Source organism: Aplysia californica, unplaced genomic scaffold (assembly GCF_000002075.1).
Source record: "Aplysia californica isolate F4 #8 unplaced genomic scaffold, AplCal3.0 scaffold00215, whole genome shotgun sequence".
Taxonomy (NCBI): Eukaryota; Metazoa; Mollusca; class Gastropoda; order Aplysiida; family Aplysiidae; genus Aplysia; species Aplysia californica.
In genome coordinates this window covers 586,825-651,761 of record NW_004797485.1, presented here as the reverse complement: position 1 = coordinate 651,761, position 64,937 = coordinate 586,825, and the positions used below count along the sequence as shown (strand labels likewise).

Here is a 64,937-nt window from a genome sequence, read left to right as displayed (position 1 = left end):
GGCTGGCTGCGATTTCACCTTTGACCCTCGCTATCCATTAATCCTGATTGTGTATCACGCGCGAGGTGGGATGAAGGCGGTGGTATGACAGTATAAGTGGCACAGCGGGCAGTGGTACGCACAGGCAGTGTGTAGGCCTAGTGTGCTGTATCGTGACTGGCCGTCTAAATTAAGTTTTCATTTACCATTCGACCACAAAACAGAAACAAATAAGCGAACAAAAACTACCATGGCGGGTGTCTAAATAACAGTGCACACTTTCGCGGGACCGCTATAAGCCTACTTACAAACAAAGGGAAATAGCACGGGAAATGTTCTACCTGAAAATCTTTGGATTATGTCTACTTCGCACTCAAGCACGCTTCGGCTTTAAGAACGCTTAAGCTTTCTCCCGACGACTGTGCTTAAAGCCGGCATGGACTGTACTAACATGTTCTTATGCACAGAAGAATTGTCAATGGGCTGATATATCAATGTGATGCTCACAATGTACCAGAACAAAATACATGTAGGGGGAACTGCTGCCTTTTCTTTCCTCATCCTTACTATCGTCATTTTCTCAACTTCTTTTGTGTGTGTTTGTCACTCCCTTGTGAACTGCTATTTCTGGGGTGCCTTGATAGTCGAAGCAGACTTTATGCTGTTGAGGCTAGAAAGGTAAACAGAGTAAGCCTGATCCCCCGTTTGGACTTCTTAGTTGACATCCACCCCTTGGCGCTCATATGAACTTAATATTAATATTAATATAATGCTGTTGCGAGCGCCGTAAAACCTCACTACTACAAATACTACCCCAGCTACCACGGTTCTCCATCAATGCCTTGCACCAGGCCCTAGTCGCCTAGTGTCAGGGGCCACACAGTTGCTGAGGGAGAAGTCTTGTAGTAGTAGTAATGAAAGCTTTTTAGTTTAAGTAAGAGTTTTTACGGCGCTTGCAACACAATAAGGTCATATGAGTACCAAAGAATAAATGATGTGTTACATGTACAAGAGAGTAACATAAACAAAAAAGGACGAAAGATAAGGACGCCAGATCTTTGATAGGAAAGAAGGAGCAAACCACACCAGAGCACCCGCCAACCACACACGGGAGTGAAAGCAACACTGGGACATGTATTTTCTGATGCACCCAGTGATATTTCTTGCTCCCCCTCACCACAGTCAATTGACTTGAGTGTCTTGAGCAGTTCGGTGTTTCAGGGTTTTTCTGAGGAAACGATTAGAAAACTTTCCGAATTGTTTACGTTCAAGAGTGTAAGGCAGGGGAGACAATAGTTATAGATGCATTGTTAAGGCTCGGCAATGAGTCGCTTTTGCAAAATCCTGATAAATATGTTAGTGGACGTCTTCGTCAAATCATGGTTGTTGTTTTTTTTTTTGGGGGGGGGGGGGAAGGGTAAGTGTTTTACGGCGCTCGCAACTGCATAAGGTCATATGAGCGCGCGGGACACACCTAATACTTTTTAGTTGATAGGAAATTTTGAATTTTGCCCGGGTGGAGGCCGAAGCCTACTCTTATCGATTATAGACCACCAAGGGATCTTTAAGTTAAACTTTAACGTGCGCAACTTGCACACGGGTCCTCCGAGATTTTTCGCCCTACTCCGAGAAGGCTAGGTGTAGATCTATCCTATTAGAAGATCAGGGGTGTGGCAGAAAGACAGCTGTAAGAAGGAGTCAAGGAGTAGCAATTGAAAGGCTGCAGAAAGAGGAGGGGGCAAAGGAGGTGAGGGGGTGGGGGTAGAAAGAGGAGACGAAAGCAGAAGACAGAATATTGCTAGAGAGCAGGAAAGGAGGTGAAAGGAGACAATTTTAGAGAAGAAAATTTTTCGGTCGCTACCCGGATTCGAACCCGGGACCTTTGAATGAGAGGCCAACACCTTAACCTCTTGGCCACGAGAGCCCCCATAATATGTTTTAATTAAGTAGATGTTTTACGGCGCTCGCAACTACATAAGGTCATACATGTATATGAGCGCCAGAAGGTTAGGTGTTACAAGAGAGCACGTGTAACTTGCAAAAAAAAAGGACGGGAGATAAGGACGACAGATTTTTTATAGGACCTGAAAGAAGAAGCAAACCACACCAGAGCACCCGCCAATCACCCACTCAAATACAGTGGAATCCTGTTATAACGAGAGGGAGCGGACAGGAGCAAAATGTCCGCTATAGCAGGATTCTCGCTATAAGGGATCCAGTAATAAATTCAAGGGAAACTAAAGTAGGCCTAATCTATGAGTTTGGTGTTCTGATTATTTCCTTTTGCTATCTCCCCTGATGATGATTTTGTTTCAACATGACCTCTAGGTCTTACTTGATCAAAAATCGAATCAGGTTTCTTTCTCTAGCGCTAGATCTAGCGATATCGACTGACAGCTCGGCGTTGGCGATCAGAAAGAAAGGGCTCTGGGCTAACTCGCCCGCTGTGTTTTCCCCCACCCCACCCTGTGGTGCATTCTGTCTGCTTGCGCACGTCACACATTCGCTCGATCCATCACAGCACTGTGACCTCTCCATCCCCGCATCGGAGAAGTGAGAGGCATGGTAGGCCTTGATAATCTAAACTAGGCTGACGCTGGCCTATCACGCGATGCGTTCTGCCTGTCTGCGCATGCCATACCCTCCCTACTCAGTAGCTCCGGCCTTCATTGTTGACGCACATGGGATCTCCTATCCTTTGTTTTGCAAGATCATCAACAAGTTTCTCAACTGGCGAGGTTTTCAATTATGTATAACTGGCCGATGCACTGTGCACAGCAGCAGCAATATTCCGCGATAACCGACTCGCATGTTTGTCTGGATAGCGCTACAGCAGTATTTTATTTACAAAGGTAAAGAGGAGAAAAAAAACTAGGGTTTTAGAATAGTGTCTTCATAACAGACTTCTTGTCTTTTCCGGACTCGTTTTAAGTGGACCCCACTGTACATGTAATGTGATATGGACCACATCGGCAAATGGTTTAGAACCACTTCGACAAACGGGTTAGCACTACTTCAACAAATGGGTGCACCCACTTCGGCAAACAGGTCAGGAAAGAGAGTGAAGAGTCTGAATTCGGATAAATGCTTCATTGAGAACTGTCCGGTTATCCTTATAGATTATCCGGATTTTGCCCATCTGTAATAGATGTACATTTGTGGCAGAGGGCCGAAGAGATGAATGTGGTCCGGTGTCACGTCAACAGAGGGGACCAACTGCTGGCACAAATGACGCTCGAGTACTTTCCTACAGCGTCTCATTCCAAGCTGTGACAGTCGGGTCCAATGCATAGAGTTACGCCTAGTAGGCTAGTGTACATCTATGAGTCAAGTGTTATATATATATATATACATGTAATACATGTCGTACTAATACTAATAGCTCGTCCGTCAATGACTGACAATGACCAATACATCCCCAGAGGAGAATATTTCTCCAGCAATATACAAGAATTTGAAGAATTAACGGTTAAGAAGACTTATGGCTTCTGCTGTAGTCGTTGAGACCAATAATTCTGGCAGAGGAAAGTTTTCCTTATATTGAACCTTTAAAATAAATTGAAAGCTCCACTTTCACTTGTGGATGTGCGCAGCTGGCGGGATTCTCTTGGTTTCAGCATTTCTTATTCGTGAAGGTTCATAATTAGCTAATAGCTGCCCATTCTGACTGGAGTAAAAAAAAAGAAAAAAGGGCAGTCACATTTTCTAAACTACGCGTAAAACTGTACTGTAACTGTAAGGTATCGAATCAGTGCTTATCAATTTTCGCCCCCCCCTAATTCCATAATGTATTATTTTCCAGCTTGCCACGACCAACCATCATGTGAAACATTATACATGTATATAGAATCTAGATATCTGAATAAAACTTTTGTTGTTGTTGTAAATGGCAAACTACCCCCAGTATTAGCCCGGTACCGGGTTGGCTACCTCAATTTTCTGTGCACTTTAAAAACTTTTGTACTTGTACCCGGTACATTGGTTTATATTTTTTTACGAGACTGGTTTGTTCCAAAATGGGAAGTTGTAACAGTAACTTACTGTACTAAAATTTCATGATCTGTTCTTTTATTCACTGAATATCTTCTACTGGTTTTGCACAGAGCCTTCATAGCACATACTAATTTGGCAATTTTTGTTTGTTTGAGTGAAGAGAAGTAAGACAGGCAGACGGAAACAACAGAGGGAAAGTCAAGAAGTAGGACCGACCAGTGGCGCCCCCTAAACACCTGCAGGGCAAATTTGAAGTGAAATTATATTTGTCACTGTCATGGACTTACAAACCTAAGCTTTGAGCAGTCTGCTGGTGCATACTGTCATACAAAAGAAGCAATAAAAATACTAGACGTTTCAAAATGTTTATTTTAAGAAATACGCAATGGTTAAAAAAAAACTATCACACAACTTGCATTTTGCATTGAAACCATATTTTTTTGTTTTGTACAAGCAGTCAGTACATGCAACATAAAAACCAAGCAATCGAAACATCATGTCCCAAAACTATGCACATCTGCCATGCACTCGACAACTAAAAATAGAGGCAGTTTTTTTCAGAATCCTCAATTAAGGATTCAGTCGGCAACTCCCTCCCAGCCCCTGGTTTTATCAGAGGACTTGACAGATCTGTATATAGGGGAAACAAAAAGCCGCACTACACCTACCAGTCCTTCCTGATACACCCGTTGAAAAGTCCAGAAATGCTGGTTATTTGTTCATAATCTTACAACCAACGAAAAACACAAACAGAAAAAAATACAATGGGCTCTCGTATTCAATGAACGGTGAGCAAATGATGGTGAGAACAGGAGGGAAAAAAAAAATCTTAAAAAACTTATACAACTAAACATGACCATACTGACAAGTCACCCTCTCTGAACGCATTTCTCACTCTGATTGACTGCTCCAACAACACAATGCCATGTAAAAGCTTCAGGAACAATGATTGATATAAACACTGGACAGCAGCGAGGACAAACAATCAAGCAAACGCGCACACACACATGTACAGTATTGATTATGAAGAAACAACTACATGCTCATATCCGCCGGGGCTCGTATGTCGTCAATCTTGAGAATCATGCGCACCAGCTGGGAGGCTAACAGGATCTGTTGCTTCTTGGCTGTCAGCGTCTCAATCACATGCTGCTGCTTCATGTCTGCAACAGAGATCAGCGGGATCGCTGGTTACGTCACTTCACAATTGAAAGCATCTGACAAACATATCTAAAATTTAGTGCTGCCTGGAACTTGACACAATAGGCAAGAGGCACAATTACTCTCATTGCCCCAGCTATTCTTGATTATTCACAACCTTTATCAACAATTATACTGCCTGTAGGTTGATCTGAAATATGAATAGCGACATAAAAATAAAAGGGCGCTTTTTGCTAGAGATGTTTCTGAAATATGTGTGATTAAAGTTAATAGGGCGCCATAAAGAAGAACAGGGCCATGTCAGAAAATTCAAATTTTCTTTGGACCAATGCAAAGGGTGTTCTTGAGCTACCCCACGACTATAACACTTAAATGTGAGTTTGAGAATGACAACATCCATATAGTCTCATTAGTTTGGAAAGACTGGGCATTTACTTCTACACTGCTCAAATGTAGACAAGTGTGGCTAAACATGACAAACTGCTGAATCTACATCCTCTCTTGCCACTGTGTCAATTACCCTGGCACCACATGAGAGACAACATCATTTTTAGTTTTCGTAGGGGTTTTACGGCGCTCACAACTGCATAAGGTCATATGAGCGCCAGAAGGTTAGAGGTGTCACAAGAGAGCAAAAAACATAAAAAAGAAGAAGGGGAGATAAGGATGACAAATGTTTCATAGGAAAGAAGAAGCAAACCACAACAGAGTACCCGCCAACCACCAACAACATCACTGAAATGCAATGCAGACAAACTCTTTCCTAAATGAATAAAATAAAAACAAAGCGTCAAGACAGGCTATTATTTCCCATTCTCAAGAGGCTCAAGACAAAAAATGGCAATTTTTAAAAATTCATAATTTTGATCTCAAAACACTGCAATGCTTAAACTGCACTAAACACACTTCTGTAACTGCTGACGAAAGAAAAGAAGTTGTTGCGACCAAATACTGGACCCTGTGGTTCAATAAGACAGACGCACCATAGACTCTACTCTCCCAGGCACTCGATAAAGAACCCACCCACCACAACGTGGACGTCGGTACATGTGTTCTATGAACCTCACCCAACCTACTGTAGCAAAACACTTTCAATATTTCACCAGCAAGCTGTGCAACCGTTTTAAGCCCAGAAAGCGACAAGGTTTTTTTAAATCTCAGGAAAGAGAAAAAACTGTCTTATTCTTTTAAACATTGTAACAACATTATGTATTTTTTCTCCCCCCTCCCCCTCGGATTTGAACAAATAAGCATATATGCAACCATAGATTAAGAAACTGCAATATAACTTTTTTTCTTCTTTAAATCTTCAGAACTCGCTCTAAGATTTATTATCAGGTAGAGTAAATGTATGGCCGATTTCAAGAGTCTGAGGGAACAAATGATCCCGAGGACAGAGGTTCACAGCCAGCATTGTTGTAGCATGGTGTCTGATCTGTCAGGCCACAGCAGGCACTGCAGAAATTCCTCATGCAATTTGCACGGACAGGTACAACAGGAACACAGTCTTACTTCAGCTTCCGTCTGAGATTTACAGCGTTTGCAACTTTATATATTTTTTTAAAGGTCACATGAGCGCGCAGGACTCACAGTTGGCTGTTTTCACATTAGCTCGCAATGCGACTTCTTTCAACTATTTAAAAATAAGAATAGTTGACATATTTCTATATACATGAAAATCCTGTAGTAGAAAAAACATCTCAGGCACTCACCGTTTGTTCCTTTGTTGAGGCAGTCGATTCCAAGGAAGGGGTTGCTCTCCTTCACCTGCCTCGACTTGACCTCGGCCAGGGTGTGGATGGGTGACAGGCCGCTGTTCTCCGCCAGCGCCAGGGGCACACTCTCCAGTGCCTGGGCGAACGAGCGGACGGCGTACTGTTCTAGCGTGGAGATCTGAGGGAAACAGACAAAACACACCACTCAACATACTGGTCAGGTGTGGACAAAACACACCACTCAACATACTGGTCTAGTGAGGAGATTTGAGGAAAAAAAAAAGCGATAACAACACACGGGAGTGTGGGGTGGGTGTTTTGTGGTGGCGGAAAGAAGGCAAGAAAGCCCATCGCCCGGTATACTTTTCAAACCTATCTTTAGTCTGGCACCCATGTAGAGAAACTGGTGGGTTGCATAAATATTTGTGTAAGACGTCGTGGTGAAATCAGACCCATGTCAAAATAACTAAACCGGAGAAACTGTCATTTTCCTGCCAGTTTGCAAATTTTTTGGCTCAACCCCTATTATGTCCATATAAAAACATATTTCAACGCGAGTTTTACTGAAAAAAATTCATTAAAGGCACAAAATATGTCGTTTCGTTTTTCAAGGACTCTTATCTATTGGAGTTACCAAACTTTGGCAGCTATTTTCTTGCTAATTTCACCACTGAAACAAGGCGAACTCCCCTCCTTCAATTGCAAGTTTCTTGACTTCTGTCCAAGTTGACTGGATATTTATTTAATTGCAAGCAAGACAAATGAATCAGCTTTCAGATGATACCAATAACTGGACACGCCCCCAAATTGACAAGCGCCTGATTCCATTACGCCGTGACACATGATATATGATTTTCATTATGTTTAAGATAAGATACATCTTTATTGTCCACATTCCGGCACATTGGTTCGGTGTTTCACTACTTTCACTACGTACACACATACAGGCTTACAGCCACATGCATAAAATAAATAAACAGTAATATAAACAATAATGTTCAGCTAGATACATAGTATTCTGATTGTAACTCAATGTTATTCTGACGCATGCTCTAAGATCATATGAATACTTGTAACAAGACGGTAAGATGGAAAAAGTTCCATGGATGACGGTAAAAATGACCTGTATCTTTCTTAGTTACAGATCAGAAGCCTAGGTCTTTTACTTCTGACTGAGGAAACAAGGTATGTTTATCGTCCAAAAGGATAGGATTATTTTTTTAGTGCAGGCTGTAATGTGAATACAAATAATATACAGGTATAAAAATATTTTTATTGAGCTGAAAATCCATACGCTATGTGCATGCTGGACTATTGTGTATGGCTGATTTCAAGAGTTCGAGGGAACAAATGATCCCGAGGACAGAGGTTCACAGCCAGCATTGATGTAGCATGGTGTCTGATCTGTCAGGCCACAGCAGGCACTGCAGAAATTCCTCATGCAATTTGCCCAGACAGGGGGTGGGGGTGGTGGTGTGTGTTGGTGTACTTATCAAAGCATCAGCTAAACATAGAACTGCCACAGTACTTTTAAACCGAAATGAACGCCTTATTCAACTTTGTTTCAAACCAAAAAATTTCAATTAATTTGAGTGCATGAATTTCATCGCAGGAAAGAAACTAACAACAAAAAACTGATATAAACTTCATACAGAGAAGCAAAAGGCCACTATAAAAAAATTAATTTATTTTACAATACAGAAATGCATGCAGGCACTCCAAATTTACGGAGCATGTTTAAAAATATGCCAACATCCTGTGACTATTTTTATACTTCGACACCCCCCCCCCCCCCAAATGAGGACAGTTTCTAAAATCTAAATTTCCCGATGTACCAGGAAAATCAGCACCTATTATTTACTAAAGCAGTAAAAAAGAAGCAAAATTAAGGGAACAAGATTCAAACAATAGCAAAAAATTAGTAGCAGTCTGGTGTTTCAATCAAAACAACCCAATTTAAGATGAGAAGAGAGAATATATGTCCATTGACAAATGGTACCGAGCTCACCTTATCAGCAGCTTCCTGCACAGCTAGGGAGGCGGAGATCTCAGGGGCACCCCCGCCATAGACAATTCTGTTGTCTCGGACGATGTTACGAATCACACACAGGGCGTCGTGAATACTGCGTTTTGCCTCATCCACAATCTGTATGAGGAAAGAAAAAAAAATATATTTTGAACATTCACATTCACAACAGTGGTTATTTGACGAGGGAAGCGAAATGCAATGGACCCCCCCGCCATATGAAAACAGATGACGCAAAGAGTAAGTCAGTAGGCATGGTGCACAATACGGTTATGTCACATTCAATATCCCAATTACAAAACACTGCATGTTATGATATGAACACTTTGTAACAAAAGACATGACTTATGTAACACATGCCTTAGAAAATGTCAGGATGACTTCAAGCGTCGGTGAACAAGAGGTTTCACAGACAGAGGTTCACAGCCCACATTTCTATAGCATGGTGTCTGATCTGTCAGGCCACAGCAGGCACTGCAGAAATTCCTCATGCAACTATCAAACCAAAACTAACCTAAAAGAAATGAACTAGACATACATTTTGTAGCTTACTGTGAGTTACCAACACAAACACTACATACTGTTACCAACAGAATACGAATCACAATTATTTCTAAGAACGTCTTAAGAGCTCAGAATAACTGTTTATATAGAAATATAGCCTGTTCCATGATAGGAGAACCCCATTACGTATTTTCTAAATACACGGGATGGTTTGTAACAACAAGATACCATACCAAATATTCCCAACTAAAGTTAAGCATAAACAACCAAAGCAAATCAGTTACAAGGCAGAAAAGTAAGAATTTTACAGTACTTGCAACACAATAAGGTCATATAGGCGCTGCAGATTAGAGGTGTTACAAGGGAGTAATAAACACAAAAAAAAGGAGCAAACCACACCACAGTGCCTGCCAACAGCAGTAACATACACACATTTCTAGCGTTCTTTTTGGACAAGGAGAGCACAATGCCACCCCCCCCCCCCTTATGAAACCAGACGAAGTAAAGAGTAAGTCAGTAGGCACGGTACACAAAATGGTCATGTCACTTCCAAAATATATCTCAGTTACAGAACACTGCACGTTATGATATGAACACTTTGCAACAAAAGACATGACTTATGTAACACATGCCTAAGTAAATGTCAGGATGACTTCAAGCGCCGGTGAACAAGAGGTTTCACAGACAGAGGTTCACAGCCCACATTTCTATAGCATGGTGTCTGATCTGTCAGGCCACAGCAGGCACTGAAGAAATTCCTCATGCCGCACTAGCCCAGCCCATCTCCACTCTTCTATCAAATCAAAACTAACCTAAAAAATAAAAGACCTAAACATACATTTTGTAGCTTACTGTGAGTTGCCAACAGAAACACTACATACTGGTACCAACAGAATATGAATCAGAATTATTTTTAAGAACGTCTAAAGAGCTTAGTATAACTATTTATATCTAAAAATATAGCCTGTTCTATGATAGGAAACAACCCTTTTTTTATTTTCTACATACACGGGATGGTTTCTAACAACTAGATAACATACCAAATATTCCCAATTTAAGCATAAACAACCAAAGCAAATCAGTTACAAGGCAGAAAAGTAAGAATTTTACGGTACCGAACTTGCAACAGAATAAGGTCATATAGGTGCCAAAGATTAGGTGTTACAAGGGAGTAACAAACACAAAACAAGGAGCAAACCACACCAGAGTGCTTGCCAACAGCAGTAACATACACACATTTCTAGCGTTCTTTTTGGACAAGGAGAGACAAACGAACCCCCCCCCATACCCCACATGAAACCGGACGATGTAAAGAGTAAGTCAGTAGGCACGGTACACAAAATGGTCATGTCACTTCCAAAATATATCTCAGTTACAGAACACTGCACGTTATGATATGAACACTTTGCAACAAAAGACACGACTTATGTAACACATGCCTAAGTAAATGTCAGGATGACTTCAAGCGTCGGTGAACATGAGGTTTCACAGACAGAGGTTCACAGCCCACATTTCTATAGCATGGTGTCTGATCTGTCAGGCCACAGCAGGCACTGAAGAAATTCCTCATGCCTCACTAGCCCAGCCCATCTCCACTCTTCTATCAAATCAAAACTAACCTTAAAAAAAAACAAAAAACGAACTGTACATATATTTTGCAGCTTATTACAAGTTGTCAACACATAAACTACACTTCCCTGAAAAGAATGATTTAAAATTTCATACAACTGGTTACATAAAGTTATAGCTTATTTTTCTAAACACGTCTTGAGTTTCAGACAAAAAGATACTATACGAAAAATTCCATACACATACTCTCAAAGCAAACCATTTATAAGGCAGAAAAACAGAAAAGAGGCCAGTTAACCAGCCCTTAACCTGAACACACACACAGTCTGAGAGTTTTACCATTTTGTTACCACCACGGATGAAGATGGTGACAGCCCTGGAGTTGTGGCACTCCTCTATGACCAGCATGCGCTCCCTCGTTGTGCCAAAGTTGAGCTCCCGCACGATACCGGCCTTGCCCAGCTTCTCCTCCGTCAGCTCCTCAAACCGGGGCACAATGCGCCCACCGGTGGCGATGGCAATCAGCTGTAAGGGTAAAGAAAAAACAAAAAATCCCAACATGTTACTGCACGAACCACGACAAAAGGCAGAAGTAGAGTACCACCTCATCATGATGACCACAGCCAGTTACTCTAGATTTAAAAAAAAAAAAAATATGAGTATAATGGCACTTGCAACACAATAAGGTCATATAAATGCCTGAGATTAGAGGGTGTTACAAGAGAGTAACAAACACAAGAAAGAAAGAGGGGAGATAAAGGCGACAGCAAACAACACCAGAGCACCCACCAACCACCCAGTACTCTAGCTCTAAATCTAAGCACTAGATAAAACACATAGGAAATGATGGAGGGGGAAACAGGGCCACTTCCATTTTACATAATATATAAGGTGTACGTTGGCTTCTCTACTTCACTTCTCCCTTCTGCTGATACCATTGGGTGCAGCAGGGATTGCAGGGAGATACAGACTTCAATCAACCTTTCTCCTGTCTGTAGTCTTGGGTAAAAAAAAAAAGTAAACAGACTTCCATACCCAGACCCTCAATAATGCATTAAATACAATTTCACATACAGGTTTCCAGCTATGTATTAGCAATCAATGGCATAACTAGTAAATGTCCTTTATGCAAAGATTGTTAGGGCGATTTCAAGAGTAGTCGAACAAGTCGTCCCACACCAACAGAGGTTCACGCCCTGTACTGTTGTAGCATGGTGTCTGATCTGACAGACCACAACAGGCCTGCAGAAATTCCTCATGCTCAAAACTGTGATCAGGATCACCAAATAAAAAGGCTAAGACACACAAACAGTGAAAAGTCCAGGGAAAGAGTGGGATGGAAAGAAAAAATACACGAAAGAAGTACGAAGCCAAGGAGGTTAGTTCCCTGCTCGTAGGTTTGTTTGTTTGAGTAAAGAGAAGCACATCAACACAATAATGGTCATTTAGTGCTGGGAAAAAATAAGACCGACAGACAGAATCAACAGAGGGGTAAAGAAGTAGGACGTGCGATTGGTGCCCTGCAACCACCAACTTGCTGGTAGGGCGTAAAAGAGTTTTCCGTTAACTCTAAAGGAAACAAAGTAATGGCCAATAAGAGCAACGGAGAAGGTAAATATGACAGGGATAAATAAAGGACAGAGAAGCTGTATGTCTTGTGAGAGGGGATCTATCAAGATAACGATGGACACATAACGACAAAGCCGTACCTCAATTTCGGGTCCGCCCACCCATCTGACCGCAGGCAGCTCTCTCTGCAGCAGGAGGTGGTTGGCCTCGTCGTCAAAACCCCACTGGCAAATGACCAGGTTGGCTCCCTTGTCTTTCACCTGGGGGTGGTTGAGAAATATGACAGTCAATAATGAAAAAAGAATCTACAAACCATGATTTGATGGTACAAAATTACACACACCGCTTTTGGTAGTATGTAGATATATATATGTGCGATAAGATTCCCAATTCCCGATGGCCAAATCCGGGACTCCCACCAGGTAATTCTGGCTTTAGTGTAACTAAGAGTTTTACAGCACTTGCAACACAATAGGTAACATTTGTGCCAAAGATAACAAATTTTTTACAAGAGAGCGGCTAACAAAAAACAAAACAAAACAAAAAAAGCAAACCACACCAGAGTACCCACCAATCACTCACTTCCAGGAAATCCAGGACAGTTGTTGGCAAACCTGCCATTGCAATGGGAGAAGGAAAAAAAAAAAAAAAAAAGAAAAAAAAAGTGCACTCACTGTCTGCACCATGGACTCGAACTTCTCTCTCTCGTAGTCTCTCAGCTTGTGATAGTCTTCTACACTGGTCACGTCCAGCTTGTGCTTGGTCTTGGGTTTGGGGGGCTCAAATGGGCAGGTCAGGATGGCGATGCGGGCGTCTTTCACGCTCTGGTGACACGGCCATTGGGAAGGGCATCTTTTAGTAAGGTTTTCTTTAAAAGTTTTAGCAAGACTTTTACGGTGCTTGCAACACAATAAAGTCAAATATATAAATGTCGAAGATTAGAGGTGTTACAAGAGAATAACAAAAACAAAAAAAGGATAGATGTTTGATAGGAAGGAAGGAGCAAACCACACCAGAGCACCCGCCAACCACCCACAGGCTTACCCTGCTCACCACTCTAGCCTCAACAGAACAAAGTCTGCTTCGACTATCAAGGAAATAGCAGTTCACAAGAGAGTGACAAACACAAATGAAGTAGAGGAAAAGTGATGATAGCAAACATCTGTCTTGAGAATCACTCTCGGCTAAGCAAAAAAGTGAACACTAACCTTGGGCATCTGTGGGTGACTCATGTCCTTGTCGACGATGACGCCCTTCACCAGCATGGTGTCCTCCAGCTTGCCGCCCACTTTGCCCTCCACCTTGATCAGCTCAAAGTCCACGTCCTTGCGCTCAAAGTCTGCCACAGACAGGATGGCATTCACGGCAATCTCCGCCATCTGCCGATGGCATCGGTTAACGCTGAAAAAAATAATAATAAAAAATCCCAAACAAATGAACAATAAGAACATCACGAAAGACATTACATTTGCACGGAATTATATTTTTAGTAAGAGTTTTACAACACTTGCAATACAAATATGCTACATAATTGCTAAAGATTAGAAGTGGTACTGGAGAGTAACATAGAAAGAAAAGATAGGGCGATAAGACATATATCTGGTAGGTTACCACAAGGCAAGAGCTCAGAAGTACGGGAAGAAGCAGAGATTGGTATGATTACTAGCATGAAATTGCTGGTAAATCAAACCCAAAAAATCTGAATTTTACTACGAGTTGAAACTTCAAGCAGTTGTGCAAAAGAATATCCAAGAACAAGCAGCACAAGTTCCTACAACAATATATAGTAAACATATAAGAGGTCCCAGCCCACACTAAGGGCAACATCTTGTAGTGGCGTTGGTGGCCTAATGGTTAGACTACCGGACCCGTAATCGTGAGGTTGCGGGATCAGTGGTTTGAGCCGCGGGCCCAATGTTGTGTCCCAGGGAAAGGCACTTTACACGGATTTTCCTCACTCCACCCATGTGGGAATGGGTACCCGGCCATAGACAGTGAAAGATCTTGTCAGTATGTTAGTGTTTTAGCTCCTATAAATGGCAGCTTGAACAGTATACTTGTCGAGAAGTAGAGGTTTCAAAATGCTCTCAAGTCTGCAGGGGTAATAGTATCGATTGTGAAGCACAGAGAGCTTGCTGTTGAGCGAGGATTTGCGCTATGCAAATGCTATCTATTATTACAGCACATGCTTCAACACTTCAGCTCCGTGGACTGATAGGATGGCACACTACAAGTTACATCCATGTGTTATTTTGGAATGTCCCAAAGCTATGCAGACTGTACAATTTCTGATTTTTCAGCTGCAGACACTCACATTTTGGAGCCCAGGGTGGTCATGGCCAGCTTGATGAGGGGCTCTGGATCCTTGAGGTCCACCGCGAAAGTCTCGCTGATCTTGTCCAGCTGTGCCACCGCAACCTTGGCGGCCATCTCGTAGCCATCGGAGATACGTATAGGGTGGATGCCTCTGTCCAGCAGCTTCTCTGCCTGTTCCAGCAAAGCTCCAGCCATTACTGACGAAAAGACAAAAGAGGAACACACATGAAAACTCATTTCTCAAACAAATGACATTACCACATTATTTTCTGCTTAAAAAGCTCAAAAGACAAGACTAGCAAGTGCATTTTCCTTCATACCATTATCAATTAGTATAATTGTCTCTACATCTTGGACTGGGCGAAGCCGGTCAGTTTCATAATCTTAGTGTTTCTTTCACATACAGCAAAGTCGCAAACTACTTGAACTGGGGGCATGTATTTACAGAGAACAAAACTCTTCGCCTTTGTTATTGTTTTTGTACTTACCCACAACACCAGTGGTTCCATCCCCGATCTCATCGTCTTGTGACTTGGACAACTGAACCATTAGCCTGGCCACCTGGTGGTCGACGTCCATCAGATCAAGAATGGTGGCACCATCGTTGGTGACAGTCACATCTCCGTCGGGGCCGATCATCATCTTGTCCAGGCCCTTGGGCCCCAGGGACGTCTTGATCACATTGGCCACCGATTTGGCAGCCAGAATGTGAGACTGAGTAAAAAAAAGAAAGAACGTAAATGAAAAATGAAAGCCACCATCTGAAAGAAATACTGTAGTGTCCGCATGTTAACTAATTAAGATACATAGTTAGGCTAGATAAATACCCTTTCCAATTTATATTCATACATAATTACACTTGTCACCTTTATTAGATCCAAGTTATTCGAAAAAAAAAAAAAAGCAGCAGTCTTCAATCAAATTGTGCCAGAAACCCAAGAAGATGACGTGAAAATATGTCATTCATCTATATTTGGGCCAATCAGAGGTGTGCGTTAGGTGCTCTCTGTAGCTTCATCTAAAATACAGAAGACACATTTCCGCCATCTATTTTTTAAAACGTATTCCAGGGCTTCCATCACCAGTGCGGGCCTGCTTTGCCGCCTAGCATGCAATGGGCTACGTCACTAGGTTTCATCGCCGACTGCTTGGGCTGTGGGTGCGAGTCACAAGCAGATAGCTAGAGAACGAAGAGGTCCAGCGTGCATGTTTAAGATACCTTGGTCTAAAATCGATAAAACTGGGAATCCATAGACACGGAATCTCTCTCTCTCTCTTTGTCCTTTTAAACTCCCAGAGGAGCATAGGCCATCAAAAACATTTCTCCAGCGAAGCCTGTCCAGTGCATCCTTTTCTAGCTGTTTCCATTTCCGCTTCCGCTCGCCTCCATGTCATCTTTGGTCTTCCTTTCTAAAGGTTTTCCTTGTGAATTCCACGACAAAGCCTGTCTGACGATGCTCGTCGGGCGTCTCCTCAGGGTGTGCCCAACACATTTCCATTTCTTCACCTGTGTCTGCCTTTTCTGGCCTTTGGCTACTTTTCCCCCCACAGTTGAGCAATTAAGTGCAAAGTCGTCGGCAAAGTCCAAGTCTTCCAACTGACTGGAAAGGGTCCACTGTATTATGCCACCGCGTAGTCCCGATGTTGTCGGTCTCATTATCCAATCCACTGCTAATAAAAAGAGAAAAGGCGATAGCAGGCATCCCTGTCTCACTCCTGTTTTCACCTCAAACGAGTCTGTCCGCTGCCCTCCTAGTAAGATACTGCAGCTTATTCCCTCACTCATAGGCCTACATCTTAATCTTCTTGATCAATCTCACCAACTGGTCTGGTATTTCGTAGTGGCGCATCGAGCTTCCATCTCAGTCTTTCCAGTATGGTACCATTTAAAATCTTCCTAGGAATGGACAGGAGCACGAGTCCACAGCAGTTCTGCAGGTACAGATCCCTCAGACAGAAATATTGTCCGAAATCGTTATTCCAGTCTGTTTTGTTTAAAAATAAAACAGGACAGGCCTTGCCTTAGCCTTAGACTGATTCTGTTGAGCCTCAGGCCTGAGAAGAGGCTTCTTTGGGGAGGACTTCCGTAGCGAGCGACCACTATGAGACAGAGCAGAATTGAGGGCTTGGGGTAGGGGTAGGGTTAGGTCTAGGGCTCTTCTTTATTGTGTTTGATGGGGTGGTCGCTCTAGACGGAAGTCCTTCCCTTCTTTGTAATTTTAAGTCTTAAATAGATGGATCTAGATTTCTAGATCTTGATCGAAAACTATATAGATCTAGATTAATTATATTGTGACTCATGGACCATCGGCACGGGCAGGCCTAGATTAGAAGAGAGTAGAAGAAGGGGATAGAGGAATGCTGCTGTTCTGTTAGACAAACTACAAAGTAGGCTACAATTACAAAGACAAAGTAACAAAGACTAAACTGTCCTTCATCACTAATTTGAGACATTAACCTCTGATAAAAACCCCGGCCCAAAAAATTCAATATGCACCCTAAATAACCAAATTCTGAAAGAAGAAACAAGCTTTCGAAAGAGGCCAGTGAGAAGAACCTAAAGAAGATTCTAGAAGAAATCGAAACTAGACGTACCTTGTGGGCATTAATCCCCGTCAATCGAGATTTCCTTTCTTGATCTCGAAGAATAACAAATGGCCTCCCATATTCATCGAAGGCTATTTGCCCTGGAAGTGCATTCATAATGGAAAGATGATGAAAACAACCCAAACACGGTCGATGTCTTCGGATTGGAAAATGGAATTCTAAACAGGTCACCGCAGGCACCGGTGTAAACAATGAGTTACAAGATGGCGGTGTCTGAATTCTCGTTTTCAGCGAGATTTTCAACGAAGATCCGAGAGCGGATGTGTAAATAAATGTCGTCCATGACAACGCTCTCGGATTAGGCTTATCAACTTATCGCAGAAATTTACTTGAATGAACTCCCTCCGCTTTTGTGAGGAAATCAACTCAGCTGAGAGAGAATTTCCTGTGTTTGGGTTGCTTGATCCCAAACTGAAGTGCCATATACCGGTGTGTGTAAGATAATATAAGTCTGTCTTTTATTGGGCATGTGGAAAAGGAACTGGTCTTGGTGGCCTAACTTGACTTAGGTTAGGACTAGATCTAGAATCTAGATCTAGATCTAGATCTAGGTAAGGTACTCAACTACTAACTTTTAGGTCTTAGTCTTGTCTTAGTCGTAGACCTACTCTGCAACTTAGGTCTTAGGCCTACTACTCATAAGATAGATAAGAATGGTAGGCGGACAGTTGGGGAGTGCTGGCTGTCTATATTGGCATAGCATAATAGACAAAAGAATAATAACACTCACAAGCAGTTTACATTATTACGCTTCTGCATTAGATCTATATTCTAGATAGATCTATATCTAGATCTAGATTTAGATCTAGAGAAATCTACATCATTCATATTAATTCCCATCCATCAACTTCAACCTTACTCAGATTGTGTCTCCTCTCGCCCCTAGAAACTCAACGTGTAGAGGACTGCCAAATGGATATAGTCTAGTTTTTTTTTCTTTCTTAAAACTGAATGATTTATGTATAATGCCATGCCCATGTTTTTTACTCTATACATGGGACATATGATGCAGGCATGTAAAATCTTGTATGTTTACATGGATATGATAGAAAGCAAGAATACAATTGAACCTGCTCTAACAAACTGACATCGCGTTTTTTTGCGGCAGCAAGTGGCATTTGATGACGTGAATTTTGCAACTTTCCACAAACTGACGCAAATTTTACAAAAAAACGAATTTTTCATAAATATTTTCTTTCTTTTAAGCCGTTCTCAAACTCAAATTTTCATCAGGCCCTTGCAAGTCTGCCTGATTTGCTTCCCTTTGTTCTGAACTTCATTCGCAGTCCTGGTCTCTATTCTATCCTAATAATTATATAATCTTTTGGTTCTGTTGGATTATTTTATGCTACTGTTTTTTATCGCTGACACTGATACACTGTTGCAGCGTTAGCCGTAGCAACTGTAGTGTCTCGTCTAGTCTTTCGTACTTTTCTTTCTGACGTGATCACTGAAGCGTGACTGCAATAACATTGGAAAAATTTCTAAAGAACAAATCTGGTCAACATGTTACAGCACACCAATGACCAATGGCATTCGAGTTCACAAGGTGTGTAATATTGTTCGGTTTGTGGGTACAAACAGATATAGGGAGAGTGAAGAAACGCACGTCTGAAAAGGCTCTTTGGTTTTATTATAGTCTTGTAGTACACTGTAACCGAAAAGTGACTACTGAGTAGAAGAAAGGTACTGTCTAAATCCCGATACGTACCTAACAGTTATAACAGAAGAGTTGTGTGATGTACATTATTCCACAGGTGGACGCACATAAGTGCAGGGGCAAGCTGTTTTGTACCCCTTTCTGACTTTCAGAGGTCGACATATGAGTCTCTACTACTAACCAGTTCGGTCTTGTGATCTGAGCATGCACATTGCCAAGCAGTTACTCTCCCCAGCTTTTACGTACGTCATCAGTCCGTAACTTTCACTGTTTGCCTCTAGATATTAGCTTTCCTCCCTTTCATCCGACCGGTCGGAACATTATTGTCCTTGGGAGTGAGTCATGGCGCATGGTGCGCCCAAAGTATGTTAGTTTTACTGATAGGTACCGAAGAACTTCTCTTTTGACTGGAAGTTTTTGCATCACCGCTTCATTTGTGATTTTGTCTTTCCAGCTGATTCTGCCTAGTCTGCGAAAGATCCACATTTCCAGAGCCTCAATCTTGTTGACTGAAGTTTTGTACATTGTCCAAGTTTCCGTGGCATAGGACACAATTGGAATGATGTAGCAGTTCACCAGCCTTAGTTTCAGTCCCATTGTGATGTTTTTGGATAAACTATACATGTGTAAAGATGATGTATATATATAGTGTAAAGCGCATAGAGCCTGCTGTTGAGCGGGAATATGCGCTATACAAATGCTATCTATTATTATTAGGCCTATAGTTTTTTAATATTCTTTTAATAAAAGAATTTGTGAATTTTCAAAATAACCCTGGAAATGCCCGTCTTTTTGTGGGCGAGCCGTCATAAATCCAATCTCCTGTCGTTGTTGTTAGGTATTCCCTCCAACCGATCATATTGCTTTGGCCCCTCTCACTGTTGACCAATAAGTAACAAATTTTCAGCTTCTGGTGAGGTAAGCATGTGATCCCTCTTAACCCATAAGCCCCGCCCAGAACTCCTAAAAAATCGTAAGTGAGATGAGTGGTCGTTGTTTACCAAGTTTGTAACAAAGTAACAATGGACGTCAACATGAACTTGTGACAGAAATGTCACTCGTTCTCCAAGTGGTGGCGACCCATGTGTTTGCCTTTACCATAGCACTCGGTCCTCCTTGTCTGACACATTTAGTTTTATTACCACCTTTGCACAAAAGCAGCAACAAAAGAAAAAAAAACCCCCAGCGAAAACTACCACAACAATAACAATTTAATGCAGCTACCTTCTGTTGGGACCTCAGTAAGAAAGGAATGGATTGGTTTCTTCATATTGATCAGTCCTGCCTAAGATGGCCACCTGTCTTTTATGGCCACTTTTCTGCTTGACAATGGGTGGTCGTTTTATACAGGTTCGACTGTACATGCATGTGTGTGCATAAGTATGTGCATGTGTGTGTTTAAAAACTGCATGTGTGTTTCTGTTAACGTGTGTGTTGTGTGTGTGTTTGTGTACAGTGCATATGTGTGAATGCTTAAATCTCACCTGCTTGAGCATGGTGTATAATATGTTTCGAGCAGTTTCATACAGTGGTTGTGTGTAAAATGTAACCTATTTTTTGTGGGTCTTATCTGGTGAATATTTCCTTTTATTACAGGTCGTGATTTAAAACCGCCATGTCTTTTTTTGGGCTCACACACTTGGGTTACCAGAATTCAATAAAGGAGGTTTCAGTTCCAGCGAGACAAGATCCCATCAGGTCAAAAACACAGATTGGCTTCTTGGCACTTCCTCCTTTGAAAGACAGAAACCCACCACCTCGTTCTATAGTTCCCATTGATCAGTTGTCGCAATATGGCAAGGGCCCAGATGGATCTTTCGTGGAGTACACAAGGCTACGAACAAAACACACTCGGAACCCTGATTGTAAGTCCATCCCTTTTTAAATTGAAAATATTAGTTTTAGAGTTCTTTTGGTTCTGTCAAACTTCATTGTAGTGCCTTTTAAATGTGACAATACCATTCCGATCTTCTGTTAATCTCAGTGCACATGTAGGCCTATCTATTTTTGGGAATAACTGAGGGTGCACCCAGCAGTTACACAGTATGTTTCCCTGAGAACTGAGGTGAACAATTTGGAAATTATAGATAAACGAATTAATAAATATGTGAGGCATCGTGGGGAGATCAAGCGTCGTCAAAATAATGAAATCTGAGAAATCAGCAATTTTCGGCCAGTTTGGACTTTTTTTTCCGAATTTTTGTTTTTTGGCTCAACACCTAGTATATCCATTCAAAAACACTTTTATGCATGGATTATATAGAAAATGTTGATTATAGGCAAAAAAAAATGAAAATTTGCAATTTCCAAGGACTATATACAGCTGTGGAAGTCACCAAACTTTTGCGGCCATTTTCTCGCTAATTTTGCTTCTGAAACCAGGTAACCCCCACCTCATTCAATTGCAAATATCTCAACTTCTATTCAAGATAAATAGATATTTTTTTCAACAAAAGCAAGGCAAATGAATAACCTTTAAGATGATACCAAATAACTCCATATGCTCAAAAATTGACAGGCACCTGATTCCACAGTGTCATGACACATATTTTCTGTTTGTTGTCTTGCTTTTTCTCTTTGAGGAAAAGCAATAACATTCTCTTCAGAACAAAGGCTCACCATTAGAATAGATATTTATTACATTGTGGTTCTTACAAACACAAACATACACTCTGCAAATAATATTTTGTTACAGTTGGTATAAGTTCATGAAAAAACATAGCATGCATTATGTGAAGTGTGCTTACAAAATGAGTTACTTCTCGGATTCATGCTTTATAGAAATAGGTACATCACGCTTATAGGTGAAGTTTTTACAATTCATAGGCCTGAGTATGAAATAATAAAATATTTTAGTTATATAGCATCAATAGAAATTCTACAAATTTGACCCTAGAGTCAATTTTTTAGCCAATTACCCTATTTGTGGATCGCGAGAAGTAACTCATTTTGTCAGCGCGCCTCACATATTCATCTTGAAAGATAAATTCACATCAAAAAAAGATAATTGCAAGTTACAATGTAATAACTGATTAGTTTTCCACCATTATGAAAAACAAACATTTACTTAAGTTGATTGCTTAAGGTTTAGAGGCAAATTTATTATTTTGTTCAATGCTCATTCAAAACTTTTACGCCATCCCGATGTGTTCAGTTCTTGTATATTATGAAGACAGATTTTGGTTGCTTTAATGTGGCCCCCTCCTAATTCTTTTCTGTATACCTTTGTCTCAATATGTTCTGGGTGGTATGTTTTGTACTGATGTGGAGTAAACACAACACTCAATTGTATGTCAATCCTACACCCTCATATTTATAAATGAACATTCCAGATTGTAATTTATAAAATATGTATTGTAGCCTATGCCTCCATTGACACAATTTTGTACGTAGATGATTAAGGAATTGTTCTTCGATCATACCTGTCTGGGTCAACCAAGGCTTAAAGAAAAAGTGATACAATAACATCCCAGCAGAAAAAACTGAGATGCTCAACAAAAACCCTCCTCTCTTGGGAATTGAACCTAGGACTCGTGCATGCGACGGCACTGCAAAGCCCCTGGGCATTATGTTGGTATACCAGAATGTAAAGTTTTGTGGAGGAACAAGTGATGACAAAAGTTACATTTGAAAGTTTGTGATAAGAATCGGAGTATTGGTATAATAATAATGAATGACATTTATATAGCGCTCATTCCCGATTAAAGTACACAGGCTCTGAGCGCTTTACAATACAATAGAATGTACAACAGTAACATAAAACATTGTTAATTTAAAAACAGAAATGACTTCAGCTGATGTTTGAATGAATCAGGAGTCTTGATCTCTCTTAAAGTACTTGGCAAAGCATTCCAGATCTTTGGGCCTTGATATTCAAATGCCCTTTCACCCCTTGTTTTAAGTTTCATAGATGGTAAAAGAAATTTCCTTTAGTCAGCTGATGACCTTAAACTGCGAGTTGGAACAGTCTTAATCTTAACAGATTTGATAAATATGATGGCGCATTATCCTTCAAACATTTGTGACATAGTGTGGCCAACTTGTGCACAATTCTTTTCTCAACAGGAAGCCAATGCAATGTCTGTAAAAGAGGTTTAGCAAAGTCTCGCTTTCTTTTCTGTAAAACTAAACTTGCAGCATTGTTTTGGACAGTGAAAGTACATCATGTACAAATGGTTTATCTGATGTTTGTCTCTTTCTGCTTTGGCGAGCAAGCGTTCTGCAAGGGACTAAGTGATCTGGTTTCAAAATTGCTATTTTAGTGTCTAACAACAACAAAAATTGGTACCTCTTTTTAAATGATCCCCCTCCCCCCCCCCTCAAACTATTCTACTCGCATTCTACCCTCATTTCAAACATACTCACTCTTGATCCTGTACTAACCAGCACCTCACACCTTGTACAATCGGCCCATGACGACTTCCCACAACGTTGGCTGGTGGACGAAAGACGAGCCTTTGAGAGAGAATCAGCCCTGGGCTCATGTACCGCGGAGAGTCAAGCTACACAGTGAAATGAGCAGGTGAGCACCTTGTGGGCCTTAACCCTTTCAATGTTGAGGCGCTTCCATAGAATCTACGTTAGTACAAACAAGATAGAATGTAATTTCAAAAGCGTTGTCCACATAGAGGACGTAGAATTATCCTACCCTACACAAGATAGAATGTAATTTCAAAGACGTCGTCTACACAGAGAAAATAGAATTATCCCTTGCATACCTGGCAGGAGTGACAGGCAGTGCAGACCATTTTTGAAGGTACTCTCAGTATTTATACTGACTTGAGTGGCTTCAGTGTTTGGGAATGTAATGAGATGATAAGTGCTATCTAATCCTAGATTCTACTCGTTAGTCTATCTACGTTGGTTTCAATACTCACTATTTCGAGCGGGGAACGATGTGTGTGGGTCGTACAGGTCCGGAGCGCCATCCACTGTGTCGACCCACCAGTAGCGTCGATCCCTGCTCAGCCTAGCTTTTAAGTCATTGCTCGGAAGGCCGGTTTAACCTTTGCGTCTGTTTATATACCCCCCGTGCTCCCTTATTCTCCTACACTCACTAGGCTACACTGAGTTTGTTCATTTATTTCATGTGATTTTGGCTTGTCTGGTGATCACAGCGAATTATAGACCACACGCCCCCTTGATCTCATTGATCAATACGATGAAAACCAACACCCCACATAAAGAGAATACACAAGTCACCCCAGTGTAACCCGTCATGATAATACTAAACACAAAACAAGGGGATGATATTCAAGAAAGTCCTGACGTCCCGTCCCAAACCAATCTCTCTTCATCTGTCTCGACTCAACAACAAACTCTGCATCGAAATCCTTATCATGAATGACCAGTTCTGCCCTTGGACATGTTTGTTCCCCTGCTGGCGCCCCTAAAACCAAACACGCCACCCGTTTTCCAAACTGGATCTTGTGTTGCCCCACCGTCACCCCTCCTAACTGTCCGATTACATCCATGCCAATCAGCACATCTATGCCCCCGACTATGTGATCAATCACAGTTGCCCTTGTACTAACTTTTTCGCCATCTACCTCCATCTCAATCTGCGCCCTCCCCTTGCATTCAACGGCTCTTCCATCAAATGCTGATACCTGCACCGCATCTCCGGTCCATCTGTCGACCAACCCAGCCCTGATCATGGTGTTTGAACACCCCGTGTCTATCAATGCATGTTGACTGTGACCTTGCTTGGGGACTGTGATCATTGGGACCCCTCTTACTCCTGTAACGCACACTGTGTCACTCCCAGGCCTCGAGCTTCCTCCCCCACGACTACCTTTACCAGCATGCTCACAGTACGCCGCAATATGCCCTTCCTCACCACACCTGTAGCACACAAGTGACTTTTTCTTGCTTAAATAAATTCTCTGGGCACTCTCTAGCAAAATGACCCTCCTTACAAATGAAACACTTCACCTGACTGGTGTTGTACTGCGTCATTCCCCCGCCCCCCAGATTTTTTGTATCCCCTTGCCTGATCTACCGCTGCGGCTGCAAGCCTGCCACCCACTACTGCCCCCTTGTTTGCTGCCAGGACCCTAGCTCTACCAATAATGTCTGCAACTCTCATCGACTCCACCCCTACCACCTGTTGCAGTTCCAAGGCTATGCTGTCTGGAAAGCCGGTGACAAAAGTCAATTTCACTAGCTGCTCCAGCCCCTCTCCTGAGAACCCACAAGTCCTGCCTACCCTCCGCAACTCATTGGTGTATACGTCCACCGCTTCCCCGGTCCACCTCGTCTCACGCAGTTTTGCGAAACCAACGAATTGGTTGTCGCAAAACGCTTCCTTCAAGTTTTTCTTGATGAGCTTTACGCTCCCCTTCTCTTCTTCGCTCATCTCTAGCTACACAGCTAGAGCTCCCCCTTCAGGTACAATGGGATAAAACTGGCCACATCTTCAAATGTGAGTCAGTTTAGCCACCAATTCCGCCTTCTGCAACCAAGCCTCGACGTCCTCCTCCCCAGTAAACGGTTTGAGCACATCATACTTGATACTCGAGCCCATCGCCATTTTTGACCTGCTAGCCATCACTGCAAAACCCCTAAATCTGGACTATAACAACTAGATCTAAATCCAGGCCTAGATTCTAGGTCTAGCTTAGCCTAAGGTCTTAACGATCACGATATCCCGCCTGGCCCCCACGCCACACGTCAAATAAAAAGCCGAAATAGCTTGTAATGAGATGATAAGTGCTATTAAATCCTAGATTCTACTGGTTAGTCTATCTACGTTGGTTTCAATACTCACTATTTCGAGCGGGGAACGATGTGTGTGGGTCGTACAGGTCCGGAGCTCCATCCACTGTGTCGACCCACCAGTAGCGTCGATCCCTGCTCAGCCTAGCTTTGAAGTCGTGGCTCGGAAGGCCGGTTTAACCTTCGCGTCTGTTTATATACCCCCGTGCTCCCTTATTCTCCTACACTCACTAGGCTACACTGAGTTTGTTCACTTATTTCACATGATTCTGGCTTTTCTGGTGATCACAGCGAATTATAGACCACAGGGTAAGAATTATTTCTGAATTTTGCCTAAACCCGGGCTGGACGGACATACTCGACTGATTTTTGACCTACCAAGGTGTCTTAAATATGCGAAACTCTATGGGTAACTTCCCAAATTTTTCGTCCTTATCCGAGAAAACAAAGCGCTCGATTCTAACCACTCAGATTCTTGTAAGTGCATGGGTTAAAAATTCTTCTGGTATCTAGTGCGCACCATGTCTGTGAGTGTAAGGTTGGCATTTCCAGTGCAGCATAGTTCTGCAGCTGAAAATATTTATTTTATGTTTTGGCCTTTCTATTAATATTTGCCCATAAAGGCACAAGTCTTAGGCTACTATAGGCCACGTGTCTGCGAGAAAATGCAAAGTACACAAGGGACTGAACTGGTCTCCTCCTACGGCATCTGCTGAGGACCAGTAATGGGTACGACCCAGAGAATCTTATCTGGAAAACCTGAACTGATGGGTGGAGAGGAAACACCAGGATAATACAGGTTTTTTTTGAGCATCTGAGTGCGGAATTGATGAGAAAACTTGATTGCCAATGCCTGTTTCAGATGTGGCCCCATATGTGAGGCAGCGAGGTGAAATCAGGCGCTTGTCAAAATAATGAAATCGGAGAAACAGGCATTTTTCTGCCAGTTTAGAATAGAAATTGCTATGGAATTTTTATTTTTTGGCTACCTCTTTTATGTCCACATAAAAACACTTTTCCATGTGAATTTTGCTGAAAGACACTTGTTAAAGGCTCAATATATGTCATTTTTTAGTTTTCAAAGACTCTCTTTAGCTATATTGGAGTTACCAAACTTTGGTGGCCATTTTCTCGCTAATTTCACCGCTGAAACCAGACGACCTCACTTCCTTCAATCGCAAATATCTTGAATTCTATTCAAGGTAAATAGATATTTATTTCATTGAAATCAAAGCAAATTAATCAGCTTTCAGATGATACCAATAATTCCACTTGCCCCAAAATTGACGAACGTCTTGATTCCACCTCGTCATGACACATATATGATGATGAATGTGAATGAACCGCACTCTGAAGATTGTGCCTGCAGTGTAGGATTTGTTGTTTATTTGTCAGCACAGTTCGGGTCACTGTAGACGGAACATGTCCATTGCTGCAACCCCCCTTCTCCTCTATGCCTGTAATTAAGATCATTATCATAATCTGGAAGTCTGATCATTATTATTGCTATAACAAAAGATTTTTCTTTTTTTTCTTCCCCAGATTTGTGGACGAGATGAAACTGACCAACCGCCAGTTTACTTTGTTTTAAAAAGAAGGAAAAAAACCCAACCCAAAACGGACTGTATACAATTGTTCTGCCTTTTTTTTACAGTCGTTGGAAATTTAACAGTTGCAATAAATTGCAGCCAGGTAGAGTTGGAACATCCGGGCTGAGGAGGAAACCAGACAACCAAAGATGCTCAGTTTTTGTACAGATGTAACGTAAACAATGCTTGCGTGGTTATTTCTGATGTGGTTTTTCCCTCTTGTGAGGGATGGGTATCTCTGCGGTGGACAAAATACATATATTCAAGCTCGTGAGCACCCTGCAGTGGATGATTTCTATAAATATTTGCCCTCCCCTTATATTATAACACCCTAGGATTCATGTTATGTTTTTACAAAATGTGCTGAGAGAATGAATTGTTATAAGTTGATCAACTTCCTTTATTTTATGTGAGGTGAAGTTTGCTGATGTAGGAAATACCATATACAGTTTTGAGCAGCTTGATTACGCCACTGTTTCGGTTGATAATTATTATTATGACCAAAATTTTCTTATTTTCAAAACTTGCTTAAAATTACGAAACTTGTTATAATGAAAAAACAAAAGAGACTATGTAAAAAACTCAACAAAACTAAATAATTTGTTTGAGTGGGTCCAGATTCACTTTTTTCTCCAATCCCATTTCTTGTTCACTTTCACGTACTGAGGCTTGAGAGGAAGTTTTTCCATTTATGAAGATCCACATGTTTGAATGATGTTTGTCGAGCAAATCTTGAACCCTGTTATAATGTATGTTCTTGTTTGTAGTAGAAACAATACCAAAAATGTCTGTCCATAGTGAATAATTCAATATTATGATCCCCGTTCTTTATTATCCTTTTTAGATAATTCAGTTTGATTGATGTTTTTCCTGTCTTGACTCGAGAAATGTTATTTTCGAAAAGGTTGTCAGGTCTTCTCTGCAACAGTTTGAAACATTTCAAGAGTTCAAAGGACATGGAAAACATTGGCAGCAGCAGCAGCATTAAAATGGTCTTCCTAGACAGGCCTTGATAGGCAGGGACTGAGAAAGGAAAACTGTAGTCTTCAATAGGAAGAACTGAGTCCAGTAAACTAAGAAAATGATAAGCTTAACTTAAAATGTAGGCTACATATATATATGCTGCCCTTCAGATTTTTTTCGGCCCCCCCAAAAAAGTAAATTCAGCTGCCCGTAGATCTTTGTGTGCTTCCATCAAAGTATTTTTTTTAAAGAAGATGAATTATTAAGTTATTAACAAAGCTCTCATCATAAGCTGCCTAACTGTTTTTTTTCTCTCAACTCGTAGTTGAGGTAAATGTGGCAGAAGTAAGCAGGACTATGAAAAGATGTCTGTAGTGAGTGAGATGACGTTTGACTTTGATAGCACTCAGGTATAAGGTCAAGGACAAACTGTGTTTCAATGTTTTTTCCCCCGCCTGCGTCTTGTTCCCCCCTTCCCCGGTATCATGTCAAAGGTAACTTTGAGGTCCGTAGTGCATTTGTACTTATAATATACTTGACTGATGTGTTTATCGCTGGGATATTTTACACCTCACAACATGCCAAATAAACTTGTTTTTCTTTTTTCATCAGTAGAAAATTTTTGACTTCAATTCCTTGAGGCACAAGATGATCATGTCTGTATGAAAGTTACTGGATGAATACATATGCAATTTCTTTTGTAAGATGTCTAAATAAACCTCATCATAAGTTTTTACATATCATTACTTCAGAAATACAAAGTTCTATCTGCTCATTACCTAGTTTGGAGTAATTTGACGTCAAAATATTTGAGTTTCACAATTCGTCAAGCTTTTTCGAATGCAATTCTTTGAATGTCTTGATAACGACTCTGAATATTCGAACAATTTTGGCCTTCTTACTACCTCAGAATGGCCAAAAATGTCAGATAGAACTTTGTTATACTGAGGCAGAGGTATATCTACTTTAAAAAAGAGTGGCATCGGCGACATTTTCTTAATTTCTGATTTTTTTTCAATCTATCTGAATGAAAATGAGAACTTGGCAATATCAGCTGAGATGGAAATCCATGTATTGGTATATGATATGATATATGACAATATTTTGATGACTTTCAACACGTCCACATTGTATATCCCGTGAGGGGGGACTGCGGGGGGAATAATTAGAATGTATGTTATCTTCTTGTAACACCATAAATCCTCTTCAGTTATAATGATGATGTAAGTAAGTGTGTTGCCAGTACCGTAAAACTCTTACTAACCAAATCAATCAAACCAGAGCGATGAAGCAAACCTGCACTTAACACTACAACTAAATTGTACTGCAAGAATATAAACAACACCATTGTAAGAAAAAGAGAGCAAGAAAAGAAGCAGAAACAATGCTGTGTTAGAATGGTACCGGCGTCGGGTGAACCAAGAAATAAAGCAGAAACAACGGTGTGTTGATATCGTACCTGCGTCGGGACAGAAAGGAGATCACTACATAGCACCGGACAGAAGGGAGATCACTACATGGCATCGAACAGAAGGGAGAGAGCCTGGCTGTTGATGGATCGATAAAAACAAGAAGAAAAGCTACAAGGTCTGCCTTATGTTTTACTCAACCTGTTCAACTGGAACAATTTAACTTTTTTTGTTAAGTTTTTAAAAGTAAAGTTTTACAACATTTGCAATAGAATATAGATCATATGGGTGCCGAAGATGAGATTAAGAGGTGTTACAAGAGAGAACAAGCAAACCACATAAGAGCACCTGCCAACCTCCCACAGAATTTCACTCAATATGGATGTAAAACCAGACAATATTGATTGCTCGGTCGTTTAAAGAAATTCCCAGTGACCCAGATAGAAAAGGAATGAAACATTGAGCACAGTAAAATTGGCATATTTGCAGTATTTAGCGCAATCAGACAAACATGCGAGTCGGTATAGCGGAATATTGCTGCTGCTGAGCACAGTGCATAGGCCAGTTATACATAATGTAAAACCTTGCCAGTTGAGGAACTTGTATGTGATCTAGCGAAACAAAGAATAGGAGAGCCCATGTGTGTCAACAATGAAGGTCGGAGCGACTGAGTAGGGAGGTTGCGGTATGCGCAGACAAGCAGAACGCACCGCGTGATAGGCCATCCTAGGCCTAGTCTAGATTATCTAGGCCTACCATGCCTCTCACTTCTCCGATGCGGGACGGAGAGGTCACAGTGCTGTGATGGATGAAGCGAATGTGTGACGTGCGCAAGCAGACAGAACACACCACAGGGTGTGGTGGGGTGGGGGACAACACAGCGGGTGAGTTAGCCTACAGCCTTTTTTTTCTGATCGCCAACACCGAGCTGTCAACATCGCTAGCGCTAGAGGAAGAAACCTCATTCGATTTTTGATCAAGTAAGACCTCCTAGAGGTCATGTTGAAGCAAAATGATAATCATGGGAGATAACAAAAAAATCCCCAAAACCCGAACACCAAATTCATAGATTAGGACTGCTTTATTATTTTCCTTGAATTTATTACTGGATCCCTTATTGTGAGAATCCTGCTATAACGGACATTTTGCACCGGTCCCCTCCCTCTCGTTATAACAGGATTCCACTGTATATGCACAGGAACAATTCATTTGACTGAGACACAAACAGCCGCACCAAGTGGTCTCACTATATCTCGGACTATGTTGAACATATTCCTTCAGCTGTTTCACCCGAAAGAGCATAAAACCACAACATAACGGTGTCATTTCTTTACCAACTTTTTATTGTACTTGGCGACACATAATATGATGATTTTAATAAAAGGAGAACAAACATTTTTAACAATTTCCCATAAACTGAGCATTCATACAAAGTCACACATCATTCTCCAACTTCTCATCAGAATTTTTCAACTTTCACTCTCACAGCTCCAATTACTTGTGCTCTTTTCCTGTGCGACACTTGGATCTTCCACTTCTGATAGTACACTCCAGTGACACAAGATGCACATCCCCCTCCCCCAAAACACGCATATTTTAAACACACATATATATACAGTGGAAACCTGATATAACAGGGATGGTGGGAGTAGAGAAAATGTCCTGTTATATCCGATCTCTGTTAAATCAGAAATGCAAGGAAAGTGAGCATTTGTGGACTAATCCAGCTGTACTTTTTCATGGGTAGTTGCCCTTGCCACAAGTACCCACGAACAGGGGTTTTGGCACCATCTTTCTCCTTGCCTCATTAAACCACACCAGAAGAGCTTGGTCCACAGCATCTGCATTGGGCAGTCTCATCTTCTTTCGATCCAGAGCAAACTTTCCATTGGAGTGTGCTGCCACTATCTTCTCTCTATCCTTGATAATGGTGTGAATCGACCCTTGTGGAATGTCGAACTGACGACAAATCTCTGCCAGTGGAGCTTGCTTTTTGTCAACAGCCTGGATTATTTCGTATTTTTCGTCAATTGAAAGGCATTTTCCCTTGCGTTTGACATCGTTGGTGACACATTACGCGTGCGTGTTGCTAGGTTTCAAGCTAGATCAAGGCCCTCTCTCGTTTCACCCGCTGCGTGTGCTTGCAATGACATGGCTTGCATGGGCTTGCTCCATCACTGCGTTACTCCCTCTCTCTCTCTTTCTCTTACTTTTTACACATTGTTAACGAGCCTTTGTCCCTGCTATAACCGGTTGGGCTCTGAAGAGGCCCTGTTATTGCCGATAACTTTTAATAGAGACAAAGAGTAGGAAAAAACGGGGATTTTAAAAATCCCTGTTATTACCGGGCTTGTTATATATGGTTTCCACTGTATATATAAACATACTTACACACTTACATTACATACATACACATACACACACACCCACACACTGATATACATGCATAATATATACATATTTGCACTTACACACAGACATATACTTGTACTTGCACACACACAGCTGTAGACACCAAACTACAATCTCATCAGTATCAGCACATATCACTAGACAACAGCTTCACGTGATGGACTGAGTAGCCCATTGCCTGATCTCTGTGGGGCAGCCTGGGTAGTGCTGTAAGGCATCAAGGATCTGGAGACAGGAGAAAGGAAATGTGAGAGTTGAGTTTCATAACTACAGAATGTTCAGCCACTCAAAATGAGACCACTTTTAAGTCACTGCCCCCAGAACTGATTTCAAAGACATGACTGAAATGATTTCTTTCACTCAACAAACCTGTGACAAAGATATATCGGTGCGCAAGTTATTTGCCCCTGCCCTGAAGCACCGATATATCGGTATGTGCGAGTCTACCATAGAACAGTAGTCCCAACACGGATAAAAAGGGGGAAAATGACGTCAAAAGGACTTGAAGGTTCGTGGTAAATATTGTACAGGTCAAGGCAGCTCAAGGATGAAGGAATTGGTTTCAATAAAGAAGGCATGCGGAGTTCATGGAGTGTGTGGCCATGTAGGTGTTTTTTGCTCAGGAAGCCAGGGGACAGGTTACTTTGCCTGCCTCCCGGAATTATTCAGAAATGAAAAAAGAAAATCCTGCTCGCAGGGTTGGGTTGATTTAAATCAGTTGATTTTAAAAATTTAAATCAACTTGATTTTTAAAATAAAAATCAGTGATTTAAATCACTGTTAAAAAAAATTATTTTTATTCAGTTTTTACACATTTCAACATTCAGAATTCCTTTCCTTGGTTTCATAAAACTGATATAAGGTTTAGTAGACTAATATAATCATGCTTAAAAGTCTGTTTTCCCCCCTTTCACTGTAAAATAATACAGTATTGAATTTACTTTTTTTTTCTATAATTGAAATCAGAGCTGGGTTGATTTAAATCAGTTGATTTTTAAAATTTCAATCAACTTGCTGATTTTCAAAATAAAAATCAGTGATTTAAATCACTTTTCAAATAAATGTATTCAGTTTTTACATATTTAAACATTCAGAATTCCTTTCCTTGGTTTTATAAAACAGTGTCACTGTAAAATAATACAGTACTCAATTTACTTTTTTTCATAATTGAAAACCAGGGTTGGGTCGATTTAAATCAGTTGATTTTTTTATATTTAAATCAACTCGATTTTAAAAATAAAACTCAGTGATTTAAATCACTTTTAAAAAATTTATTCCGTTTTTACATGTTTAAACATTCAGAATTCCTTTCCTTGGTTTTATAAAACAGATATAAGGTTTAGTAGACTAAAATAATCATGCTTAAAAGTCTGCTTTCCCCCCTTTCACTGTAAGTAGTAAAATAATACTGTATTCAATTTACTTTTTTTTCATAATTGAAATTAGCATTTTCTTTTTCTTTTTAGACAAACACAAGCGCGCGCACGCACACACACAGTAATAAAATGCAAGTTTATCTATGCATAATTACCCCCCCCCCCTCCTTTTAGACTGACATTTTCTTCATTTTTTTGTCTGTAGCCATAATTCACTGATATAGCAGATTAAGGCTTTCTAAAATTGCAGTTGCTTAAATTAATCATTAGTTAAAATAAAGACAATGCATTTTGCATTAAAAGAACTTACTTTTAGCCACCAAAAATCCCAAACTGTGTCGATATTAAAAAAAAAGCCGATTTAAATTTAAAAAATCAGATTTAAATTTAAAAAATCGATTTTTTAAATTTTTATTTTAAAAATTTTAAAAATCACCAACCCTGCCTGCTCGGCAAAGGGATAGATTGACACCCACCTCATGACTCAATTTTGTTTTAAGTTTCAGTAAGAGTTTTACAGCACCTGCAACACAATTTAAGTCTCCGTGAGACTACCCCCCCCCTCCCCCGCAATTGGAGTGCATGCAAATTCCTAATATTACAATTACAATCGATACTGACACCTTCAGACTATACAAGTCAAAACAAAAATAGTACTGCAAGAATATAAACAACACCATTGTAAGAAAAAGAGAGCAAGAAAAGAAGCAGAATCAACGCTGTGTTAGAATCGTACCGGAGTCGGGTGAACCAAGAGATATAGCAGAAACAATGCTGTGTTAGTATCGTAACGGAGTCGGGTGAACCAAGAAATAAAACAGAAACAAAGGCATGTTGATATCGTACCTGCGTCGGGTGAACCAAGAGCGTCATCAGCTTGTATTCTCTCTGACCTTGACCCCCTCCATGACCCCTGATGAGCTCCAACGTTTGCAGATGCTCGTAAGCCTAGAAGAGTTTCAGCATTTGTATTAGTTTTAAGGCACTTGCAACACAAATAGGTCATATAAATGTCGAAGAACAGAGGTGTTACTACATATGTACATGGTATAAGAGGAGAGATGAGAACAGTAGACGTTTGATAGAAGAGAAGGCAAAAACTTCATCAGAGCACTCACCAGCCAACTATATGCCTAGAACACATCATAAAATGCATATTTGTCACGACACGGTGGGATCAGGCACTTGTCAGTTTTTAGGCATGGAGTTATTGGTGTCATCACAAAGCTTGTTCATTTGTCTTGCTTTTGTTGAAAAAATTACACATCTATCTTGAACAGAAGACAAGATATTTGTAATTGAAGTAAAAGGTGTTGCTCGGTTTCAGAAGTAAAATTAGAGAGAAAATGGCCGCCAAAGTTTGGTAACTCCAATGCTAAAGAGGCTTTGAAAACTGAAAAAAAAATGTAATTTTTTTTTCCCAGTAAAACCATGGTCCCCACAGGGTCGGGAAATCGGGAATTTTGAGATGGGTCGGGAGGTCGGGAAAAAGTCAGGAATTTTGTGATGGGTCGGTAAGTCGGGAAAGTATAGGGCCTGTGTAATGTGCAGCTATCTAGACTGTATGGTTGATGAATCCTAAAGAGGAAACGTAATTGAACCGCTGTGATGGAAGTGTATGTGTGACACTGAGGCTCGATCGGGAAGAATCAAGATCTGCTTTCGTTACCGCCCAGAAATTTTCCGGTAACAGTCTGATAGATAACGCAACATTTGTAACATGCAGGTTGTGCATTATGAACGCTGTGTCGCCTTGAAAATAAATCAATATTAAAAATTGCCCTCTGCTGTCGCTTGTGGGAAAAAAAAAAAAAAAAAAAAGAAGTTATACAAGCGTCTTGACAGGTTCGCCCTCGTGACCGGTCAATGAACCTGTGAGTACCGGCGGTCTGAGCGCTGTGAAGTATAGGACTCCTTTATAAGATACACTCGTGGAAGGGGATGGGGGGGGGGGGGGGGAGCTGAAGGCAACGCTAGAGGACAAAAACTGAACTTGGAAGCATATTTTTTAGCATTTTGATTACTACTTTAGAGCTCTCTGCAAAGCGCACGTTGGTGCAGGCCTTGTGTGGAATCAGGATCCGTCATGCCTTGTTATTGAACTAAAGTGTTCGCGTTTCATTGGATGGGGTGATTGTAATTTATATCTATATTTTATTAGCTTTCTGTTCAAGACTGGCAGATTTTCAGTGTCACTGCATCTTGCGCCGCGCCCCCCCCCCCCCCCAGTTCTTACACCTCTCACACTGAATAGGTGTACTTGAGCCATTCTAGTTATTACTCTACTTTGAGTTGCAGCAATGGTTTTCGTCTTCACGTTTATTATATGAATCGTGACACCCAGACTGGTTATTGACAGTCGATTTTCTAGTTCTAGGTCTTTTTTCAGGCTCAAAACAGGATTCATTTTTTTAATATAGGGCCTATAGTTTGTTATGTTGGCTAATACGATGATGGGAAAATATAAATAAGTAAGAACAGACTGAAATACCAAAGTCTCTCAAGATGCCAGTTCCACACTGACATGTTGTTAACTGGATATAATGTACCTACATGTGTGTGTGTGTGTGTATTCACAAACATATACATGTATTATATTAGATATAAATGGAGCACACGCTTTCATTGTTATGTAACGTGTTCCTGGAAAATGGATGAGGCCCCTCCCTTGGAAAATTGAGAAGCTGGTTTGGCAGTCACCCAGTATTATAGTCATCTATTGTTTGAAGACTATACTACAAAATGTACATTTGTATTCATTTATAGACATTTTAACTTTTTATCTTTGATAGATGGGCTTTTTTGGGGATCATTCTTGACGCGCAACGGCATGATTTTTTCGTCAAATTGGGGTCTTGAAAAATTTTTCCAGGATTTGGTGGGGACCCTGTAAAACAGTAAAATTCACATGGAAATGTATTTTTGTATGGACTTAAAACCCTTACCTTCATCACTACTGGCTTCTCGTACACCTGCATGCCAGAACGTCGCCTTGCAAACTTGAGGTACTCTGCAAAAATTTTGGTAAAAAGTAAGACACTAAACAAGACAAAATGGAAGTGGGTTGTTCACACTTAATAATACAATACTATTAATAATAATTAGCATTTGTATAGAACAAATCCCCGCTCAACAGCAAGCTCTATGCACTTTACAATCTATACTATAACTCCAGCAGACCTGAGAGCATATCTCTCACTGTCTATAGCCGGGTACCCATTCCAACCTGGGTAAAGTGAGGAAAATTAGGGTAAAATGCCTTTCACAAGGACACAACGTCAGGCCCGTGGCTCGAACCCCCGAACCTGTAACCTCACGATTACGAGTCCGGTAGCCTAACCACTAGACATCACATGAAAACAAGGAAAGTTAATGTAAAAGGCAACAGTGCTAGTAAAGTTATAAAACAAAAAGCGAAACCTTCCACAAAGTACAGTGGAGTCTGCTTATAATACACTTACTCCAAAAACAGCAGTAAACCTTAAAAATAAAATTAAATCCCAATATTTTTCTTCTATTTTTTTAGCAACATCTGTAAACTGAAAATGTGGCTAATCTGAAGAAAATCCAGCAGTCCCCACAGATTTTGGTTTGAACAGACCCCACTGTATAATTGAAAATGAAATTACAGGCATTCTTTTTATAGAAAAATTACAGGTACAAGTTTGTAAATACAATGTGAGCAGAGCATTTTGTGGCCGACAGATGTACAAATGATCTTTTATGAGAATTTCTAGAAAAGGAGGTAAAAAATTACCTGAAAGATCATGACTATGTATCCAATTATGTATTTTGCAAATTGCATTATGTAGATTATTTTATTAAGTATTTGTATGTGCTCATTTCGTAACAATGTGTAAGAGTGCGCATGTGATAAGCAAGTAGATGTGTATGTGCGCGCGTGTGTGTGTGTTTGCCGGGCATGTGTGTGTGTATGTGTCCGTGTGTGGCTAAAACAGCACCTGGACAAGGATGGCTGATGTCTCTATAAATAAATCATTGATGGTCGGTGTCTGTGTGTTTGGCACGCATGTGTGTGCACGTATATGAGTGTAATGTGTGCATGAGTGTGTGTGTTTGTGTGTGCGTGTGTGAATATTGTTCGTACATGCATTTATGTAAAGCGCCTAGACCTGTGTTCACACAGGAGTGGGCGCTATAGAAATGATCTACAACATAATTATTATTACAGATAAAAAGGGGCGAGTTTGTCTGTTTCTTTCTTATTTTTCCTTTGCTAAAGTTTCTCACAACGGCAAGTAGAGACAGAAATATAAAACAAAGTTTTGTGATGTAAATAAAGCAAACAAGTGAACAAACTCATTCAAATAAACGGACCAATGAAGGTTATCGCTGAGCAGCCTCTTAAAAAAGAACCAGACATACGCTAAGTGTTACACCTAAAGACACACTTCAGTGATCATTTAACGGGTGGTACAGTGGCTGTTTTTACTCCCACACCAACACAATTTAGATAATTTACTGGGCAGGCTTCGTCCCTGCCTGTCAGGACCACTTCCCCCCCACCCCCTCCCATGAAGAGAGATTCAACATCCCAGCGAAGGGACCAAGGTTCTCAACAGAATTTCCCCTCACAAGGGAATTGAAATGAGGCCTTATGCATGCAACAATGAAGCACCTAACTGCTACACCACAGACAGTGGTCTATTCCACTGATTTCATTTCTTGCTTGACCAAAGGGGCAATATGTCTGAAAGATCGAGAGGAAAAAAACAACCAAAAAAACATACCGCTGTAAACCATCTCAAAGTTGAATGGCTCTCCCTCATATATATCCGTCAAATGTTTCATTGCAATGATCAGGCACACTTCCAAGATGGACAACCCTGAAAGGGAAATAACAATTAAGCAGAAAGACAAAATAATCTAATAGTGCAGAAAAGAAAATTTCGTTCGAACAGGGAGAAAATACTAGCTCACGTGAAGTGACCAGTCTTAAACACAACCCTCATGTTTGTAATTCCTTATCTCAATATGTTGGGCGTACATCTGTGCTGTTCTAGAATCTTTGTATGCTGGTATATCCATTCAAAACTTCCCTTGTGGGTCAATAAAGTTTATCTCTTAAGTTACATTTGCTTATATTCTCTCCATTTAGCTAACATTTTCATTTCATTTCAGTTCTCTGATCCAGCGGCTATCAGAGTTTGAGCTGTTCACTCTGTTTTTGATAACATAAAAATTAATGATTGCATGGGTGTGCCTCTCTTCAGTTCCAACATATCATGTGTGTGACAGACATTTTCAATAAGAAATATGCAGACAAAAGAATTCAGACTTTTTTTTACAATCTCCCAAGCATGCCTCAGTCTAACCCTGAAAGTCAACCTGGGCAATATATATATATATATATACTATATGTGAGGTATCATGGTGAAATCAGGCGTTCGTCAAAATGATGAAATCAAAGAAATCTGAATTTTTCTGGTTGCTGGGAAATCTTTTTCAAATTTTCTTTTATTGGCTCAATACCTTTTATGTCCATTTATAAACACATATATGAGTGAATAGTACGAAAATCATTCATTAAAGGCACAGAAAACGCAAATTTCCAGTTTTCAAGGAACACTCAAGCTTTGGAAGTCACCAAACTTTGGCAGCCATTTTCTCGCTAATTTTATCTGTTATAGCAGGCGAACCCCACCTTCTTCAATCGCAAATATATCGACTTCTGTTCAAAATAGATAGGTATTTTTTTTCTGCCAAATGCAAGACAAATGAATAAGCTTAAAGATGATATTAATAACCCTATATGCCCACAAATTGACAACTGCCTGATTCCACCACGTCGTGACACATATATATAAAACCCACTGGAGCGTAACAATGTTTGAAGCGCAGATTCTGTCACAGTGCTTGCATGTCAGTTACGCAAAAAGAAAAAAACAAAAGAAACAAGACAAACTCGTCGCTTTTTATCAGTAATAATAATTATAATAATGTAGATCATTTCTATAGCGCCCACTCCCGTGTGAACACAGCTGTAGGCAATTTACCCACCTAGAAACAACCAGGCTGAGAAGCGCCAACAACGAAAGGAAAACAGCGGAAATATAGAGCTTCGATCTACGTCACTGACATGCAAGCAATGTGACAGAATCTGCGCTTCAAACTAAGGAAGAATGAGCCATGAAAGAAGCTGCATGAAGACAACCGTGAGACCCTCCAAAGCTAAATTGACCGTCTGCATTGACGAAAAGAGCCATACATACTAGAGGGCGATTTGGTAACTCTGGTGGGCGGCGGACAGTGTCCGGTAAGTGACCAGTGTTATTTTATGACCTACTTGGATATACATGTAGGTGGGAAGAAATTTTTTTTTAGCCTCTTAAAGGTGGGAGAAGTGGGTGCTGGTTATAAAAAGTTTGACAGGCCCTGGTTTTAAAGAAAGCAGGGTCTATCATCAAAATAACATATTCTGTCGCTACAGGGCACTCAACATGCAAAGTATAAACATACAATAATATAATTAAAAAAAATTAAACAGCTTTATCTCTCTCACCATGCAACATGGCAGATTTTGTGTCTGTGGAGATGATCTTGAACGACGTGACCAAGTCTCCCGCGGTAATCCTCGGGTGCTGCTCGCAAAGTTTACACACAGGGTAGGTCTGAGAACAAACAGAAAGAGGTACTCAGTTCACAAACCACAGGGATGGAAATTGATCAGTCCAAAATTAACTGAACTTTTGTTGATTAGGAGAAACACACTTATTCAATTGTAGATTAGAGCACATAGCAGAATGACTCACCATTGAAAGCAGGTCGACAGGCATCAGGGAGGCCACTTAATGACGTCAGGTCTCACGCACGGAAAATGACGGAGCAAATCAAAATTATGGATTTCAGTATATTTACAGAAAATGTCCATCCCTGATACCAAAAAGATTTCTATAATAATATAAAAGCAATTTTTAAAAATCTAGTCGTTAGGCTGATCAGCATCTCTCTTTTCATTTTACACAGAATATGGCACATGCACTGTCCAGTTTTATTGATACCGGATATGAAACACAAACAATTTTATAAGTTTAAAGCTCCTAGCCTTATTTAAAAAGTGGGACGGGACCTCCGAATTTAACTCTCATCTGTGATAGGACTGAGACAGCCCTGAGCACATAAACCTACAATTCCACAACTGCAAGCCGAGCAGTCAACTAATGATAGCAACTTTGTGGTGCTGACATGCTCATTTTTAAATTCCTGAACATGAATCCACGCTGTGCTTGTGGCCAAATTTCTGTACAGAAGAATTAGAGCCAGATGATTAGCGGGATGTACATGTAACTTCATATGAGTAGCCAGGACTGGCAAATTTTGCCAACTTCCGTTCATGGTACGGCACAAAGCTTAAAGTTATGCATCTTCACGACCACAACGTACGTCATAAGGCAACAAAGGAGTGAGAAAGGAAAAGAAAAAAAGAACAAAATTACTCATGCTTTTAAACATCAGTTTTTGACAAAACCACATTTATGACTGGGAAACAAACACCAGGATAGTATTTCGGCGCATTTTTTTTTAGAGCATCCAAGCAGAAAAACGAAAGGAGAACCAGGATCAATTAGTAAGAAGAGCTTTAAGGCACTTGCAACACAATTAGGTCATATCAGTGCCGGAGATTAGAGGTGTTACAAGAGAGTAAGAAACACAAAAAAGAAGGAGGGGAGATAAAGACGATAAATGTTTGATAGGAAAGAAAAAGCAAACCACACCAGAGCACCCGCCAACCACCCACTCCAGGATCAATGATGTCCGTTTCAGGTCTGGCACTTAACTCTTTGACTACCATGGCCGATTTATCGGCTCCATAACTTCCTAGTTCGTGGCCAAGAGCCGAATTATCGGCTCGCGCTTTTCTTTCCCTTTCCCTTCCACAATTTGACTCAACCTTTTCGTTTCATGTTTTAACTGCTCTGCTTACCATACATCAGTCAATCAGTGAAGGAATTTGGCCCTTTTGTGTTTTATTCTGCTGTTTTTTGGGCATTTTTTTCATGTTTTTTTTACCCACCCTGTGTTGCTCGAATTAGTTTACACGCATAGCAACGGAAAAATGGCTGGATAACCCATCAGGTCCCCCCCCCCGTCACAACGTTTTTCTGCTTCAAAAGCCCTGAAAAAGTTTGATGGGGAACTGTCAGTACTTTCCGATAGTGATGTAGGAAGTGATGAAGTTAGACCTGAGTCGGACAGGAGCGACAGCGATGAGAATGAAGATTCGAAAAGAGGGGAGTGCGTGTAGCGTTTTTTTCTCTTTTTTTCATTGTGAGTTATTTCACCAAAAGTGCGACAACTTTGTATATACTTGACCATTGTGCATGAAACTTGGCCCAGTTAGAGACAATTGGATATACTTTAGTATGACCAAGTCATGAAGTGATTGGATTTAGCAGCTATACACTGTGAGAAATGTAAGTTGAAAATATTTTTTTAATTTTTAAATTTTTTTCACCTTGTGTTCACTTACCTCCCATGTTTGTTTGGATTTATGATTTTGTTCAATTTTTTAATTAGATTAAAAATATTCTACATTCAATTACCTTCATTTTGGTACGTAACATGTCTGACTTCCAGATGGAATTATGCCCATCAGACACAAAAGAAGAACAGGGGTACTTCTGAAATTCTAAGACTAAGAAATGCCTTGGTCACAGCGCGGAAAATGCCTTGGTAGTCAAAGAGTTAATACTTTATGACGATGGCTTTTGCCACAAATATTCTCTACTAACTGTTGACGAGGTGCTCTATCCAGTTATCATCATCATCATCCAGTGCCAGATCTGCAACAGACATCAGGGATCATGGTTCTCCATTCATTCCTTGGCTCGCTGATCTTTCCCTGTTACCCATTTGTTTAGGCTCCCTAAGTAAGTTGCTCTGGGCCTACCCCTGCCTTGTTTGCCTTCCATTTTGACAGTGAGAGCTAGATGTTCAAGACCTTTATATCTATTCAGGTGTCCCAAAAACTGCATTCGTCATTTCCTGATTGTTTTTAACAATGAGCGTCCCACGTGGGCTTCATCAAGCACTACCCCATTTAAAAAAACCTCAAAACCCAGAAAAACAAACAAGTTGGCACGCTCAGACGCTGCTAGTTACCAGAAGAGTCATGAGTCCGCGGACGTCATTGGTCAGGGAAAACTGTCGCTCCAGGATGTCCTTCACAGACACTTCTTCCAGGAGCTCCTGCGGGACACGAAACAAATTGTTGTTTAACCCTATCCGTACGTCGTGCCTTACTATCGTATCCATACGGCGTGGGGAAATTTACTCGCTAATTTGATCCATACGCTTTTTGCTCTTGTTTTAGTAGAGGTTTTACGGCGCTCGCAACAGCATAAGGTCATATGAGCGCCAAGGGGTGGATGTCAACAGAGAAGTCCTTACAGGGAATCAGACTTACTCTGCTCACCTCTATAGCTTCAACAGCACAAAGTCTGCTTCGACTATCAAATAGCAGCTACAAGAGTGTGACAAACATACAAGAGAAGTAGAGGAAAAAAATGATGGTAAGGAATTGGAAAGAAAAAGCAGCAGTTCCCTGTTGTAGTTCAAGCACAGTTATGAGCATGACATTGTTGGATCAGCCCCTTTACAATTCTACTGTGCATTGGAGCTAGAAACGTCCCCCCTTTGGGAATGGCCTAAAGACACTTCAGTCAGTGGCATCGCCCTCGGGGTGTCTGTATGCTTTGTATAGCAGTCTGTAAAAATAACCTTTTGAGAAATACTGAACGTTTTAAAGAGATCTTCATACTAGAAGAATTCTAAAATGTGAAGAATACAACCCCGGGTGTACAAAATGGCCCCAGGGTGTACGGATAGGGTTAAAGCAAGTGTTTTACGGCACTTGCAACACAATAAGGTCATTTAAGTGACACGACCAAAATTGTTGTTTTAGTAAGAGTTTTTACGGTACTTGCAACACAATAAGGTAAAATAAGTGCCGAAGATTAGAGGTATTACAAGAGAGTAACAAACACAAAAAAGAAGGAGAGATAAGGACGATAGATGTTTGACAGGAAAGGAGAAGCAAACCAGGTAACCACACCAGAGCATCCGCCAACCACCCACCATAACACAAAACACTTTTTTGTTTGTGGGCTAGAAAGATGTTGGAAAAAAAATTCTGAAGCAAGTGCACGCATATGAATAAATAGAGAAGAGTACAAATAGAGAATAATAAGAGAAAAAAATACATAGAATAAATAGAGAAGGAAACAAATAGAGAGGAGAATAAATAGAGAAGGGTATAAATAGAAAATAAATAGAGAAGAGAATAAATAGAGAAGGGAATAAAAACAAAAGAAGAGAATATATAGGAAAGAGAATAAATGTGGATTGGAAATACACATAAAGAAAAGCAATTTTTCCTATCATTTACGACAAGTCGATAATCTGCATACGACTGACGGAAACAGAACTCACGAAAAATATCAGCTTTCATGTAAATCCAAACACACTTCTTTTAGTTTTTAGTAAGGTTTTACAGCACTCGCAACTGCATAAGGTCATATGAGTGCAAAGGTGTGGATGTCAACAGAGAAGTCCAAACAGGGAATCAGGCTTACTCTGCTCACTTCTTTAGCCTCAATGGCACAAAGTCTGCTTCGACTATCATGGCACCCTGGAATAAGCAGTTCACAAGAAAGTGACAAACATACAAAAGAAGTAGAGGAAATATGACGATAGTAAGGATGAGGAAAGCAAAAGCAGCAGTTCCCCCATGTTGCTTCGGCACAGTGTGAGCATGACAATGATAAATAAACCCATTTACGATTTTACTGTGCATAAGAACATGTTAATATCCCCCCCTTTGGGAATGACATAAAGACACTTCATTCAATAGCACTGCCTAGGAAGGGGGGGGGGGGGGGGGGGGGGACACGGTTTTTTGACTGGCAAAAGAAATTTTAGTTTTAAATAGGAGAACTCCTGTTTTATCGTTACACTTGGCAGGTGTGCTCACCTTGATGCTCTGATCCCAACTGTCCGCAAACTTCCTGTCCGGGAAGGCCGCGCCCAGGCTGAGATAAGCCTGGCAGAGTTGTCTGTACTGCGACAAGTTGAGCTTGTTGTACAGGTGGAGCTGCCGGTGGGAGAACCGAGACTTGACCCGCTTTTCCAACAGCTCGACCACGTCCTGGGGGACAGCGAGATTTTTTAGTTTAGTTTTAGAAAGGTTTTACGGGCTCGCAACTACATATGGTCACATGAGCACCAAGGGGTGGATGTCAACAGAAAAGTCCTTACAGGGAATCAGGCTTACTTTTCTCACCTCTCTAGCTTCAACAGCACAAAGTCTGCTTCGACTATCAAGGCACCCCGGAAATAGCGGGTCACAAGAGTGACAAACATACAAAAGAAGTAGAGGAAAAATGACGATAGTAAGAATTAGGAAAGGAAAAGCAGCAGTTCCCTGTTGCAGTCCATGCAGTTATGAGCATGACATTGATGAATCAGCCCATTTACAATTACAATTCTACTGTGCATAAGAACATGGTTAATGTCCCCCCTTTGGGAATGACCTTAAGACACTTCAGTCAGTAGCACCGAGCCTTGGGGGCCGAGAGATTTGACAACGGATTGTGACTGCCCTGTGCAGTGGAAGTGTGTGCTTTTGTGGTATGTAATATTCTTTTTCGGTAGTATAATGTAAAAGTGTGATTTATTATAATGGTGATTATATGTCATCAATTTTTTTTTTCCACTAGGGATCAACCTTGGACATCTTAACTAAATTTTGTAATTTTCATATAACATTACTGAAAAACGTAAGTGTTGACTGAGCAGTTCATATCAAATATGAAGGAATGAAAAAATGAAGACGATGAAGAGAAGGAGAAAAAGGAGACTGAAGAGAAAGAAGAGGAAGATGAAGAGGTGGAAGAATGAAAGGAAAAGGAAGAAGAGGAGAATGAGAAGAATAAGGAGGAATCGGAAGAGGAGCAGAAGGAACAAAGAAGAAAAGTAGAAGGAAGAAGAAGAAGAGGGTGAGGAAAAAGGCAGTCACTCATTTACTCACCAACCTACATGTGAGGCCAATGACAAGCAAGGGCGTCTGAGTGATGTCGGAGAGGGGAGGAGGAGAAGGAAGAACAAGGGGATGGAAAAAAAAAGGAAAGAAGAAGAAACATAAAGAGGGGGATGAGGAAGAAGGCATTGACTCACCAGCCTGCAGCTGAGGCCAATGACGCACAAGGGCATCTGAGCTGACTGAGAGATGTCGAAGAGGGGAGGAGGAGGAGGAACAGGAACAGGAGGAGAAGGAAGAGGAAGAGGAGAAGGAAGAACAAGGGAGTGAAGAGGGAGAGGAAGAAAAGGAAGAAGGCATTCACTCACCAGCCTGCAGGTGAGGCCAATGACACACAAGGGTGTTTGAGCCGACAGAGTGATGTCGAAGAGGGGAGGAGGAGGAGGAAGAGGGAGAGGAAGAGGAGAAGGAAGAACAAGGGAGGGAAGAGGGAGAGGAGGAAAAGGAAGAAAGTATTCACTCATTCACTCACCAGCCGACAGGTGAGGCCAATGACACACAAAGGAGTCTGTGCCGACTGCGTGATGTCAAAGAGGTTGTAGAGCAGCGTCTGGTTCTTGTGCTGAGCAAACAGGTCAAACTCTTCCAGGACTATCAGGATGGGCTTGCTGCCCTGGTCGCCTACACAAAACAGTTGGAATGGTCTTAGTGACGGTTTCACGGCAATTGCAACACAAATAGGTCATATGAGTGCCGAAGAATAGAGATATAACTGGTCGCTTTTAAGAACAAGCGGGCTAACCCAGACTTCGGGGGTTTCTAGAAATCTTGACCTTTTCTAAAAGTAGGCATTGCTCTACCTATAGGAGAAGTCTGGTTTCATTGGTGCTTATATTTGCTTGGTTATAGAGAAAACTCTTCTTGTCTTTTAAAGAAACAGCAGACTTTTGAAATTTTTTTCATGGGCTAACTCCAAAAATGGCCGGCATCTCAAGTGAAGAGTTCACTGCATGTCTCAATTTAAAATGACCCCAAAGACTGCGATATTCTCATATCAGGTAAGTTTTTATTATCAAAATTTTTTCTGTACTGTATCAGTTTTCACTTGAGTACTGTTCCACATAATAGTACCAATCTGTTTGGTAAAAAATGCTTCAAATGAAATGCTCACAGGCTAGACCACTTAGCCCAATGACAAAGAGTTGACAAGCTAAAAGTGGGTTAGCCCTCTGTACAGGGGATAGACCATTTGTGTATACTTCAATGCAGGAATAGTCCAGATGGAAAGGTATGCCTTATTTTGGATGGGATGGCCCATTTCGCCCCCAGATTTGCTTCAAAACCGTTTTCTGTGTATAGGCACAACTGAACCAACCCAACTTTTCAGTCTAATTTCTTTTCAATCAAGTAAATAATTGTCAGTAATTTATAGTTATACGGCAGACAAGGTCATAACTGACTCGAATGCAAAACCACAGAAGAATTCACTTGAAACAAATATGCAGAGATAGATCACGGGTCCAAAAGCTTTACCTTCGATTTTCTCAAAACAGCATTTTTTCGGGTTAGTCCCTTTGAGCTTAAAAGCAACCAACTAGAGAGTTTAGTATTAGTTTTAGTAAGGGTTTTACAGCCCTTGCAACACAAATAAGTCATGTAAGCGGCGAAGATTAGAGGTGTTACTAGCGAGTAATGTACATAGAAAAGTAAAGCTGAGGAGAGATATGAATGATAGATGTTTGGTAGGAAAGAAGGAGCAAACCACACCAGAATTCCCGCCAACCACCCAAGTGGTTTTACATTTTTCTTACCATTCATATATATTATAGATAATATATTGATCACAGAGATATTGGGGGGAAAAACCAGTAGTCGGTGGGTGATTCTCCTTGTTGGAAAGTGCTTTAAATTTTCAGCCGAAGAGGGAACAGTGAAAAAAAAATTGTACGTGATTTTTCACCCACATTCACATCGACACATGGGAATTGTGAAAGTTTTGCCAACTGGTGAAGAATTTACCAGCAAAGTTGTCTTTGAGCACTAACTATACAGAAACAGTTGCATACATACGAGACAATATAATAATTCGTTACCTCAGAATTACAAAGTTCTGTCTGTTCAGTGACTAGTTTTGAAAATTTTGACGTAAAAGATTTTGAGTTTCACATTATGTCAAGCTCTTTCGAATGCAATTCTTTAAATATCTTGATAACGACTCTGAATAATCTTACAATTTTGATCAAGCAGACAGAACATTTGGTTTCTAACCTCATAGTCCTAATAACCCAAAAATGTCAGAAAGAGCGTTGTAATTCTGAGGTAGTGAAATATAAACATCATTTCAAGATAAAAAACAACATGCAGTAGAACTCGCTTAAATCAAAATCAGTGGAACCTTTGGATCTTCTTGGGTTTAGCTGGATTTTTGGTTTTGAGAGGCTGCTCAAAAGAAAAAAAAAGGGATTTTTTTTTTTTTGGTTCACCACTGTTTTACGACTCACTGTGCTCTATTTTAAGCAGACTGCACTGTACATGTATTATATCAGAACAGACAAAACAAATTCCTCACCTTTTTTAAGCGCGGTCAGAAGAAACTGTAGCGTCTCAGCAAATGATCCCTGTGGAGTCGAGAGATAGGTCTTCAGCATAAACCCAAATTAAAAAAAAAATTTCAATCGAAAAACAATAAATTCTAACACATTTCATCCTGCTCCATTGCACAGCCAAAATGACATCAAAGCCAAGCTTCTGACTACAAGACCTCACACTGACAACACACTCTATGGCACATCACAGCAACTGTAGAAAACCTGCACGTATCATTACATGGCATTGGATATAAAGGAGAGAGCACAGCTGTTGCTGGATTGAAAACAACAACACATTTTTCAGATAATCTAATAGTGACACTTTTCACTTGTATGCCCTGTCATGCAGTTTTAGATTAAAAGTTCCAAATTTTATACAGGCACTGGAAACCACTCAAGGGCTATCTACTGAAGTAAATCAATACTAAATACATGCAGCCCCTCCCCTCCGGGACACCCCACATAATTTTATCACCCCCTGCACTTCCCCCCCCACCCAAACTTGCCATTTTTAAATATGACTGTCCAGACTAGAACGATGTTCTTCATTGTTCTTCCCAAATGTTTTTATGATTTAATTTGAAATTGTATAATCTTTGGTCTCATACATATATACACATGATAATTTGGAAATGTTCTTCATTTTCTTTACACCGCTGTTTGTGTAGGTAGAAATCAACAACCATATGCAAAAAGAGCATTACTTAGAGATATGTTGAAAAATGAGCATCAAGCTCTTTGCTGGATTTGTTTGACAAAAAAAAAAAAAAAAAAAAAAAAAGAAGCAGTATCCACTTTTTTCTCCACTGCTCTAAATCAATTCTATTCTCTTATTTTTTTTTCGCTTCTGTTTAATCTTGACCTACCTTTCTTAACATGTAAAAGAGATATATACAGTCTAGCATGCACATACTACAAACATGCGCATAGAGAACAAATTTTCAGGCCCAGAATATTTTCCTGTACACACACACACATATATATGGTGTTAAAAACCCACACACAGTGAAATTCGTACATGATGAAAAGACTTCAAGAATTTCCTCATCCCACTGATTTCCCTCGTGTGTGTGCTAGACTGTAATTTAAAAACGCGCCGAACCTCCATAACATTGGGTAAGACCTAACGCAGTTTATACATTTCTATGTAGAGCAATAAGTGTTTCTTTAAAAAGAAAAAATCTCACACTTATGGTCCACACAGAATACGTGACAAGCCCAAATAAACTTGAAGAAAACTCACAAAAACTTTGTCTCCGACAGCATTTTCTAGCTGAAGCTGGACTGTGATCTCCCGCAGTGCAACCTTGTCATCAGTCTGAAGTAAACCTAGAGAACGACGAGGATTCAAAATATAAAAATTCCACACCCACCAACTTGTAACATGTGAACAGAAACACACGCAAGAATAAAACCCCCCCCAAAGATTCACTTTTATTCATACAACACATTAACAACTCTAAAAGATACGCTAAAAACTGTCTAAGACTGCCACCCATTGCGAGGTGTAGAGGTGGTTGTCTAAGGTGGATGTCTTACAAAGTGTTATTATCATGTGGTTCTCAAAGCGCCTGGAGTCAAAATTCTGCAAATGAGCTCCCAGTGCCTGACCATGGTGTCTCTCTAGGTGAACTCATGTTTTCCCGATGCCATTAAACCCACGTGCGACAGTTGTATGGAAAGTCAAGAGAATATATCATCAAGGGTTTGTAAGATAACATATAGAACATCAAAGAATAAAGTAATTCTACCATCTGATAAGAATGCTCCCAAATCAACCAGCTGCATGAGAGTATATTTCAGAAGCCTGGATACAAAGACAGGGGCAGACCACTCACAATGTGGCGTTTAAAGGTCTTCCAAAAGAATAACATATCAACAACAGAAGACATCCATCTAGATTTTTGAAAGAAACTTCTCGAAATCTAAGGAAACAAGAAGAAGGATAAAGATAAAGATAAAGCAGACAAAAATCTTACCATTGAGCTGAACCACAAGCAAGTTGCTCCTGACAGATTCTTTTTTACACACACTTTCAACCACGTTGCGAATCAGCTGAAAATAAAAGCAACGCCACACATCACAATGAAACAATTTGTGAGGCATCGTGGTGAAATCAGGCGCTCTTCAAAATAATGAAATTGGAGAAACAGACATTTTTTACGAGTTTGGCAAGTTTTATCAAATTTGTATTTTTTGGCTCAACACCTTCTACGCCCGTTTAAAACACATTTCCATGAGAATTTGACTGAAAAACATTGATTAAAGACACAATATATTAAGTAATTTTTCAGATTGCATGGACTGTCTAGCTATTGAAACTGCCGAATTTTGACAATTTTCTCACTAGAGCCAGGAAACCCCTCCTCCTTCAATCGCAAATATCTCGACTTCTATTGAAGATAAATTGTATTTTAAAATTGAAAGTACAGAAAATGAATAAGCTTTTAGATGATACAAATAACCCCACATGACCAAAATAAATTGACGAGAGCCTGATTCTACCGTGTCTTGACACATTTTGTTTCATAATCACAATACACTCAACTTGGGTATGTAAAAAAAAGAAGAAAAAAAACTCCCAAAAAACAGAACACAACTCACAAACAAGTAAAAAGTTTACCCCAAACAGTATGGGTAAAGGTTGTTATTTTGCATTTATAATTGTTCATAACGGGTTTACATGACTTATCTATATATTTGGCAGCTAAAACTTTCTACATTATCTGAACAGAGATACAGAGCCAACACTCATTAAATCGTGATAAGATCGGCTAACCCACAAGTATCTTTTTTTAAAATTTGGACAAATCAGTGGTAAATCATTTGTTTCATATATATGCTCTGTCAAAGACAAATCTGGATTTTGACTAGAAATGCCCTTAAACTGTATATAAAACATATAAAATCATTTCAATATCAAACAGCAGCATACGTGTGTTGATTATCATGGAGCAGCGGCGTGTCTTTAAGCTCGATCGAATGTCCAAAAAATCTGACAGGGTTTACAGTTTACACCAACATCGCTTGATGTTTTTTTGTAAAGCCGCATTCATTAACCATTCAAGTCCAGCGCAAAAGAACTCATTTAACATTACATCACTGGACTAGCTGGCAATGAGCCATTAGAATGTGGAAAGTAGCAGGCAACTGTAGTAACAGTAACGTAGTTAGGTGTCATCAGTTTTTGGGGGGGTTTTTTTGGTAAGTGTTTTACAACGCTCGCAACTGCATAAGGTCATACGAGTGTGCTGGACACACTAATCCTTTTAAGCTGGTAGGAAATTTTGAATTTTGCCCGCGTGGCGGCCAAAGCCTACTCTTATCGATTTTAGACTACCAAGGGATCTTTAATGAGCGCAACTTGCACACGGGCCCTCTGAGATTTTTCACCCTCGTCCGAGAAGGCTAGGTGTAGATCTTTCCTAACTACAGAAGATCAGGGGTGTGGCTGAAAGACAGCAGTAAGAAGGAGCCATGGAGTAGCAGTAGAAAGGCTGAAGAAAGATTTAGGAGCCAAGAGGAGAGGGCAAAGGAGGTGAGGGGGACAGGGCAGAAAGGTTTCATCTGTACTAGGTGCGGAAAAAACTCAAAACACGTTCTGGAATACATTAAAAACAAGATCTTAACATCACACCTATTAAAAAAAAAAGAGATTTAAAACTTAACAGAATTTCAAAAAATTCAGAAAACTGGGGTCCCAAACACCTAGAGATTTACAGAATACCTCAGCAGTAATGTAAGGGACCAATTCATGAACCGGCAATTTTAACAAGACTTGAGACTCTGTTTTCAAAGTAAGCCATAAGGGCCATTTTTCACCAGTCTCCACCTTACCATAGACTTCCCACATCCCCTTGGCCCAATCAGGAGTAATGAATTGCTTTCCCCTGTCACGGCCGTCCGCTGAATGAGATCATGGAGCTGTCTGAAAAGCAAAAAAGAACAAGATCCATCCGGAGCAAAATAGAAATTTAATTTTAAGCACTTGGAGAGCAAGAAAATGTGAGAAATTTGCTAGAATTTCAAAGAAGCTTTCTAATTGTTTAACAGTTGTTGTCACAAGAACATAAATTTCAGTCTAGCAAGCAAACAGCAAAATAGGCAAGATGCAGAGATATCTTTTCGATATGTACGAATGTGATGTGGGCATGTTTTATAAATATCCTGAAAGTACGTTTGCAATGGGCATGTCTGTTGCATGTAAGAATACAATTCCAGTTTCTCCTTTATTTAATTCGCCCTGTAAAAGGGTCAAACATTTTAAACTGTCTTTGTGAGGTTCACCACATGAAAGATTCCCCTTCTAGTCAAAAGGCAATTCAACTGGTGTAGACTTTTTCTCCAACACAAAAGAAAGTAAGTGTTACAAATTTTCAATTGCATCAAACATTTGAAAAAAATAAACTGTTCTCTGATCATGAGGGACATTATAATTTTCATTGTCTTTGGTCTCACCCCCCCCCCCCATAGCAAAAAAACCCAACAATATAACAGGTGAAACCATGACAAATAAGACGCAAATTCACCACTTAAGAAAAATGTGTTACGACGCAGTGGAATCATGCTCTCGTCAATTTTGGGGCATATGGAGTTACTGGTATCATTTTAAGGTCTGTCCATTTACCTTGCTTTTGATGAAAAAAACTATCCATTCATCATGAACAGAAGTCAAGCTTTTGATGATTGAAGGTAAAATTAGCAAGAAAATGGCTGCCAAAGTTGAGTTATTTCCATAGCTAGAGTCCGCGGAAACTGAAAACTTAAATCCTTTATGCCTTTAATCAACGTTTTTCAGTAAAAATCCACCACAGAAATGTGTTCTTCATTGGATATTAAAGGAGTTGAGCCCCCCCCAAATTCGATAAAAATTCTAAATCCTGCCAAACAATGCCAATTTCTTGACTTTCCCTTTCATTATTTTGACGAGCGCCTGATTTCACCACGCTACCTCACAAATGATGGTAGAAACACCAACAGTAACATTATACTTTGTTCCAGTGGTTTTCTTCCTTCTCTGAAAATAAATGAAAAGGCAGAGGAAAAAGTAACCTCAACAGAGGCAACACATCTCATGTATAATTTAATAAATCCTCAAACAGAGCAGGAGATGATGGGAGCTGAGGGAACATCAGAAAAGAAAACTGAGAAAGAATAATAATATGCGATAGCGTAATAGGAAAGTTTTATTTCTCAAGTCAGTAAAGATTGTTACTCACTTCTTTTCACTTTCATATCCACTGATAAATGGAGGCCTTTGGATCTGAGAAATACGCATGCGCAGCACTTTCTGGAGCTCTTCAAAAGCATCAAATTCAGACGTCTGTATCACTGGTCCAGCACTGGACTTTTTCCGAGGTGACGACGTTTTCATCGGACTCCCTGAGATTGATTTTCTTTTGACCATCTTTAACTGTAGCTTTGAAGCTTCGTGAATGTAAGAATTTCAAATCTAGTTTGTGGCAGCTGCCAGCTGAAATATAGTAAGACACATTTCATGACATCATTTTTATATGAGTAGATTCATGTAGTACGATGTTATGTTAATGAATATATGTATCCATTCATATTATGTATTTTGCAAATAGCATTGAGTATATTATTTTATTATGCATTTGTATGTGCTCATTTCGTAACGATGTGTAAGCGTGTGTGTGTGATAAGCAAGTAGATGTGTGTGTGTGTGTGTGTGTGACTGTGTGTGCACATATGCTTGGCGTGCATGTGAGTGCGCATTCATGTGTTTGGCGTGGATGTATGTGCACATGTGAGTGAGTAAATAATGTGTGCGTGAACTTGTGTGAGAATATTGTTCGTACATGCATTTATGTAAACCGCCTGGAGCTGTGTTCACACCGGAGTGGGCACTATAGAAATGATCTACATTATTATTTCATTAAGAAAACCATTTTTCTCTCATTGACCCAACATGGTAAAGAAATCAAACTTAAACCATAAATATAATGTTGGTTTTAATCATTAGTTTGTACAGCACCTAAAATTCACTAAGGGCCCCTACATAAAATATAGTTTATTCCATGAAGCATGAACGTGTAAGCCTATAGAAAAAGCCAAAAATTATAACTGGATGATCTAGATGCCAGTAGTGGTGCAATTGAATTGATCATCAATCAAATTGTTTTGTTAAACGAACAAGATTCTTGGTCGAGTAAATCAACCAAAATGGTTTCTTGATCGAGCAAGGCATCAATCAAACACCAAAATTAATAGCCACTATCAAACAAATCCGAAACCCATTCATTTTGTCTCGTTTTGAAATACAGCAAACTTCAGACTTTAAAAAGAAAGAAAAAAACAAACATTTATGATTTCATAAAATGTATGTTTATCATTACAGCAGGATTAGTCTAGTGTTATTCAGTATAAAAGCCAGTAGGCCTATCATTTACAATATTTGATGGTAGTGTTTTTGTGTTCGTCATTTAGGCTTTCCAGAGGACTGTGCTCCTGGATTGAGCAAAACTCAAAATCAGCAATAATGAAACTTACTTGAACAAACAAAACATCAACCAAAAGCTAAAATTGATAAAATTGTTATCAAACAAACGTGAAGCTTAGTATTTATCTTTGCCTCATTTTAAAATATGGAAAACATTTGAAACAATTACGATTTTTTAAAAAGTGTGTTGAGCATAGCAGTAGAAATAATAGTGATCATTATTCTGTGCAAAAGCTGGTATCATTTTCAATAGGTCTCACCCCTGTCGAGAATAGCCACTTCCTAAAAATAAACACATGAAGCTACAGCGAGCACCTAGCACACCTCTGTGATTGGTTCAAATTATATAGATGATGTACTTCCGCCATCTATTTTTGTCGTCTTCCGGGGCTTCCCTCGCCAGTTGACTAGATCTTACCATGGCGGGCCCGTGCCATGGGCTACGTCACTAGGTTTCATCGATGACTGCCTGGGCTGCATGTGTGTGTGCGCGCATGCTTGAGTGCGGGAATGAGTGTGTGCAAGCGCGTGTGTGTGCGTGTACAACTTTGAGGAGAAGGTAAATTTAAGGAACGAGAATTACTAAGATTGTTTATAAAAGATAACACAAATTAATTAATACCAGAACAAAACAACCACTGCGAGATCCAGTCAAAAGTTATGGGTGAGGGAAACCCAAGAGTCTTGGGGAGAAAGCCCCGGAAAATGACAAAATAGATGGCGGAAATATGTTACCTATATTTGGGCCAATCACAGAGGAGTGCTAGGTGCTCGCTGTGCTGTAGCTTCATGTTGTTAAACAAATTAACTAACCTCGCAAGTATCTTCTACAATTGACATCTAGATATTTATTTTGGCCACCTCCATTCTCACCCCGCGTGAGAATAGCGCAGGCGAGCCTTTTAGCAATTCTCACCCGTTGTGCCTTCACCTTGAAAGGCCAACCAGTGTAGAGTTCACAGTGAACAAACATTCCAGCGCTCTTGTGTTGAAAGCGTGCAATTTTGTCTGTGGGCAGTGATGTGATCAGAGAGAAGGGGAGGGGGGGGGAGGGAGGGAGAGAGAGAGAGAGAGAGAGAGAGAGAGAGAGAGAGAGAGAGAGAGAGAGGAGTAGCGTGAGAACTTCCCGGCAAAACAAAATGGCGACCCGCGTAGTTTGGCTCGATTCGAAAAGTGAAATAGCCATAGCATCGTTGGAGACGACCAAATTAGCTTACACATTTTTTGAGCTATGTCATTTTTTTCTTTGTATTTGATCATTCACAGCGATAAAGAGTACTTCTGAAATTAGGAAAAACAGATCTTGTTTCACACCGGGTGAGAATAGCCAATACTGGCAAGTCTCACCCGGGGTGAGGATAGCCACTTCCATCTATTTATTTTTTATACCAAGGCGGACTGACGAAGACTGAAAGCGTTTCGATGAGCTACTTTTAGACCCAGACATCAGCTGAGGACATACTTACGCTAGGTCACTAGGCCTAAATTATCAAACATTCCGTTCTTGAGTCACAGTCATTGCCGCAATGAATGCGTGATACAGTTCAGTGCAGGCAATGACTTTTTGGCAGTCCTCTGTACAATTGTCAATTGCGGTCTCGTTAGTTCTAGCACTAATTCACACAAGCAAAGACTACTGGATATCGATACTGATTTAAATATTCGGTATCGATGTTCTATCAGTAGATCTAGCCTACAAAATGAGTGAGAGGGAAAATTTCAGGTGCTTTTTCGGTAGTTCCCACCCCACTTATTTGAGTCTAGATACATCGAGATCTATACGTTTGATGCGCAGCGAGCTAAGATATCAAACCTAACAACTGCAAAACATCAAATTATGGTAAAATTCAGGGGGGCATGAAACCCCCCCCCCCACCATAGTTTTATTCCCTTGAAACCCCCCTACTCTTGAGGCCAAAACCGACCACAGCGTCGAATCAGCTGTCGTTTAGTTTCGCCAAGCCGTACGCTGCTAGGTTAGCGTGACCAGGGTCAGCCGCCGGTCAGTCTACCTGCGCTCACTCCACGCGCTGAGTTATATACCACGGCAATTTTACACAGTTTTTTTTTTTCAACGCTCACAAATGAAAGCAGGGTTATCAATATACACAGTGTTCCATCTTTGAGTTTCTACTTTCAATGTACAGTTTGTGAAAACGCAATGAAGATATCTTGTATAGTTTTTTAACTGCATGTGATCAAATACAGCTGTCTTATTAAGGAATGCACCGAATTAAAAGTTATGTAACTACCAAAGTGCGGGAATAAACTCACTAAAACTCGCTCAGAATAAAGACAATTAATGTGGGTATCTACTAACCAAAGGACATCGTTGTTGGAAGATTAGTAATCCACATTTTTGCATCTTTCAACAGCCAAATTCGTCGGGCTTGTGATGAAATTCTCATTACAGTATCCTTCATTAAAATAATGACACAGATCTTTTTAACACATTTTGTACAGTAGATCTATACGCTAATCTATGGCGCCCTGGTTGTTTTCTCGGTGCCTGCAGTGAAGATGCTCTCTGGAGCAAATTAATGTGCGTTCATAACGTATCGTAGTTTTTCCGTATTGTTTACGATGCCTTGAACCCACTTTTCAATTTTTAAAATAGACCGGTGACAGCTTTCGGTTCCTTGTTCTCCCAGCGGGCCCAAACCAAAGCCATGTTGTGTGATGGATGGAATGCAGTGTTGTTCTAAATTGCGCTGTTTGGGGATTTTCTTTTTTGGAAAATAAATGTCTTCTGTACAGCTTCATGTACGTGTCTATTGCTGTCTGAATTCCTGGAATAGAGGTTTTCGGAATATAGGTGCACTGTGTGAGATGTCATTATGAATTTGACTGTATGCTTGGTTGAGAGAGTCGAAAATCAAACCTATAGAGTGCGCTTTGTCAACAATGATATTATTAGTAATGACCACGATAATCCTTTTTTTGTCAGAAAGTGTTTGCAAATAGGTGCATTTTGTAGCTGTATCTCCACAGAAAATGGAACTTTTTGAATTTTTGAAATCCATCAATAAATAAAAAAGTTACGAATTTTTTAATCAATTAATTTTTTATAGACTTTTATATAATGAAAAAACCCCAAAATGTGGGACGTTCTTTGGAGAGTTTTGAGACAATACTCGTCATAACTCACTCATTTCTCTGAGTATTTAAATGAACATGGCAGCCCAGTACATTTGCTAGTGCAGAATCTAGTCCTGCTTTCAGATTTCTCATAGCTATCCTACTTTTTGAGTTATTATGAAGACGTTTATTGGTAAAAATGTGGCGGTTTTCGGTGTGTTTTGAGGCAATATTTGACATAGCTCGCCTATTTCTTGGAGTATGTAAATGAAACTTGGCAGCTTAGTACAATTCTTAATGCAGAATCTAGTGATGCTGTCAGATTTTTAATATCTATCCTACTTTTTGAGTTGTAAAGATATTTACAGGTTAAAAAAGTGGCGTTCTTCACAGATTTACAAAGATTATCAGTCACATCTTCTCCCAAAGTCATGATATTTGAATGAAACTTGGCAACGTAAAAGATTCCTTCTTGCTAAGCAATGCGCTGGATCAATTTGTCACAAAAATGACGGTTAGACTGGCAGTCTAGCCGTACTTAACTCATTCGCTACGCCGAGCCGTGGGGGGCGGCGTGGCTAAAGTGCCGTCAGTACGCTAAGTCGCCCCCGGCGGCGCGAGAACCGATCTTCAATTTTAGCTTAGATTCTATTCCAATCCACATATCCATGTTAAAATAAAGGTGATAATATAATGTTGACTTCTGGGTCAAGCATTTCCACTGAAAATTGGAAATTTAGATTCAGTTTTGAAACGTGATTTCGTAGTTTGTTCGACTTTGTTTTATCGCGATGCCAAAATTATAGCCCGGACACCAGTTTTTGTAATTTGACACAACAAAATCTATCATTATTTTGCCCACTAAAGAAGAAGTATAGTATAGGACTATTTTTTATAATATTGATACGATTGGACTCATATATATTGCCAATGCACTGTTATTGAGAAATCAGTATTTTTGAGTGCTAGATCTAGGTCTAGATCTAAATAGTCAAACTATTTTTTTCTCCCTAAAAATCACTACTTTTTGATAAAATTACACAAAAAGTGCCACTCAAGACATGTATAGGTTTATTCCAAATGCAATTCTGAATAATTCCATATAAGATACGAGCGGGTTTTTTTCTGTTTGTGATCGTTTTCAAGATTATAATTTATTTTTTTTTCAATATCGGATGTATGTTCAAAATGTACAAATATTATGGAATGTAGGTAAATAACTGCAAACTTTTCAATATTTTCCAGTTCTATACAGGATGTCCAGCAATATTTCCTGAAAAAATTTACTACCTGGAAAAAAATTTACTACCCAGCAAATCAAGCCCCACACCAGCTCGAAAAAGGGAGTTAATTTGCGCCATCAAAAACATATATATTATTATTACATAACATAGGGAACGAAAAGAACACACAACAAAGTCCAGTCGACAAAATGGAGGATAGACAGACGATCGCAAGCTTGCAGCAAGATTTAGTTTTAGTAAGGTTTTTACGGCGCTCGCAACTGCATAGGTGATATGAGCGACAAGGGGTGGATGTCAACAGAGAAGCCCAAGCTTCGACTATCAAGGCACCCCGGAAATAGTAGTTCACAAGTGTGACAAACATACAAAAGAAGTAGAGGAAAATGACGATAGTAAAGAAGAGGACAGAAAAGGCAGCAGTGTCCTCTACGCGGGTCCAGCAAAGTATGAGCATGGCATTGATAAATCAGCCCATTTACAATTCTACTGTGCATAAGAACATGTTAATATCCTCCCTTTGGGAATGGCCTAAAGACGTTTCAGTCAGTAGCACTGCCCTGGTGGTGGTGGGAGGGGGAGGGGTAGTTTTATACCTAATGTGTAAAAACACAGGGTGACTGCCAAACCGGCTTCTCCATTTTCCACGGCCATGTTACACAACAACAACGCGCGCACACACACATACATACACACACACACGTAATGACTCGAGTAAACCTATTCAGTGTGAGAGGTGTAAGAACTGTGAGAGGGCAAGAGGCAGTGGCACTGAAAATCTGCCAGTCTTGAACAGAAAGCTACAATATTATTCTAATTTACTATCACCCAACAAATGAAACACGAACACTTTATTTCAATAACACGGCTTACAAAGTATGAAGGATCCCGATTCCACACAAGGCCTGCACCAAGGCGCACTTTGCAGAGGGCTCTAAATCTAATTAAAATTCTGAAATTTGCTTACAGTTTTTGTCCTCTGGTGTTGCCTTCATCCGCTCCCCCCCCCCCCCTCCCCCGAGTGTCTGTTTAAAAATTTCAATAATCCCTGCCCTACTCCGTAGTCCTATACTTCGCAACGCTCGACTTTTTAATGAACTTTGGCGACCCCAACAAACGCCGGTGCGCACCAATGCCGTACCTTGTAGTGCCTCGCGCGAAGGTTCATTGGCCTGTCACGCTGGCGAACCCGACAATCTAAAAATCGGACAAAGCTTGTATTTTCTTTTCACCCCCCCCCCCCCACCCCCACAAGTGACAGCACGGTGAAGAGTCCGAGTAATTATTAAATATTGCTTGCACGGTGACACAGCGTTCATACTGTACAACCTGCATATTACAAATGTTGCGTTATCAGTTTATCTTCGCCAAATTTCAGGGTGGTAACGAAAGTGAAAGAAGATCTTGATTTTCCCGATCGAGCCTCGGTGTCACATACACTTCCACCTGCCGCCATAGCCGGCTTTTCGCGTGAAACGTACGCTCGGATGGGGAAAAGGTGAACGAATAATTATATCACAATCGCGACCTGCAAAAACGGAGGCTAGGGTTCACTGAAAAGTCTTGCTGGCTCCATCACTCAGTATGCAGGCTAATTTACGACCGTTTACCAAATTTGTACTACCTTCAAGGCAAATTTACTACCATTTACGACCTTTACGACCAGGACGCCGAATTTACTACTTTTTTACGACTTTACCGGACACCCTGTCTATATTCATTTATGGTTATTTTGATGTATCATTTGACTAGGTGCAAACATATTTTTTGAGTTTCACCAAAGATTATAAATTTTTTATTTTCAAATTTTATCCGCATCCAATCAAAACTCGGTTGCATAATCGTCTCTTACAGGAACCAAAGTTAAAAAATACATAAATAAACATTACAGATGTATTCTACAAACTGTACTGAAAATATTAGTATACAATACGTTGATATTTATTTGAATTTGTGGCCCCAAAGATAGGCCTGCATGTGAGCCTCAACCAGATTGTCTGAAAATTTTGCGCACCCACCCCCCCCCCCCCCCACTAAAAAAAAGCCTTTGTGGGTGTCATAAGGAAGGACATCCGAGTAACGAGCGACCACCACAACAAACACTTGATAAAGAAGAGACAACCCTAACCCTACCCCCAAAAAGAACCTGCAACGGGCCTCATGTAAAAAGGCCAAAACAAGTCCTAAATGAAAAAAAAAAATTAAAATTAAAAAACCACACTCCAAAACAAACAAGGAGCATATAGATCTAGATTGTCGATCTATATGGCTTACATCTACATTGCTATAGAGGGTTTGATACAATAACACAATAGAATTGGAATATCATATATATATGAATACTCCATATAGATCTAGATCTAGCAATCTAAATCTAAATAAATCTAGATCTAGATCTAGATCTTGTAAAACAAGTGAATAGGAATAGGCCTTGAACTAGAAATCCGCATCCGATTCCAAACAGAGGGACTCAGCTGAGTCTAGATTCTAGATCTAGATCTAAATAAATAAATAATTCACGCACCTGATGAAATGCTTATTTTTACCAATATTAATATTACAGCACAACCTATGATAGGGTTTGATTTGACACAATAGAATTGGAATATGAATCCTTCATTGAGGTCTATAACTATAATGATCTATATAAATCTAGATCTACATTAGAACAAGAGAGTCGGACTTGAATGATGAATCCACACGATCTGAACAATTGAATTAGTCAACAAACGAAATTCAAAATGGCCGCTCGAGCATGAAACTGAAAGTACAGTAGGCCTAGATAATTTAGGTTGTCGTCCTTTTTCGTATTTGCATTTCTACTTAGGTTCTGACAATTATGTCGGAAACGCCGACGTCGGCAGTCGGCGGTGCGCGCGTCGGCGGTCGGCACGAAAACGAAAGTGCCGACGAAGCCGACGGGAGAAAAAGGGGTCGCTGGCAGTCGGCCAGGCCTCGCACTACGCACATTGAATGATACAGGCGGGTCTAGCGATAGCATCGGCCGGTTCGCGATTGTCGGATTTCAGACGATTGTCGGCAAACATGCAGGTCTACAAAGACCTTTTAACTGCCCACTAGTCATCTTCTCATTCGCTCTCCCTAAAAAAATTAGTCCACAAGCCGAAAATAATACGTAGCGAATGAGTTTTAGTATGGCTAGACAGGTTGGCTAGCCGTACTTAAGTGCGGCTACACAGCTGGGCTAGCCGTACTTATTCTTAATATGATGGCTAGACTGACCATAAAAAAAAAATAGGCCTACTGAATTGTAAATAAATTTTTAGTTGGCAGTACCTTAATAAAGTATTCTATTTGAGACGAAACCAGGTGCCTTAATGACAGTGAATGTATTTTAAACCTCCTGTTTTCTAATGTTAATCGGGCCTAAGATAAGTACGGCTAGACTTCTTGGCTAGCCGTACTTAATATAGATGGCTGAATTGTAAATGAAATTTTTAGTTTGCAATGCCTAAATCTAAAGTATTTTTGTATTTCTTCAGACAAAACCAAAAGCCTTTTGAAAAGGTGCCTTCCTGACTTGCATGTATTTGAACCTGAATAATTACTATTACTAGATCTAGATCTAATGAGACCTGTGTACTTAACAGGTTTCAGTCGATAGGGCCAAACCTAGATCTAAGTACAGCTAGTAGACTGCCAGTCTAGCCGTCATTAAGTATGATTAAGTACGGCTAGCCTCTTCCATTTGAATAAATTCGATCCATAATTTGACATTTTGCAATTAAGTTTGATTGGCTATCTCTCCATAGGCCTATTTGCATGCGCATCAAAAAGTAATCGTTTAGAACCAGAAGTAATCCGTGGTGGGGTTAAAGCGAGTCCCTCCTAAACCGTAAACGGGACCGCAATTGTACAGGAGTGCAGACTTTTTATCCCTGCTGCTCCATCAAGATTTCTTGGTCGAGAAGATTTTGCTCGCTCAATTTATTGGTAAACCAAACAACTTTTTATTTAACCAACCAATCATTAGATCTAGATCTAGATTACTTGACAAAGATTTTTCGCTTAACTGTGCACAGGCCGGGGCAGGAAAATAATTGAGACAATTGTCTGGCCCGCCATGGTTCTCAACTCAGTCTGCTTAAGTTTAAGTTTAAGAAACCACCATAGCATCTCTCCACTCAGGAACCTCTTACATAAACAACTGGTAAAACAGTACTCAGTTTACCTCGCAATACGTCGAGAAGACAACTTTAACTGCAGCTGCTATCGGTTTTGGACGCAGGTAAAGTCCCCCACCACTGTTGTTTTAGACATTCGGAATAGATTGTTGCGCCAAATTGCCAGATTTTTATAGCTAAACTATTCACCTCATCCTTTGGAAACAAATAAAACATTGATGGTATTCAAAAATGGTTATCAAATTTATTATGAGGGTTTAATTTTTTTTAGAAATGTTTCATTTATTTGATAGCAACCATACACAGCATAAAATAGCAAAATCTAGAGCAAAATATGTGTTTTCTACTTCATTAAAATCTAAAAAGAATGTACTTTCCTGGCAAATTTATTCAATTTTACGTTTTTGTAGAATGCAAGTCAAAGCGGTTTGAAATAAGTTTATGCTTCGTAGAAATGATATTGCGTTATTTTCAATTCATAATGGCCGATTTGAAAGTAAATGTCCTGGTATAGTTCACATCAGTCGTAGAAAAAAAACCCCCATAGGCTACATTATTATTCACAAAAAATGTTTGGAAAGATTCGGAATACACATTTTCATTGCTTCATCATTGAGCTTCGTGTACCAGTGCCAGCTGCTTCCTGGAAGCCGAAGATATTTTCATTTATTCGAACATCATCTTCTCCCGACCCGGAAGTTGTCCTCTGCAGCCAGTGTCCCTTCTCGTATCTAATGAATGCGTAAAATTAATGTAGAGATTCTAGACACAGTATGGAGAAGGTGGGCTATACAACAACTGTTCACTGCATTTGTCTTCAGTGCTTTTCTTGTTCAAGTTGCAAATAGGATGTGGAAAAAATGCAGATAACATAACGATGTTTTAATTTAGATTAGTAAATAGATCTAGATATAGATCTATGTCCCATTTGCTATAAAACAGTATTAAAATTAAGTAAAATAGGGACTCTTCAGGACTTCCGTAACGAGCGACCACCCCAACAAATATAAGAAGAGACCTGGTGATCTTGTAGTTCTGTTCGTTAAAGTCCACAACTCCAGAGAAGAAATTCGGAAGTCTTGATGACCAAAAAGGCAACACAAAGAACAGGGGTGCATCCTAACTTCAAAATATCAAATTATTAATTATGGTAAAATTAAAATTCAGCATTCAGGGGGGCATGCCCCCCCTCCCCCCCCTGATAAAATTAGGTCTGAGGGCGAGGGGCAAGCCCCCTTGAAACCTCCCTACTCTTGACTCTTGGGGCCCAAACCGGCGAATAATAATTGGGGATGGGAACTGCCTAAAATGGGCCATTCTTTGCTTGAATTTTTCTCCTCAACAATTACCTGGCAATTCAGGGTCTCTGGCGTTCAGCTTTGTACTTTAACGAACGAAACTACAAAATCGCCAAGAGACCTAGATATATATCCCTAACCCTACCCCTACCCCAAACCCTAACTCTGACCCTAACCCAACCGTTACACCCTTCCCCACACCCTAACCCTACCCCAAACCCTTACCCCTCTATTCAACTCTGATTCATAGTGGTTGCTCGTTACAGAATTCCTCCCTAAAATAGGTAGGTACTAAAATGTTTCTGGACTCTGGTCTCAGTATATAGACCTATGTGTGAATAAAATAGGCCTAGCTATCTAATAGGCTCTAGGCCCTAGTTGCATATAATCCTTTTATTATTACAGACAGCCACAGAATTGATTCAAGCTATCGAACCAACGCCCATACGATCGCTCACATGGATTTTCTGCCCTGGCCATGCAGGTGTTAGGGGAAATGAAAAAGCCGACAGATTGGCTGGTGAGGCCACCTTAGTTGACAATACGGTTCAACCAGATAGGGTC

At 40.3% G+C, this 64,937-nt stretch overlaps 3 protein-coding genes across 5 annotated transcripts; 1 reads left to right on the top strand and 2 right to left on the bottom strand.

Annotated features, from left to right (window-relative positions):
• Positions 1-4,321: 4,321 nt before the first annotated feature.
• LOC101845697 (T-complex protein 1 subunit epsilon) lies at positions 4,322-17,667 on the bottom strand. The gene is made up of 10 exons (XM_005099493.3): positions 17,428-17,667; positions 15,321-15,546; positions 14,831-15,029; positions 13,725-13,917; positions 13,191-13,340; positions 12,657-12,776; positions 11,287-11,472; positions 8,857-8,994; positions 6,846-7,026; positions 4,322-5,135 (listed from the first exon to the last, which is right to left on the bottom strand). The coding sequence occupies exons 1-10, from the start codon at positions 17,533-17,535 to the stop codon at positions 5,008-5,010; spliced, it is 1,629 nt and encodes a 542-aa protein (XP_005099550.1). The 5' UTR covers positions 17,536-17,667; the 3' UTR covers positions 4,322-5,007.
• A 62-nt stretch (positions 17,668-17,729) lies between these two features.
• LOC101845929 (testis-expressed protein 49) lies at positions 17,730-28,982 on the top strand. 2 transcript variants are annotated; one of them, XM_005099494.2, is made up of 4 exons: positions 17,730-17,868; positions 20,696-20,964; positions 23,486-23,621; positions 27,359-28,982. In XM_005099494.2, the coding sequence occupies exons 2-4, from the start codon at positions 20,715-20,717 to the stop codon at positions 27,405-27,407; spliced, it is 435 nt and encodes a 144-aa protein (XP_005099551.1). In that variant the 5' UTR covers positions 17,730-17,868; positions 20,696-20,714; the 3' UTR covers positions 27,408-28,982. The 2 variants fall into 2 exon arrangements, with proteins under 2 accessions (XP_005099551.1, XP_035825954.1); XM_035970061.1 differs by lacking the exon at positions 17,730-17,868 and adding an exon at positions 19,064-19,341.
• Positions 28,983-32,206: 3,224 nt separating this feature from the next.
• Positions 32,207-63,281, bottom strand: LOC101845330 (origin recognition complex subunit 4). Of its 2 annotated transcripts, XM_035970060.1 has the most exons (15): positions 63,123-63,281; positions 56,932-57,028; positions 53,371-53,624; positions 51,989-52,079; positions 50,131-50,206; positions 49,395-49,480; positions 48,133-48,181; positions 46,096-46,244; positions 44,559-44,732; positions 42,689-42,775; positions 40,089-40,197; positions 38,317-38,412; positions 36,511-36,575; positions 34,412-34,513; positions 32,207-32,414 (listed from the first exon to the last, which is right to left on the bottom strand). In XM_035970060.1, the coding sequence occupies exons 3-15, from the start codon at positions 53,556-53,558 to the stop codon at positions 32,340-32,342; spliced, it is 1,347 nt and encodes a 448-aa protein (XP_035825953.1). In that variant the 5' UTR covers positions 53,559-53,624; positions 56,932-57,028; positions 63,123-63,281; the 3' UTR covers positions 32,207-32,339. The 2 variants fall into 2 exon arrangements, with proteins under 2 accessions (XP_035825953.1, XP_005099548.1); XM_005099491.3 differs by lacking the exon at positions 56,932-57,028.
• Between the last annotated feature and the right edge of the window lie 1,656 nt (positions 63,282-64,937).

What these genes read in the sequence shown, in the direction of transcription:
- LOC101845697 (XM_005099493.3), bottom strand. Translation starts at nt 17,535, where the DNA reads ATGAATGCACTTCCAGGGCAAATAGCCTTCGATGAATATGGGAGGCCA. An exon ending in CGGGGATTAATGCCCACAAG is followed by an intron (nt 15,547 to 17,427) that starts GTACGTCTAGTT and finishes TTTTTTACTCAG; the next exon opens with TCTCACATTCTGGCTGCCAA. An exon ending in TGGGCGGACCCGAAATTGAG is followed by an intron (nt 11,473 to 12,656) that starts GTACGGCTTTGT and finishes TTACCCTTACAG; the next exon opens with CTGATTGCCATCGCCACCGG.
- LOC101845929 (XM_005099494.2), top strand. Translation starts at nt 20,715, where the DNA reads ATGTCTTTTTTTGGGCTCACACACTTGGGTTACCAGAATTCAATAAAG. An exon ending in ACACACTCGGAACCCTGATT is followed by an intron (nt 20,965 to 23,485) that starts GTAAGTCCATCC and finishes TGTACTAACCAG; the next exon opens with CACCTCACACCTTGTACAAT. An exon ending in CTACACAGTGAAATGAGCAG is followed by an intron (nt 23,622 to 27,358) that starts GTGAGCACCTTG and finishes TTTCTTCCCCAG; the next exon opens with ATTTGTGGACGAGATGAAAC.
- LOC101845330 (XM_035970060.1), bottom strand. Translation starts at nt 53,558, where the DNA reads ATGGTCAAAAGAAAATCAATCTCAGGGAGTCCGATGAAAACGTCGTCA. An exon ending in GGATATGAAAGTGAAAAGAA is followed by an intron (nt 52,080 to 53,370) that starts GTGAGTAACAAT and finishes TTTGCTTTTCAG; the next exon opens with ACAGCTCCATGATCTCATTC. An exon ending in GGGGATGTGGGAAGTCTATG is followed by an intron (nt 50,207 to 51,988) that starts GTAAGGTGGAGA and finishes TTTTATTTTCAG; the next exon opens with CTGATTCGCAACGTGGTTGA.